General features: G+C 40.3%; 2 protein-coding genes across 4 annotated transcripts; both read right to left on the reverse strand.

Annotated features, from left to right (window-relative positions):
* Positions 1–3,264: 3,264 nt before the first annotated feature.
* On the reverse strand, positions 3,265–29,992 carry LOC139754236 (acetyl-coenzyme A synthetase 2-like, mitochondrial). Of its 2 annotated transcripts, none has more exons than XM_071671547.1 (12): positions 29,601–29,992; positions 16,408–16,537; positions 15,903–15,999; positions 15,331–15,530; positions 15,028–15,203; positions 13,414–13,566; positions 12,024–12,171; positions 9,467–9,697; positions 9,032–9,302; positions 7,893–7,989; positions 7,142–7,327; positions 3,265–6,632 (listed from the first exon to the last, which is right to left on the reverse strand). In XM_071671547.1, exons 1-12 carry the CDS (start codon positions 29,847–29,849, stop codon positions 6,468–6,470), a joined length of 2,103 nt encoding a protein of 700 aa, XP_071527648.1. In that variant the 5' UTR covers positions 29,850–29,992; the 3' UTR covers positions 3,265–6,467. The 2 variants fall into 2 exon arrangements, with proteins under 2 accessions (XP_071527648.1, XP_071527649.1); XM_071671548.1 differs by lacking the exon at positions 29,601–29,992 and adding an exon at positions 27,200–27,605.
* A 2,489-nt stretch (positions 29,993–32,481) lies between these two features.
* On the reverse strand, positions 32,482–60,115 carry cry (circadian regulator cryptochrome). Of its 2 annotated transcripts, XM_071671550.1 has the most exons (14): positions 59,993–60,115; positions 56,920–56,982; positions 48,296–48,425; positions 47,167–47,339; positions 45,687–45,848; positions 44,847–44,951; positions 43,896–44,032; positions 42,699–42,797; positions 41,069–41,195; positions 39,907–40,038; positions 38,430–38,519; positions 37,636–37,793; positions 36,687–36,843; positions 32,482–35,104 (listed from the first exon to the last, which is right to left on the reverse strand). In XM_071671550.1, the coding sequence occupies exons 3-14, from the start codon at positions 48,420–48,422 to the stop codon at positions 34,985–34,987; spliced, it is 1,587 nt and encodes a 528-aa protein (XP_071527651.1). In that variant the 5' UTR covers positions 48,423–48,425; positions 56,920–56,982; positions 59,993–60,115; the 3' UTR covers positions 32,482–34,984. The 2 variants fall into 2 exon arrangements, with proteins under 2 accessions (XP_071527651.1, XP_071527652.1); XM_071671551.1 differs by lacking the exons at positions 56,920–56,982; positions 59,993–60,115 and adding an exon at positions 52,127–52,258.
* Positions 60,116–72,089: the final 11,974 nt, after the last annotated feature.

Here is a 72,089-nt window from a genome sequence, read left to right on the forward strand (position 1 = left end):
TATCCGTATGGGAGATGGGTCCTTTCAGCAGTAATTTCCTGCTGTATTAACTTCGAAGCGCTGTGACTCGTTGCTGTGGGACCCTCCTGTTTCTGCCAAGCGCTTGAGTATTATCCAGTATCCGAAAGGTCTCATGCTCGATCAATATTCATTCAGCTAATGACTTGAATATTCTGCCACAGTGGCTTCCAGGGGAGGAATCATCTTGGGTTTGTGAGGCATCTTGGCCCTTGTGGACACGAGCGTAGGGTCTGTCTTGCCGGCGAATAAGATTCGAACCGTGTGCAACATTTCGACAGGCGAGTTTAAAAAAGAAAGAGTTCGTCTGTTGTCCGTCATGTGCTTACTCCAATGTTTTTTTTTTAAAACTAAAATCGTCATCTCTAAACCGCATATCTATATCAGTGTGGTTTTATTTCGTTAACTGGACTTCGCTGGTCAACGAAAGGGTGTAGTTGTTCAATGAGATGATTCCAGAGGACATCTGTACCTTGGCGTGCCATTTCTCTACCGAATGTTCTTCTCATTCTGCCTTGTGAATATGATAGAGGACACATCGGTGGCCTTTTAGTATGCCAAGGATATCTTGTTCATAGTAAAGGGGAAAGTTAGGTAACAGAAGACCTGATGGTCTACGACGAGGTTATCTGCTCGAAGACATGGATAATACCCTCCATAAAAATGACATGCAAGTAAAGCAGAACATTCCTGCTGTGCAGATAATGGAATCCACAAATGTATATTCAGTTTCGCTTGGACTGTCATGCGTCTTATTGGATTATTGAGCGCACGAGGATATCATAAAGGCTGATGTTGTATCCGATACCATCGACTGACGACCCATAAAAGCAGTCGTTCCTATCTTCCCCCCCCCCCCGTGGCGTATCACTTTCTTGTCTCCTCCTCCTTCACTGTTGCTGTCTAGCGTCTGAAATTTGAACACATTAGAATACCTTTCGATAACTATTACGTGTAATAGCATCACTCATCGCACGGAAGAATGTGTAAAATTTGTTCAACATTCTTTTAACACCTGATCCAAAAAGGGACGAATCAAAACCCAGCCAGTCGTGTTCCCAAGTCACACAACATGAAAAAACAAACAAATAAACAAATAAACTGGATAAAACCATAATAAAAACACAGAGAGAGAGAGAGAGAGAGAGAGAGAGAGAGAGAGAGAGAGAGAGAGAGAGAGAGAAATACTGATGAAGGCAGGAGAGCAGTCTGTGATAAGAAACCTGGGAGGGGCAGCGGCACCAGGGCGCTGCTGTAAGGGGTGGTGGTGGGTCGGCCATCATCTGTTGCACTAGGACAAGGGTTCGAGACCTCGCGTGACTTTGCCTTCCCGTCTGGGTGTATCAATCCATGTCAACCTGTCGTGATCTGTTGTCATTTATCTCCGCTAAAGAACCTGAACGCTATTTAGGAATATATATATATATATATATATATATATATATATATATATATATATATATATATATATATATATATATTGTTTATTATACTTTGTCGCTGTCTCCCGCGTTAGCGAGGTAGCGCAAGGAAACAGACGAAATAATGGCCCAACCCACCCACATACACATGTATATACATACACGTCCACACACGCACATATACATACCTATACCTCCAAACACAGACATATACATATATACACATGTAAATAATTCATACCGTCTGCTTTTATTCATTCTCGTTGCCACTCCGCCACACATGAAATGACAACCCCCTCCCCCGCATGTGTGCAAGGTAGCGCTAGGAAAAGACAACAAAGGCCACACACACACACACACACACACACATATATATATATATATATATATATATATATATATATATATATATATATATATATATATATATATATATATATATCCCTGGGGATAGGGGAGAAAGAATACTTCCCACGTATTCCCTGCGTGTCGTAGAAGGCGACTAAAAGGGAAGAGAGCGGGGGGCTGGAAATCCTCCCCTCTCAATTTTTTTTTAATTTTCCAAAAGAAGGAACAGAGAAGGGGGCCAGGTGAGGATATTCCCTCAATGGCCCAGTCCTCTGTTCTTAACGCTACCTCGCTAACGCGGGAAATGGCGAATAGTTTGAAAAAAAAAAAATATATATGGTTATGAAATAGCACTCAAACTATTTTGTAAATAACACAAAATTACCTCGAATTGAGTACATTTTTATCTAAGGACGTTATCGGAGGGATATATACAAAACTAACAATGTAATGATACCTAAAATATAAGTTTGTTACTTTTATCCACACGTACCGTTACTTATATGTAGCGAGACAGCCGGAGATTAAGTAACGTGCTTCCTCTGAAAATCTACTCGAGTATAACTGGTCAAATTTGGGGTACTTTAGCCAAATACCTAAACTATTTACTCAAGTGTTCATGTCCGCTGGAATATGTTACTTAGCGCCACTACTGAACCAGTTCTAACCAGGACGTTCGTTGCCTGATAATAACGTTTGGGTTGGTTATTTGGACCTCAGTCCATCTCGACTTTACTGTGAAGCATTGAAAGAAACCTTTCACAGTTTAGAATAGTGTACGATTGGTATTTCTCTGGTTTTCCTCTTACAACTAATGTAGGGATAACTATCTTAAACATCATTCGACAACATATTGTTGTTGTGTGTCTTATCTCTACAGTCTTCTTCTGTAATCGAAAACATTATATGGTGAATTAAAATGATATCTGTCCTGGCATGTGGTCTCAAAACGTTGCCATCTGGTAGGCAGTAGGGTATAATCACCAAACAACCCTACATGAAATAGGTGACTAAAAAGGAAGAGTGGCGCCTTAGAAATCCTCGACTCCTGTATTATCGGTTTCTTAAAGAAGATATAAAAGAACCAGGGGAGTGTTTTTCCCCTGTATAGAGCCAGTTACTCCATACGGAAGGTGTTCTCTCGCACATATAAACATCTGTCTCGCTACCACGAAGTTATTAGCCGACGACACTAACCCATTAAACTGGTCCGTTTGAAAACAAAGTCAAATGTATTACAGCCAACTTAAGCTAAAAAGGACGACAGTGGAATGTTCAACTCATGGCAAAGTGAGAACTTATCAAAGACTTGCTATGCTTACTGTATTCAGTAATGTTTTTGCACATATGCGCTGGTCTTTAGTGTGGTCAACCATACTAATGAAGAGCCACCTGCAGAAGGTGTTAGCGAGGAGTAATTACAGTATGTCACATCAGGAACACCTGGGAGAACTTGAAGGATAATCAGACCCACTGATGAATAGCTTGTGATATATTTCTGTACTGCATTTGTGTGATACATCAGCTGTTGATGGCGGCATATTGTAGGGAAGATGGTTTTGTGCTCACTGGAGTTATATGTGTTACTTGATGTTTCACATCATCTACACTCAAGACCAATAACTCACATGTTGTTAGTTGTAGTCTGTGTCAAAGTTAGTGATAAAACAAGTTTCAAAAACTTAGTAGCTCATCTTCTCTTAACTTTAGAATTTGTCGTCACATGTTTGTTTGTGGCAAGCTGTGAGTTTCTTTTTTTTTTCCATGAAATTATTAGAAATGGCATGTAGTATTCTCACATACAATCTTCTGTTGATATCTTGTGGCTATCCACTTCTTGGTAAAAGTTCAATATTGGATGCATAGTCTTCAACCTTACTACCTGGGTTGACATGACATTATCAAGTCATCTCAGCCAAAGGGCAAAGGTGTCATGCATTATGATGAAAGATGATATCAGCATTATGATGACATGATATCAGCATTCCTCATGAAACCCTGATTTAGCAAAACCATAATGATTAAGCATTCTTCACACACCTAAATTCATTTGACAAAGTATAAAAGAATTAACATTAAACCTCTATCAATAAAATCAACATCATTTAAGTCTCTCAACAAGACTGTAATATTGTCAGCAAAAGGCAAGAACAGCCTGGTCAAGGACCTTCTCGCCCTAAAGTAACCCACCTTACCCTGCATGAAGGGTAAGAGCTGTAGGAGCTCTATAATAGAGGTCCTGGGGGTTACAGAACGATATTGAATATTAGGTAGCATTTTCGAGCATCATGGGGGTATGTAAACACACACACATACACCATGGCTATAGCACCTATGCACAGTCTCATCAGTAGAGTACATACATACTAATCTTCCTGCATAACATGAACATCCATAGGGCAGACGAAAGATCACCATAAGACTTTGTTTTTTTCCTTGGGTCACCCCACCCAGAATGCAACTACATGTGTTCATAAACCATTGGGCCATGTCAACCGTAGCTGGATTTTCATCAAGATCAAAGAGCGATCATATTTTGCAAGAATTCGTTCTTGTATAAAAGTACATACTTGCGGAATACTCAGACGAGTTATCAGGATGGAGTAAAATGAAACTGTACCATCTTTGTCATTAATATATAAAAAAAATAAAATACCTCTTTATACCTAACTGGCTCTCTTACCTAAACAAGTCAGTGTCGGGAACTAACAAATATCACATTATGTGTTATGTATGACAAATTACACAATTGTATGTGACCTCACTGCATTTTCTTTTAATTATGGTATGACTTTGAAAAGATAATTCGTAGATATCTTGTGTATCTTTAATTGGTTAAGGAGGAGAAGAGAAAGGAGGTCTACCAGGAGACCATAGACAGTGTTTCAGACTGATCGTGTTACAAAAAGTTAAGTATGATGTGACACTTGAAATGAAACAGCTGGAAAGATGATGGGGGAGTCACAGTGGTCCAAGGGCGACTCACTCAATATGCATGAGTCTAGGGTGTCGGTGCTCCACCAGAGGACTTGACTGGGGAGAACTGTGCATGCATACAAGAGTAAAGGTGTGAAAGATTATTAAAATCAGGGAACACTTAGACCCTTGGATGGTACCCCTCAATAAAACATGGATGTGTTAAAATCATAGAATTAGTGAACTTTTAACAGGAGACTAAGAATATAGCAGGAATAACTATGAGGAGGAATATATGAAGAATAATGTTAGAATAATTTCTATAATGGTGGAGATCAGATACTGCAAGTATAGTTTTTTGCACAAATTTCTATGTCTTTTCCATATCAATAAATAAATATACACTTTGCTGTATATGTATGTTTAGTATTGTGTTTCAAACAACCTGACAACTTGTCTGAGTACATTAAGCACAATGGAATCATCATGACTATTATAAAATCTAATCTTACAATCTAGCTGCAGGAGGTAAGGCCCAGAGTGAAACTCAACATCAAAGCTGAATACAGACATTACAGCTCATACTAAGAAAGATCACAAATACTATGTATTCCAAAGGGAAAGAAAACAGAACATTAGACAATGGACAGAGAGGGATAGTCTCATCAACAGCCTAATTGCTCCAAAAGAGTCCTTTATCTTCCTCCTCCTGCATAAAAGATAGCCTTGAAGATGCAGGAACCCTATATTAAGTATCCTTGAGATGTCTAATAATTATACAGACATAAATGGATATAGAAAACAAATAATATAAATGGATGTATGTGTGTGTGTGTGTGTGTGTGTGTGTGTGTGCGTGTAATCTTTCACTCACTAGAATCAAGGCTGGATACAGCAGGTTTTATATATAAATACTTCATACAGTTTTTCAGGTCTGTTCATACTGTTAAATGGTGTTTACTTTGCTTTGTGGTTGTTGACTAACTATAAACAACATTAATTAATGTAAACAGTAAAAAATAACATTTACAAAAAATATATAATCTATAATTCATAGCTCTCAATTATATATACTTCCAGTAAAGGGAATCACACTTTCTCTCTCCTGCAGTGCAAGAAGACACTTAAATTAATGAATTCAATTCTGATGATGCACTGAAAACTTTGTACAGTGAGAGTGTGGTGCTGAGCAGTGTGAAGATGCATGAGCAAATGAGTACCTCTCCATCACTCTCTCAATCCCTCTCCTAAAGTTTAACAGTGACTCTCTAAGCCACTCTCACAAAGTACTGCTTCCTGATACATCTTGGGTTTCTCAGTCTAGAGGGTTAGTGTATGGGAGTGTGGAGGGCAAAGGAGTGGGTATGATGTATGTGTGTATAGATGTTACTTGGTACATAGTGGGTATGGGAAGCTTATACCTAGGTGTGGTGGGTGTATGAATGTATAGGAGTGTGGTATGAAATGGAGGCATTAAAATTTATATGGGTGTGGTGGTAGCAAGTAATGCTTTTGATGTATATGTAGTGTCTTCTTTACCGTGTGCATGGAGGTCATCAGAAAGTCATTGCAATTGGTGAAATGTTAATGAGTGAAGTGGATCATCAGTAGAAAATAATGGGGAAATCCTGGGGATATGACAACAGAATTACTGGGTGTCAGCTGAACCAGTGGGTGTAGATGACCATCCAAGAGTGGCAATGGGACGGAAAATCTGTTCACAAACGCTTACAAACTGTCCGGGAGGTTGCAAGTTGTGTGGTGTCAGTGGGCGTGGAGGGCATTGTGGCTGGTGATGATGGACTGGACGACTGATGGGTCAGCTAGGGTGGAGATGTCACCCATGTCATCAGTCTTGCGGGCTGCCACCTTCCTCAGGATTCGCCGCATCACCTTTCCTGAGCGGGTCTTAGGCAGCCCACGAACAACCTGAAACAAAGTACACCGTATCATCGCCATCACATAGCTACCAGAGATCCCTCGTCCCCAAGTTGCAATTCAGCACTACAATCACATGGAGCCCATCCACGCCCATGCACACCACTTACAAGATCAGCTCCATCCCAACATTTTCAGCCTTTGGCTGCAGATGAATCAAAAATTGATATTATTATTAATATTATTATCATTATTACACAGTTTCAATTCGCTAAAGCTTCATATCAAATAAAATATCATTAAAGAGTAGCGAAAGACAATCAGCTTTCCTTGCATTACATAGACTACTCAATCATTTGTAAACGTGATTACAGGTCAGGATTATTAAGTAATGCGTCAGTAGTATACCTAATCACAGATCAGGATTTCTTTATGGAGTTCATGATGATGCCTGCAAGTTCCTGTCCTCTCATGCACCTTCCTCATATACATGCAAGTCTGACATTTATTACTGAATACTTAAATGATAAAAGGTGTACAATGTTCTATGCTTCCCTCACCAGGAACACTTCAGGTATGGCGTATCCAGCAATCTTCGACCTGACCAGCTTCCTCAAGTCTGCCAAGATCTCCTCCTGGGTAGACTGAAGCTCCTCCTTGAGCACAATAAAGGCGAATACAGCCTCGCCCTTAACATCGTGTGGGTAGCCCACCACAGCTGCCTCTGATACCTCCGGGTGTTCCATCTGTGGGGGAGATGAAGGCAGAAGTAAGCCACAGGGAATAAAACTCAACCATGATGGTATATTTTTCATCTTTTTTCCTTCTATCACATGCGGTGTCCTTGCATTCACATGAAGGGACGACCTGGCAACTCATTACTGACAATCAACGTGAACATGTATCTATGTTTAAGCATTTTGATTATTATTTGTGTGTTACAGGGATAAGGTTTTACACTTGTACATATGCAATGTTTTACACCATGTTTATATATACATATACACACACAAGCCTAAGCCAGGTACCCATTTATCGACCAGCCCCAAGGGCAGGACGAATACATGGGATGGGTGTTCCTAATCTTCTCTCGAGTCATGTAAAATTTTAGAACCAATATCTATGTTTGCAAACTCAACACAAGTAGTATAGTACCATCATTTTCTTTTTATCTTTACTTCAAAGAGGATGATGCAAAACTTTTCACATTATCTGATGATACAAAATTTTGGTAAATTTCATATAAGAGGGAGAGCCGAGGTGATGTCTGACAATGATTCATGAACGAGAGAGAAGGTCTAAGGTGCATACCATAGCATCCTCCACTTCGGCCGTGCCCAGACGATGGCCTGTGACGTTGATGACATCGTCCATACGACCAGTGATGGTGTAGTGACCCTCCTCGTCCCTGTGTGATTGTACAACAGTATAAACTAACATCATCTTCCAAAAGAAAGTGAAAATTTGACACAAAACTGGAATACTGAGAGCGAATTAATGCTTATGGTAATGGGTAATGAACTTCCATCATGTGTCCTAAATGGCAAAATTCTCTACGGAATGAGCAAATAGCAGCCAAACTTAACATACCATATGTATCTATTGTTACATTTGAAGGTAATACCTCACACCTTATCCCAGCTGTGGTACAATAGAGTTCTGCCTTGTGGCAAGAATTTGATATCTTTTGTTCATCTGTTGAGAAGTCAAACACTACCATGTCATAAACAATGGCTTCGTTAATATAAGTGTTAACTATGAAGCATCTAAGGGCCTTACATGCAGTGAGAGCCTGTATGATGGAACTGAACGACTGAAGAAGGTGTTCAAGGTTCATCAATTCGTGATAATTTAATTTTGACAGCCTTAAAGACCCTGGCAGTTGATAGGCATTAAAGCCCAAATACCCAACCAGCCAGCACAGGTACAAGGATGTAACTTCACAAGTTTGGTTTCAAATAAAGTTATACATCTAGTTTCATCTAAGACAAACAGAAGTATCTTCAGGAAACAGATCTACTTATGTTTGCTTCAAACCCTAGTACACTGACCTATAAGGTCAGGAGTTAGGATTTCCAAGGGTTTACAGTGTGGCCATAAGAGGATCAAGGAGCCACCAACACATGTGTAAGGTTGCAGGCCTGTCTGAGTTGTGTCCTAGTTATGCATTATCTTCCCATTCATTACCCACTCTCTTGTCTGGAGAAAAAAGATAGAACATCACACTTGATATCCTTTCCATCCCATTTGTTAGCTTAATTGTTGTCTACTGAAGTCCTCGTTCATCTCATACAATTCTATACCTCTATTGGGCTTATTATTACCTGTAATCAACTTAGTTCCAACAGCCTGATTAACTAATATCAGGTAGCTTTCGGTGCCTGTTTTACCTATGATCAACTAGCTCTCACTGCTCGTTTGCCTACAGCCAGCTGACCTACGTATCTCACCTGAAGGCTCCGTCGCCGCTAAAGTAGTACCCAGGGAAGGGAGCGAAATAGGTGTCAACGAAGCGCTTGTGGTCACCATAGACAGTTCGAGCAATGCCGGGCCAAATGGACCCGACACATAGGGCTCCTTCAACGCCTCCGCCTTCCATTTCCTTCCCATTGGGGTCACAGAGAACCGGGCGGATCCCGAACATGGGCCGCATGGGCATCCCGGGGTTGACAGGGGCTCCGGGGGCTGAGGGCCGTGGACTGATCATGATGCCCCCAGATTCTGAAAAGCGAAGGAAATACAGAAGAAGGCACACACCCAGATGCATCCATCTAATTTAATGATGCAGAGAATTAAACTGGTTTAAGAGGTCAATAACTTTCATAGTTTGTATTGTGACGATTTACAACTCAGCCACCTAAATCTACTTGTATGCCACCACCTACCTGTCTGCCACCAGGTGTCAGCAAGGGTACAGCGCCCCTCGCCGACCACGTCGTTGAACCAATGCCAAGCCTCGTGGTTGATCGGCTCCCCCACCGAACCCAGCACCCGCAAGGAGGAACGGTCGTGGCGCAAGACCCAGTCGTCGCCGTAGCGCAGCAGGAGGCGCAGCGCAGTCGGAGCGCAGTAGAAATGCGTTAGGCCCAGTCGAGACACCGTCTCCCAATACCGACCTGGAAAAACAAAATCTTGCAGTATTCGTTGGAAAGTTATCGTCCAATTTAGTTTGTAACTTTTAATACAGGCAATACAGGAGCTTCATAAAATTCTATAAACGTATCTATATCTATGTAACCAGCTGTCTTAAAATTCATCCCCCATTTCCATGGAGTGGATCAGGTGCATAAATCGTATAAAACCACTCTCCCACAAACACAACTTCACTAAACCAGGGTGCGACTCCTGGCGACGAACGTATTAGAAAGTGGAATTTTTACTTTAGTTTTCCCACCGAATACTGTTGTGGAGCAGTTTTCTGTCGTGAAGATGATCTCAGTTTTCTTTGCTGAATTACGTCTCACCAACTGAGGAAGGGGTCGCACTAGATTAAGACGATCCTATTTTCCTTACACTCCCAACAACAGCCCTCCAACACTACCCCAACCCTCTCAAATTCTTCAACTCCCGAAACCTCTTCCCTCTAATCAACAACCAAAAGAGAATGTCATGCCTTTTATCTCCAGCCACAACCATAACTAACAGATTGAGTTTTGACTGGAACTACTGGAATTCAATATATATAATCATGTCCTTGTTCCATTCCACGCGAACAAATCTATGGCTGCCATCCTTTCCTCTCCGATCATTTCTACTATAATTTTCATGTGAATCCAGCGAATGTAAATAATAAATCTAAATATATGGTGCCCCTCGTCGATACGCCTTTGCACTGAGGCGGTTTTCCAAGTGCTGCATAAGTAACCTAAGTCCCCATCATTGCCGACAGGTGGTGCTCTCAATAGTGGCATTACAAGCAATCCCATTTGTCACTTTCTATGGTTAATCTAACCATTATTAGTTGGTAAGTAATGGGGGTGGAGCTGTTTGGTGAAACGATTGAATGAACCAAGAAGTTGAATGTCACAGTTTGGATATCATGAGCTCCCCATACCGGACACTAGGGTCCCTGACGTGGGAAGATTTATGAGGATCTTCGCCCTAACAATCACTATTTCCTACAACCCTCCACTATGGGTGTTTAAGCACGATCACGGAATCCCACAGCGACTCGGTAGGCTACTGTGGCCGCCCTAAGTACGCACGTACCCGCAATAAAGCGAGGTGCGTAGCACGAAAGGGAGGTTCTGGGGCGAATACAGACCCTACTCCCACTGCAGGATCCGCAGGCCCCTCCCACGACAGCGGAGGGAGAAGGGATACCGAGTGATAGCGAAAGTGCTCTGATAAATCCCACAAGAACAGACGAATGGCACAGACCCTCGGCAGCCAACGGGGTTCCAACGAAAGGTCCGTTGCCGTAAGAGAGTCTAGTTATCAACCCAACCTTCGTTTCGTTAAACACGCTAGTATGTAATCTCGGTGGACGGGTACGTGATACCCAGATGGGGTCTGCCTGCTTGGGTGCGGCGGCGTGCCTGCGGTCTGTGATGGCTCCAGGTTCAGTCCTGGTTGTGGGGAGCGAGATGCTTAATATTAGTAAGCTGGTAGAGTGATCCTTGACGAAAAGTCGGCGTGGTCTTCGTGGCCTCCACCAGCTTTACATTAGGTTAAAGTAGGATATGGTTACGTTCATGTGGACTAGGGTTACGTCGACGTAGGTTACGTTTACGATGAAGTGAGCTAAGGTTACTAGGTACGCTCACGTCATGTGGCCTTGGTTTACGTTGGAGGCTACGGTTACATTGTGCTGGGATCAGGTTAGGGTAAGTAGGTTTGAGTTACAATATGGTAGGCTACGGTTATGTGGGGTTGTGGGGTAGGATTTTTATTTATCTATTTCATTTTCTATTTTATTCAATTCTTTTTTTTGGGGGATACCTTTCGATAACCAGTGATAGATCAAACAGTAAAATGGGGTCAATATTTTACGATAAACTCTAAACCATTAAATATAGCAGTCTAGCCAAGGGCAACTAAATTTCACGGTACACCAGACAAAAATCCCAAAACCAACAGCTTCGAGAACCCGTTGTACATAATAATTCTCTTCTGTCTGTAGATGATAAGCTGGATTCGGAGTAAAGCAGTTTGTAAATAAAGAAGCGCAGAAGTTAATTCTAGACAACTGAACAAAATTGTCCACACGAAACTGAACACTGGACAAAGAAGAGATAAATCAGTTCATTCGGCAATAAAGTAGTGGGAGATATGTGATAATTCCCGGCAACATAATTCCCAGCTGACCTTTCGCTAGCTTGTTCCTTAACTAGTCTCTCGGCTTCTGTTCCTCTGTCTATCAACGAGCTCTCTTTGAAATTGGTCCCTCCGTTATATCACATCATTCCTGGGTCAGGGTAGATCGTCTCGTTCACAACATACCTGGGTCAGGGTAGGTTGGCGTACTCTCAAACAGGACTGTGGTGGCTCCGTTGGCTAGGGGACCGTACACCACATAGGAATGGCCGGTTATCCATCCGACATCTGCTACACAACCGAACACGTCCCCATCCCGGTAGTCAAACACGTGCTGCGTGTGAGGGAAGATAGCAACAGAGGCTTCAAAGGTCACATAATAAACAACTAAACTGCCGTTTCAAACATCACTTGTTTATATATCATGGCTTATGCCTACTATAACGTATAATCTTCTTAACAGACAATATTCATTTAATGTCTAAATATCTAGTTCATGCAATGTCTAAACTCCTTTGTACACTACCAGGACAAAGTTGGTGTCTTAATCAAAACGATGAGTAAAATGTCGAATGAAAACAATTCATCAGGATACAGTACAGTTTTAACTCTTAGGTCATTTCAGCTTCTTTCTAATGCATGGAAAGGCTGCAATATGAAATAATAAATGAACAAGACTACAATAATCTATAGGGGTCATACTTCCAGAGAGCACGGGTGGTTGTAGATTTATTTTGAACCTAAGTAGCAGGTGTTAAAATCTTTCGATTTGAAGATTGTAACTTCCGTTGACGGCTTTAATTAATGACCCCGGTAGGTGATAAGTTTTAAACTCGAATGACAACTGAAAACATTCCCTAACAGTTACGAAAAACCATTAATCTGGAGAGCAAAACTATTGTACTAAGTAACCAATAAGGAGGCACTGGTTGTTAAGCACTTGAATACTACTGTAACAACTGTGAAATAGTTAACTAATACACAGTCCTTCCTAGAAGCCCTATGTCCTCCAAGCTTTTCCCTCAGTACACTAGGCTTGGTCATGCAAATCCTCCACCTTCCACTACACGGCCACAAACACATTACATAAACTGCCGTACCTTAATCTCCATCCAGCTTCTCCGATGCAAGCCACATAATAAAAGAAGAAAAATGGGGGAAATCAGAGAGACAGAGTAGCTATCAGCTGCAAAACATTTTCTATTTCACAAGAGACACAAACAAGTAACTTACCCCCCAACGTCATCGTTTATATATTTCATTATATTCTTGCTTGCAGTTCACTGAGCTGGTCAGAGTCAATTAAGAACTTAGGTGACCTACTCAAATTTCAAAGGTATGCAAATTAAATTCACAGTTTCGTGTAGTTGTTTTGCTGTGTTCATATTGCTTGAGCTGTGCTGCTGTGTACTATACACGTCTGCTTGTCTTCGAAACATGCTGTGCAATTTTGCCCGTACGTGTCTACCATTTGTGGGCAACACTTGTGTCACTCTATGTGTTACTGGTGCTGTGCGTGCTGTACAGTCATGTGTAACATAATGCCGTGTAGATGGACTTAAAGTAATGGCTTTACCTTGTGTGTAGTGGCAGCATAGAGGAGGTAGCCTGCTGTCGTATGCGCCACGCCCTTAGGGGAGCCGGTGCTGCCAGAGGTGTACAGCAGGAACAGAAGGTCTTCAGCATTCTGTACAGCCGGAGGGCAATCTGTGCTGGCGTTGCTCAGGGCCTGTGCCGAGGGCGGAGGGAAGAGATTAGCACAAAGAGGCAATTTCATAAAAATGTGGGAAACTTCGCTAACAGCCTCTACGAAAAAAATTATATTTTGCAATGCTTATTCCTGCCCTAGGACCCCCATTTTTGGGACTCCTGCAGCGTCCAACGATATGAAAGGCAGAATGGGTACATATTTTAGTAGAAGTATTTCAAATGCGTTCCACCTCCGTCACGGAACTTCAGTGTATCAAGCACAACCTCTTCCCCAGCAGTAGCAATTATGATATCCGGAAAAATGAAACGAAGCGAATGAATATATATTTTTCTCCGGAAGTGTAAAAAGTCAAGGTCGAAGGATTTAAAATCATAAAATACTTTACATATATAAGAGGAATTTGATTGTCACCAATAGTTCATATATATATATATATATATATATATATATATATATATATATATTTTTTTTTTTTTTTTTTTTTTTTTTTTTTTTTTATACTTTGTCGCTGTCTCCCGCGTTTGCGAGGTAGCGCAAGGAAACAGACGAAAGAAATGGCCCAACCCCCCCCCCATACACATGTACATACACACGTCCAGACACGCAAATATACATACCTACACAGCTTTCCATGGTTTACCCCAGACGCTTCACATGCCTTGCTTCAATCCACTGACAGCACGTCAACCCCTGTATACCACATGACTCCAATTCACTCTATTTCTTGCCCTCCTTTCACCCTCCTGCATGTTCAGGCCCCGATCACACAAAATCTTTTTCACTCCATCTTTCCACCTCCAATTTGGTCTCCCTCTTCTCCTCGTTCCCTCCACCTCCGACACATATATCCTCTTGGTCAATCTCTCCTCACTCATTCTCTCCATGTGCCCAAACCATTTCAAAACACCCTCTTCTGCTCTCTCGACCACGCTCTTTTTATTTCCACACATCTCTCTTACCCTTACGTTACTTACTCGATCAAACCACCTCACACCACACATTGTCCTCAAACATCTCATTTCCAGCACATCCATCCTCCTGCGCACATCTCTATCCATAGCCCACGCCTCGCAACCATACAGCATTGTTGGAACCACTATTCCCTCAAACATACCCATTTTTGCATATATATATATATATATGCAACTGTGATGAATATTCCACACACAGTAACCAAGTGAAAGTAAAAAACTTTAAAGTGTGAGGGTGTTATAAGTAGCTGTAAAACTTTTTTGATATGGAACAATGCTGGTCATTTTCTTCCTTTCCTTTGCGTAAACATTCATCAGATATCAGGCTTGTTTCATAAATTCTAAATATGATTTTAAAGTAACTTAACCTGTGTAAATGCCAGCCTATGGTGGCCTAATGTAGCCTAGCCACCTAACAGTGCAATGGTTGCTTAACGTGGCCAAACCTAGCCTAGCTAAGTATTATAAGCGTTGTGTGGAAGGGAAAGCTGGTGTCATGGCCACTTACCTGGTCTAAGGACACGTCTATGGGCCCCATCTTTACTTGGGCCCCGGTGCGCGTGCCCACCAACACCCGCCTGACGTTGGAGCACTTGGCCACAGCCGCGTCCACTACTTCCTTCAGATGGATGACCTTGCCACCTCGCACGGCTTGATCCGCTGTGATAACCGTTTCGGCGCCCGCTGCCACCCACCCAAGAGAAATAACAATAAGAAACAAAGACGAAAACTATACAGTATGAATAGTCAGCAGGAATTAGCATTTTGATCCCAGTTCTTAGCATAACAACACTGCACTCTGCAAACCTACCGTCTTGTATCCTGGACGCGAGAGCTTCAGCCGAGAAGCCAGCGAAGATGACGGAGTGCACAGCACCTATTCTAGCGCAGGCAAGCATGGAGGCGACGGCGAGCGGCGACACTGATAAATATATGGCCACCCGGTCTCCTCGTCCTACCCCGCACTCCCGCAAGACGTTGCCCATCCGGCACACCAGATCCTGAAGCTGCCTGAACACAGGACAGGGTCGGTGTTACTTGTACAAGTTAATGGGAATGAGCTGTTAACTGGAACCCACACAGGCGTTTATATCATTTTCTTTTTTACTTTGTGGCTGATTTCCTCACCTGTGCCCAACTTCCCTAATCTGTACTTAACTGTAACTCCTGCCCCTAACAACCTGCACTTTACCCTGTCTTCCCTGTCTCTCCATTGGCTGATCTTCCCTGCCACGGTCCAAACCTACCGCTTTCTCCACCCCCCCCCCCCTTCAAGTTATCTGACATCCCACACTTTTACATGACATCACACATATACACCCGATAAGTATTACCTCCCTGTGAACCACCCTATCAGTGCACGAGCTACTGAACATAGCTTACCTGTAGGTAACCCTTTCCTCCTGACCAGGTTCATCCTTCTCCCACACAAGCGCCACACGATCTGGGTGAAGCAAGGCATGGCGATCCACACAGTTCACTGCGTTCAGTAAAAGAAACATTTAATCAAATTACACGGATCATATACTTTACTTCAGTTCCTGTACAGTATTGTAAATCAGTTTTTTTTCCGTTTAATCTGAAGATTAGATAATTTTCAAGTGCTATTCCACAGAAATCCGTCTCATTTATTGTTGTCTCCAACCGAGCCTTTTCAGGCCACTGCTTTAACAGTTGCACGCCCTTATATTGAAAAGAATCAAACATCATATAGGCCCTGAATCTGGCCATACAGGAAATGAACTGATCCGAAAATTGCAACAGAAACACTTGAGAAACACTGTTCACCTGAAAATATGCGCGCATGAAACGAATCTTAAAATCAGTTGAAGCACTGCTCACTTCTTGAAACACACTCCCACAACAAAATACGGATACCTGGACTCGCCTGAAACATTGAGCTGGCCGTCTGGAAACCACCGAAACACAGACTTCTGAAGGTCGTGGTCGGCCACCACTTGAAACTCTTTTTGCCACTCCAACCGTGAGCGAGCTATCTGACCCCAGAACACCTCTGGCTGCAACGTGAATATAAAGAAAAGGTCATGACAGGGAATATGTGTACTTAGAACAGGTCAGTAACAAGTTCAACGTTAGATGCAGGCAGGTAACGGAGAACATGGTTGTAATTCAACATCACAATCACAACGAGATTATCAAAAACTCGTTATTAAGTGTGACAGTTAATATAAGTGGGAATAGCTTAGGAAGTAGTGAAGTACTTACCCCTTACCATCCGCTCAGGACTCGGGGTTAGACTGCGACTGTTCAAGTGATGGATGGATTTGGTAGCCATAAACAAGAAATTTGGTAGGAAATTCATTGGATATGTAAAGAAGTACTTTTGTAGCAACAGGTTAGTGGATTAATGAGCAAGATTAAGAAGGAAGTTGTAAATGCTGACAGTACACATTCATTTAAAACGTTGCAGCAGAGAAAGCTAAACATATAGGGCTCTACGATTATAGAACTCCCTCACCGCAAAGTACAAGTAGGTAATTACTCACACATGTACGCCACTCCCACGAATAATAAAGTTAAGAAACTGGTTTCACAACTGATGTGGATTAGTGGATTAAGGTGTTACGTGTGACAGAGGAATGCGTTAGAAGGTAGAGTGTCGAAGGAAAAGACTTGTTGTATAACCGCGGTTACGGATATGATAGGTGGACTGTGAGAGTGAGAGCTGCCAGACTTACATAACCAACTGGTTTACTCGTAATTTCCAGCGCAGCGTTCGATCCCCACCGACGACAGAAGTAGGGGCGCACAGATTGGTTAGTTTTATTGGGTGGTTAAGCGCTAAGCTAATCATCGCTAAGCTTTTAATGTCTAGGCCTCAGTTCCTCGTATCCTTATCAGCGGAGCATGGAAAGAGTTTATTACATCGACAGACGTCAATATGAATAAGACTGACCGAGAGTATCATAGGCTTGCACTAGCCTAGCCATGGAATGTTTTATCATAGACCTCCCCTGTTCTGGCCACGGAATTTTTTTTCAGATGGTGTGCTGAGTTTTGAGTATATAATACATTGCGAGTAATCTTGCCTTGTTTCGGGTGAAGGGCGTCGGCTATTATATATATGTTCATAATAAGAGGACCTGTTGTTACCAGGTACGGTATATGGTTAACAAAGTTAAGTCAAATAGCAAGAAAGTAGAATAAACTGGTAGCTGATTAGTACTATTAACCCCATGTATTTTTGCCTCGCATAGATATAGGGGTGGACTGGAAACCGAGGCGCTTGGTAACGACTTCAGCTAAGCTTCCGTAACAGGCAGGGAAGTGATGTAATCACTGACCCACATTCGGGGGGGAAAAGGGACCCTTACGCTCACTAATTCACTTCGGACATGGAAGGTCAAGTTTGATCATTATTATATTGTAGACACGTGTGTCTTGTTAACTGGCTTCTTCACGGTTACATTTTGAGATAATGGTAAGAGTTATACTGCTTCGACATGAACACTTCTAAGGTACTACAAAGCAGGAAACTTTTTTATAAACTATCATTCCCTGAATATAAAGAAATGATTGTATACTTTCCCTCTTATGGAGGCAAAGGTCAGTAGTTTTTAGCCAGAAAGACCTTGGACACCACCAAATAGCAAGCCACCCACTGCACTACGTAGCTCCATAGCCGTTTTTGCTCTCAACCACATCTCTCCATCACAAGACCTCTCACTTTCCAGTATGTGGGCTTCTGCGTCTACTCTCTTTCACCAGTTATACTCTGTATCTCACCATATAATAACCTTTCGACACCTGCGACTTTATTAGCATTTAGTTTATTTGTCATTTCCATTAAATAGCGTTACGGAAGCGTTTCAAGCACGTAGCATATCAGTTCCTATTGCCAAACTCACCGAAACGACGAACAAATACATTTAGTAGTTATATAATTTTGATTGTTGTGATCGTTGGAACGGAAGACATCTGTGACGGACTGTAAATGTTGTAAAAATCAGTATTTGTTTCATATCAAAGCTTCTGTCTCCATTATCTGAACAGATTTTCCAGTTACCATTTCTCAAGCACTTAAGTGAGAGATACAGCTTAAATATGCATTCAAGTGAGGCTTAATACCACTTGTTCAGAAGAATGAATATGAAGATGTAAAACAAATTCCTAATTGTAAGCTTGCCTATTACGTACTTTTTATAGTCTTTGATTTTATTTATAATTGGCCTGCTTTTCTGAGCACACAGGGCCTAAGCGGAGATCCGGGGGCAGGAAGGTATATATATATATCTATTCCCATTTTCATATACAATTATAGAAAAAAAAAGCGTTTTATATATCAGGTGAGCAGATAAGAATTTACGCCGTTTTATTAATTCATCGCATCGTCAGGTGTCAGCCAGCACCTACGTATAATCAATTGCACTAAACCAGATCACAAAACAATAACAAACAGCTGAGGTTGTGCTATCGAGGTATGACGTGCAAGTTCTTTGTTGACAGGGTATGTTGGTTATATTATCACTTATATGTGGCTGTGCTATCAGAGAACACTGTGTGGATATGTTTGGTTGTTATGTAGCTATGTTGTCTAAGGCTATGTTGTTTGGGTATGTTTTTAGGCTTTGTTATTGGAGTAAGTTTAGGCTGTGATAATGTATCCTGTGTGATTATGCTGTCTATGTTTTAAGACCTTGGACCAGACACAAATCAGTTTCCTTGAACATGTAAAAATGATGCAAATGTCTGTCAGGTTAGCTAATGACATTTTATTGTTATTAATAACGAAGGGTAATTTGAAACATATTCCCATTCCAAACTCTGACAGACATGGTAAACTTGTGGTCTATTTTGCTCGTGAAAATTTTATCTTGTTTTCTAAAAAAAAAAATTATTATAGCATTTCAAGTCGAACCGAGTAAAGGTTTTTAAAGAAACATAAACTTAATGAGCACGACAGTACGACCCTTGGATATGATGGCCTGGTCGTCAGGTCGTAGGCCAGGCCATCTCACACTACCCTAGGGTCTTACCGACGTACTTAAGCGTTGCATCGTTGTGTTTAAGGGATGTACCGTCGTGCTCAAGGGTTGTAACGCTGTGTTTGGTCTTAGGTGGTGCTCAAGGGTCGTACCTTCGCGCTTCAGGATTGTAACTAGCAAATGAATCGTTTCGTCGAGATAAGAGGGTCGAACCTTCATGCTTAAAGGGTTTAGATATTACAGCCCCTTGAACCAACAAGTAAATGATAATCAAGGACAGTACTGCTCCAAAATCTTGAACGTACAAACTGCGCAAGAACCGGGTTACATTCTCCCGTCCGAATGTTGATAGGGTGGCAAGCGCTGCATCAGGGGAGAAAGTTGTCTGGCAGGAGTGAGAAGAATACCAAATGATTTTGTGCCACCCTGCCCCGCTGTCACCTTTTCTCCTTTACCTTCCTAGTAGCGACTTGGGTGTACTTGGAAAAGCCAGACCATATTAGATCTAATGGTTTGCGATGAGGTAAACTACTGAGCAGTTAATCATCCATTCAATTGCTACGGAGACGGGATCGTAAAGTGAAGGTTCTTTCCTCCTCCCACCTATCCTTCTTGGTCAAGTCACTGGCCAGGTCATCGTACTCTAGGGTTGTACCGTTGCACTCAAGGAACTCCTCGTGCCAACGGTTGGCTGTCGAGTCCACCTCTTGAACTTGTTTATTGCTGGCAACGGGTGGTTGGCTCGCTGCGATATTAGCGGCTGTGGGTGGCGTTTGTTGGCCGGCCGGCAGACTCTCCCTTCTCCACATCTCTGCATCATGTTCCTGGTCGCCTGAAGTCATGGTGTCACACATGTGTGGTCGTGATGGTGCAGTTCTACACTGGTGATAGTCATACTGGACTGAAGCTGGTTGCACAAATCGAATGGTATAAAAGTGTAAAATGCGATCTTGCTAACGGAAAAACACATCCAACACGGAGTACAGTTATAATAAGTAAGCTTAAGCTACAAAGTAACTCCGTCTTGCATTAATTTACTAAAGTTATATACAGACGAAGCAAACACAAGTCATATTACAGTGATATCATAACGGGGTAATCATGAATTGGGATAACATTCCTTGCTTACAAATTATATTTAGTAGGGCAGGGGCGTGAGTACTGTTTGTACCGAATGTACCCCTGGCAGCAGCTTCAGCCTCTCGTGCTAGAGTACACCAAGCTGGCAACACTCCTCGAGACGTAAACTCTCATCATCAATCTAAATGATTCAGTTACACGTGCTGCTGAAGCAGCTACTGTCAAGTCAGTGATTCGTGGAGTACATGAAGTTTCATATTACAAGTGAATATTTGTCTTCGTAATTAGAGTACAGTGAGGTAGTTTTGGCCTTGAACGTGACTAATGCTTTTTGTGCAGATTTTCGTTTTGGAACAGTATATTTTCTAAATGAATCGTGACATTTCTTTTTTTTTTTTTGCCTGATAATCTAAGCTGTGCGTCATTTTCTACACAAGATTCATTCGGAGAATACAGGAGGGTAGTTGTGCTTCAGGATCGATGCCCGGCAGCGCCACACCCAGCGGTCAATGACGACCCACCAGCTGGTGCTATCCTCGATGTCTTCGCTCAGCGAGACTACGAGGTAACATACACTATATACATATAATCGTTCAGGGAAGTTCGATTAACTGCCATGAGTAATATTGACGGGTGCTGGTGTAAAACGGTGTGAGATGTTTGACAAACTAGCCACTGCTAGAACCATCGTTTGATATTTCCGATACAAGAATAATATCCACTCAAATCATAAGTAGTTTTCGTTAGTGCATGCTTAATGACTGCTTGACGAGTACAAGCCAATCAGCTATTTGCTTAATTATTGGTTATAGGCGAACTATCAGCCTCAATTACATGCTTAGCCTTAGATAATTGACCACTCTTACATCAACTCTCAACCCTTGTACTTGTTCGTCATGCTTAATGATCTGCTATAAGGCAGCCACTGTTTCAAGCATGATAATCAGCATGTAACATGCCATGCATGTGGCAGACGTCAACATGCTCAAGCTTACATTAGTTGTCAGGCCTGCTGTTACACGACAGCATCATCTGTCAATTCTAACGTCACTTTGCTGAGTGTAAACCTCATTATCACAAGTCCCTGTCCTGAGGCCATATTCTTTATCACCTGTCAAGCGCTCAATTTAACATATTTATCGGCTGTCATCTAACCTAATTTTGACAAGCTGCCTCCCATGGCTCCCCACTTCTGTCATGATTACGATTTTCACTGAATTGTTCAAACCCAGCTGTACAACTCATTGAAATAAGAACAATGTGGGGTCCACGCACCATGGAAGAGCCAGACTATATCCCCGCCATGTTGACGCCAGCACACATGCTGCACGAGAAAAAAAATCGTTGTTTGGTGGTGCATGCCAACTGCTGCAGCTACTGCTCGATAATTACTACCAAAATCATATATATCTGGCGATTATGATTTTCATTATATCCGTAATACGGACCTGTACCCATTTTCGCTTTATTGGAGAAGTATGAAGTAGCGCAAGGGGCCATAAAGATGATTGCTTGTGTTGTCTGAGAGGAGGAGGAGGAGGAGGAGCGATCGCCTTGTGTGGCGGTGCACTCACCCAGCCTGGGTTGTTGTGTACATCCACACTCCCCGACGCAAGTTTAACCTGGTTGGTTTAATGGCAAAGGGCTTTCAGTATGCTAGATTTATCTATTCATGCGTTAACTTGGTATAACGGTATCATGAACGACGAACAGTGGCCGAAGTGGCCACTACGATTCTGGTCGACATGATTCACCGAACGTTGGTCGTGGTTGTGCTGCGATCGTAGAGCATTCCTGGCAGTTATAAGTGCATCAAAGTATTTTAAGCTCAGCAGCGTTTATTTTCATTCATAGGTCGGCGTATGGCGTTCGTCTATCGCACCTACAGCTTTGACAGTTAGTAGTTCGCATGATAACCCTATATGAACGGAATCTGGTGTGACTTCAGTGGTCTAATAGATGATTCTAAAGGGGAACAAAATTTTCTCTAATACCAACAAATGCCAATTTTCAATTGCAGAAATATAAAGCTACAACATGCTTCAGTTTACTGATAAGAAATTATGCTGCAATTAAAGATCTCATTTATAAAGTGTTGAAAAAATGTAAATAGAATTCAGGCATATGATAGCTCGAGTTCCACAGCATAACTAAAGGGGGGAATCTTGAATTTTGGCCATAACAAATGTAGGTGACCTTAGTTGAGCAATGAGAGCCTAAATCCGGTCACTTTTTAAGTGGGCGACTGCCAATAGTGTCATAGCCAATATGAGAGGTACACTCTACCTTAGCTGTACTTGTTTGTGACCTAACACGAGACGTACAACACTGTTCATAATGTTGGCCGATGCAGTGATTGTGTGCGCGTAAGGGGAGTGCACTTCACATGATCAAGGTGAACGTGGAAAGATTAAAAACGAACATTTGAGGCGAGTACACTTCAGTAATAGCCCTACATGTTCTTAAACAAATTGCAGGTATTAAAACTACGAACATATTTCATTTCGCTATAATGACGCAGCCTTAATGCTGTACCTTTCACAGGCAGTATAAGAGGAGTATACAATATGTGTTAATGTAGTGGGAAAACTTGGCCAGGGTACAGGTCGGGTTAAAGTTTACTGTTCCAGTGAACTTAGTTTCACTCTCCCAATTGGGTCGCGACACGTGATTTTATTTATGTTAACTGTTTGCCGAACTTGGCGTAAATACTAAGGGTAAAACAGCGGTGATTAAACATGAACCTAGTTAATAAAAATACATGTGAAAATTCCACACGAATCATGAGTTTCGTAATATTAAGATGCCGTTAAGGTTTAAAATACTGCGGTCTTCAATATTTGTCAGGCATGTTTTTCTTCCTGCGTTAGCCTACTTTGCTGAGTTGGCAAATAATGTTTTCCTGGGGAATCTAGCACCTTTGTTTCATGTAGTACCGTGTCAGTTACGAGTACTTGTAACCATGAAACAATGTCTGCAATAAGGTGCAGGGAAGTGTGGCCTTAATGTCTAGAATAAGGTGCGGGGGTGGGTGAGGGAGTGTAGCCTCGCCTCACTATTTTGGCCACATGATATATCTCGAGACACGCACCCATCCTCCCAGACAACCCAGGTCATTTTGTTGTTTCTCTAAGCTGTTAATGGTCGCTGCACGCTTGCGACGCTTCTCTAGCTCTTCGTCTTTTCTTCTTTCATTTAACTCTCTCCTCCTCTCGTTTTAGATCACTGCTGTAGCGGCCTTGATTCTTTCCCCCACGTTGCTATTGCCTAGTGCTAACAGGTGGTGGTGACTGGTTCTCCTCATTTAAACACGCACGATAGTACGACGTGGGATGGGAAAGCCAGGACCACTCTCAGAAGTAGTACCCTTGCGTTTGATATGACCATTGCGTGGAAGTCTACGCTTGTCGGGACACCGGAATTATTTTCTTTTTATTATCAAAGTAACTAAAACCAGGTAGGTCCGGAAATGAGATTTCACACCATAAGACAGGGGACATAAAAGGGAGTCTGTATGCGGCAGAACGGACCCGAGGAGATAAGGAGCTGGTGTAGGGATACATTCTTATCTAGGTATAGCGGAGAGGGTTACAGGCGTACCTTGGTCGACTTGGTGGTTGCTCGTCCAGCACTTGTTGACTGTTTACTGAAGGAGAGTGGAAGGATGTTAAGGAATGTGAACGTATGAGACAGGGAAAGGGCATTAGATTGGGAGAGGGAAATGATTGGGCATGCGGGTTTTGTGAAGATATAAGGGAGTGAGAAAGGGAGAGGGTATACAAGACTGTATAAAGGGGGTAAGCGAGTATGAGTAAACAAAATATTTATGAACAAGGTATAAAAGAGGAATAAAACAGTAGACAGGCTACAGGGAAGAGAGAGAATGTCTGTGCAATAAGGAAGGTGACGATGAAAGTGGATAAGATAAAAGAAGCCACTGATAGTGGTGGTGGCTAGAGATAAAGCCACGAGTTGAAAAATTTAGGAGGTTTTCTAAACGAGCTCTTGGGAGTGAGGTGCGGAAAAGAAAACTAGGAAAACAGAGGGGAAGAATGGTATAGAAGAGTAATAAAGTGGCGATGGTGCAAAAAATGGTATGGAGGTATAGAGATAAATGAACAGCAGACGAGGTGTACTAGGGTGATGAGAAAGGGCAGCAGAAAAAGTAAGGTGTGGTAACAACAGGACAACAGACATGCTGAAATTCCGCAATAATATGGACCTGACGAGATAAACAAGGGGGGAGTAATCTGCAGGCGGTTCACCTAAAATTGTAATAACCACCTAGAAGTGGGCGAGACACAAGGATCCGTTGTTATGTTGTGCTCCCTGCGCGGCGACTCATGCTGCATTGCCAACGCAGTCTTCATTTTCTTGTATCTTTCAACGGCTATCTTCACACAGATTCGTTTGCTTACTGGCAGCTCATTTATAGATATATGTTCAAATACAAATTAAACTTTGTAATATTATGTACTAAACTTCAAACAGCCTCGTGTCCATTCGCTTCCAAGATTAACTACGTAAAATTCATGAGATACGTATCTTTATGGACTCATTATCAGTTCTTCGACAGTGTGCCCAGACTCAGCAACTAAAGTTCTGGCACAATCACAAATGGTTCATTCATATCTAGAGTAAAACTATTTCATCTAGGTAACTATAAGATGCCTTTTGGCCTTGAGATGCCAGACAAGGCTATCTACAGCCATACCAAGGAGATGAAGAGGACTGTATTAAATTACCATTCGTACCCTGTTAGTGTGAGTACAGTCAGGCCACATGTGCACTCAACTTACTCTTTTGACTACTTCAATTTCTGTAGTAATTTTCGTTCGTCCGCTCCAGTTAACATAAGTTTCTCAAGTCTTATTTCAGGAGTCAGAGAAAATGTGTTTATAAGATGATCTCTCATCTGTTGCAGGTGTAAGCTTAAACATTCATTACTAATAAAAGTTGGAGCTCATGCTTATCAGACGAGAGGTACTTCTTTGGTTCTTTTTTTCCCTGTCAGCTCTTCACCCGCCACAAATAATGGAATAAGTTCAACGAACTTAGTAAAAAGTTTGTCTCTTATCTTACAATTACTTCAGAGAATGGACCCTCGTATGAGAAGGGCGTGTACCATACGAAGGCACCTCCCGGTAAGCTCTTTCTACTCCAAGTACTTTTATGACGTAGTGGTAAGTTCACTTTATATGTGCCATTACTATGGCTGGAACCGAGTAAAGATTTCAACAAGACCGCTGAACAGATACGAGTATACTGAACGATTTTGAGCGTGTCAAATAAACGCACTGCTTATCTATTCTCGCTGTTAATTGCTAATTGTGAACAACGTTGACGGATAAATCTCTTTCGGTAAGCGGCATACTAATTGCGTGTTGGCAGTAGTACGATATGTACTCCAAATCAAGCCTAAGACCATGCTGTTACAGTCTTCGTCCAAGGTCACCACCTACAGCAGGAGGTTTCCCTGCTCCCGGTGTCACCATATTCGCCCAAGGTCAATACCGTGCTCAATTTCAGCCTAATGGCTTCGTCATCAGGTTAGAGTAAGAGCATTTCGTGTCTCACCATCACAGCCTACTTGAATTATAATCACCGCATCCCAATGGCCTTGCGGTTTCACCCTATAGCCTAAGGGTCCTACCGAGCCACTAGTTTTTGTCCCTAGCTCAGTTATGTTACAAGCCTCACCTAAGGGCCCAAGGGCCTGGAGGTATCTATAAACAACGGTCGGTATTTCCTTCGTGGATAAATTGTTTGGGGAAAAATAATGGTAATCGTAAAAATTAGACCCAACGTTAATTGCGGATCAGAAGTTTAATCAGTTCACCTAAGGAGACGTAGTTATGCGAGGGCAGGCCCAAAGTTATCTTGAATTATAAGGAAGCTGAGCTATAGGGACAGGACAACATCCATAGACACTTTATTACAATTTTCGAGTTATTCAGTCAATACAGCAATGTCAATATGGAAGAGTTCTTTGTAATATGGAAGAGCTAATGAGTTACACAACAAAAACAGACATTGTTTAACAAGAAGGGAGCAGAACATGTGGAGAAATACATATGTAGTAATAAAACAGTAAAGGAAAGAAACATTCAAGTGACACAAAATGCAGTGAACATAAAAAAAATGAGTTAAGATAGATTAACAGTAAGTGCATGACGATCATAAACAAATAACACACACACACACACTAGTAAAATATTTTCGTAGGCTCTTCAGCGCACAGCACTACTCGGTTTGTACCGGATATCTATAACTTCTGGAGACACAAAGCATTGTCAAACATAAGGTCAGGCACGCAGCAGTTCTTTGATACTACAAGACAGTTCAGAACAAAAGAGGAATAAGTACGTTTGACGAACATATGGAAAGATGTGATGAAGCATTTCTTCAGCAACAAAGCAATAGACTCTTGGAACAAGCTAAGCCTGAGGGAAATGCAAGCATCGTTTCATTTTGCGTGCCCTCTTTCCTTCGATGATAAACTCGCTCACCTTATTGGCTATTAAGGCATTATATCAAATGCTAGCAGTTAACGTCGTTACAATCACCAATCGTTATCTTGAAACTACTTCAGGTAATCAAGATCATTCCTAAACCATATACACAATATCTGAGTATATTGACCTCGGCGCTCACCTGGTCAATGGAGAACTTATGTATGCTGTCATGAGTCTGTAGGTGTGGGAAGAAATCTGTGATCTCGGGTATTGGTGTAGTGGTGGCTGCTTCGCTGGCAGGTGCAGGGGCAGGTTTGGCTACCGTAGAGGAAGGCCTGTGTTGGTGGAGCGCCCAGCAGACCCGCTGGGAAGACCGCAGCGTCTGCTTAACAGCTAGGGACAGAAGCCGTGTCGGTACAGCAGGTGGCATTTTGCACTTTGACCTTTCCCAAAACTAAGCTTGGGTATTTGACACTCAAGTCTTATGCCACAACTGCTCAAGTCTGCACTATATGTCGTCTAAAAGAAACACCCGAATCAGTAGTGCCTCATCACTCGGCGCAAAGCCTTTCGCATTTAACTCCTATCGTGGTTGGGAAGAAACTGAACGGTGAGCACGGCTCGATAGTTTAGACTCGAAAGCAACGTTGTCTCATGTGGACATTTGTGATAAAGGGAATAGGGCTTACAAGAGGAGATGAATACAGCTGAAAGTACTGCGCTCTGACTGAAACGCCCAGCCACATGGGGGGTTAGCCAATCGGAAGCCTTAAAATGTTGCCACCTCCACTTTACGCCTTTGCGATTGGTGGCATTCCGCATTAATTATGAGCAGATTTATCATATGTATTTGCTTCTTCTTTAACGACAAAACTTTTCCTTCTTGAATATAATTATTGTAATACTAAATGCAAAGTAATATTTCTATTTATGCCAAGTTGTCAAGGGGTGATGTGTGATTCCAGATTTTCCTCACATACCACTTTCTACGTTAGCTATCCTAGTAACTTAATTCGTTATTTCTTTACAAACTTTCATCTTGGAGGAGCCACAGGAAATGGATTTGTTGTTTTCGATGTCTTGGGTTGATTTTAGGGTGCAATGAAACGCTAAAACTTTCGTCAACAACTCCACTTTGGTTCCCCACATCGTTGTCAATCACCAAACTCACCTTAACCTCACCCTCGATAAACCCACATTTACTCAAAAGGGCATTTGACCTGACTTGGAAGGCTCTGCACTTACCAGTCAAGCCTAAGACCATCTTCACTATCCTCTACACCACTGGCCTTCCATGATTAACCTTGTCAAGTGGCCATTCGACTATACTGTCATCATCTTCCGTACACCCTCGATAATAAAGTTTGGTAACTTCGTCTTTCTCCCATATTTTGTTAAATTTACTGAAAAACAAAGGCTGAAAATATGATACACACGTGTTGTGTGTGTGTGTGTGTGTCTTTCAGTCCTTGCGTGCTGAGCAATCTTCGCCCGGTGTCACGTGCATCTGACAGTGATTCTCGCGTCTGTAATAATTTATGATCCTGTGACCGTTCATGTGGCCTGCTCTGTCGGACGTTCGATGTTGCCAACTCCCGTTAGTGGCTCCGATACCCGACTTGCGATGTCGTACACCGCCGGTAGTGTCTTCGGAGCAGGTCGTATGACGGTATCACGCCGCAGTTAGTGTGGTCCGCCACACTATTGAAAGGTGGACAAATATTGCATTAGATTCTCGACCATACGTAACGCTATTTCTATATTGTCATTGGTCTTACCGTCGTACTTAAGGTTAATCCTGCTTAATCAAAAAGTTCTCTTCTTACCACCCTCACTTCTTTCTCGTCCATCTGTTCTTCGTCTTCATCATTCTTGGCATTCTCCCCATACTCATCGTTTACGCCATACGCCTTTCCATTTCCCTTCGCGCCTATTTCCGCCCTCTTTCCCGAACAACTTTACCCATTTCCGCCCGGCTGCTCCCTTCCAAGGTCCGCACACGCTGCTCTTCCACCCAACCATCCATATGCTTTCGTAAGAACTTTTGTTCATGAGAATGTTAAGAAAATTTAAACTACAAATTACTGAAGCATTATTAACTCCATACATTCACTTCATATGAAATTAGTGGGGATATAAAAAGAGAGAAATAAGACGTTGGATATGCGATGATTTATTGCATGGAGAGGCGCCAGAATGCAAGTTAATAAACTTATATCGCCAGACACATCATGTACACTAAGTATACACAGCATAAATAAACAATAAAATATTTTTCAGGACAAACATGCGCACACACAAACAACACACGCACATAGGCACACACTAGGAAAATTTTTGAGGTGTATGTAATCATGAATCTAAACACGAACATGTCGAGACGTTTGCTTTGTTCTCACAATGCCTTGAAACGATAATCAGTTCATCAACCTATCATCATTATCCTCAATCTCATATTAATAGATCAGGTAAACCTATAGCCTCAGAATTCGGACTAAAATCATTTTATTTGGGCTTCCTACGCAGTCACACACATTCGATTATCAATAATAAAAGATGAATTCTAATAATTCCCACAGCTTTTCGTGTATCGACCTCACCTGATCTAGAGAAAACTTGTATATGCTCTCGTGGGTCTGCAGGTTTGGGTACACATCTGTGATTTCAGGTATGGCCGTAGTGCTGGCTTGCCCGTTGGGTGTGGAGGCAGGCTTGGCTTCCGAGGAGGAAGAGGAGGACCTGAGGAGAGTGTGTTGAAGTGTCCTCCTGCTGGAGGGAAAGCGTAATGGGGCCCCTAGCGTCTGATGCACAACCCGAGTCAGCAATTGTAATGGTACTGTGGGAGGCATTGTGCTTCTCTCAGAGTTGTAAACACAGATGTCATGTAATTACCTCCAGCAACACTCGGTATTTCGTGTAATTCATATACTTTCAGGTTTTACCCATAAATGTCGGCGTCACTAATTCTCTCAAGTCGAGCACTGGTAGGAGGACAGACACCACGTAGGAGGGTAGAACGAAAACTGAGTAGTATGGATATTACATGTTCCTAGGTAACATACAGACAGACCAATGGAGGCGTTCCCTGTAAGCGTTATGGAAGATCCTACCTTCGGCCCGGGGCAAGATGGTCGAACATTTTGTGCTCCACTGGGTGTTTATGCTTGACGTCACGCGAGGTTATCCAATCGGAAACTTAGCTCAGTCGCCTCCTCCTAAATCAGCTATTGTGATTGGCTTAAAATGTCAGGTAAGCCCAAACGGATAATTCATTTATCAATGTTTGTCTTGCATATCAGCATTCAGGGGAGTATGTAGTTGGAATATCTCGGAGGTTCCTGAGTGATGATTACGGAGGTACGTTCCACTCGTGATCAACATTACTGCGTAGATTTTTTAGTCGTTGCGCGAAGGTCATCATTTGCGGCAGGGGATGGAGGAGGATGCCGGGTGCGCGCGTGGTTCTTACTGACTCGGTTATGTCAGTAACTTGTTATTGAAGTGTACTTCAATATCTTTCTAATGTAAATAAAATCCTTGAGCCAAAATACAGTAGATCGGCATCTCTATACTAGAAATCTCAATAATAACCCCATATGTACAAGTGTGAGTGACATCATTTGAAGAAAAAGTTTATCCTCTACGCACATCATGAACCATAGATACTGAACTTTGCAGGTTCACCTGAACCTTGTAATTAGTGAAAGTTCCTCGACATTCTGAGATAAGTGAAGCATTTTCCTGTTTGGATGAATTAGAGCGAAGTCGTAGTGCTACCAGTGTATTTTTTTTTTTTTTTTTGACATCGTTGAAGAAGCTCATAGCTCGTTGGATATAAGAAAAAGATATAATATCATAACGAGTTACGTCTTACATCTAAGGTTCACGACTCGGAATTTTTCATTTTACGAATGACGGGGAAAAAAACCGTAAAGCAAAAATATATATTAACCACCAGATTACGCGATGCGCTCAGAAAAAGGTGCTTACTGCATACATCTTCAATATTATTTAAAGATGATGTTGAAGGAACCTATGCTCGAAGCTATTCTTCTCATGACTTGATTAGTTTGAACATGGGCAAAAGTGGCTTTGCATTTGGCCATGCGTGACAGATTAATTTACATAACAGTATCGTACATTAAGCCCTTAAGGACAACAGTTTGAGTCCTTGACAAGGATCATTTCGTGCTTAAACAGTCAGTATTGATAAAACAGTGACATCGGATAAGATTCATCTATTTAAGATCTAGGTAGTTTTCGAACCAACATGTTAAGCTAAAGATTTTCCAGTCTTGCAGGACTAGATTATAAATCGTAGACTAATCCATTATCTCATTTTTTCGTCCATATCACTGTCGAGATCCTAAGAAGCAGTGATAATTAGCAAGGATATGGGGTTGACACGTCAAACCGGTCCACCCTCGAGTTGCCAACGTCTACACAGTAATCATTTGAGGAGTGGTTTGACGTGTACACTTGCAATATGCAGTGTTTATAACAAGTTTACTTACACTAGCTGCTTTAGTACCCTTGCTAACCTTAGTGGTTCCTTGGCAGAGGTGATGACAGATGGAAAAATCAAGAGGCATTATATATATGTTATTCAAAGTATCGTGTTACAAGCTGTTGTTGCACTACTTGAGATGAAATTTCCATTCATGTTAGCTTACCTGTTGGGGTATCGTTCAACGTCATCTGCAACTATTCACATTTTCTTTGCTTTAAATGATAATGTACTTAATTTTCACTCATACTTGATCACCATTTCCCGCTTTAGCGAGGTAGCGCCAGGAACAGACGAAGAAAGGCCACGTTCGCACTCATCCATTCTCTACCTCTAAAGCGTAATGCACCGAAACCACATCTCCATATCCACAACCGGGCCCAAAAGACTTGTGCATGGTTTACCCCAGCCGCTTTACATGTCCAGGTTCAGTCCATTGACAGCATGTCGACCCCCGTTTCACAACATACTTCAAATTCACTAAACCTGTGGGCACACCTTTCATCCTCCAGGCCCATGTCACAAAATCTTTTTCACTTCGTCCTTCCCTCTCCAGTTTGGTCGACCTTGTCTTTTTCCTTCCACTTATGACATATATACACTTTTTCACCTTTCCTTACTCATTCTCCCCATATGTCCACACCATTTCAGCACATCCTCTTCAGCCCCCTCAACTACTCATTTTATTACTGCAACTTTCATGTACCCTGCTATTACTTATTCGATCAAATTGCTTCACACCACATTTTGTTCTCAAACATTTAATTTCCAGCACATCCAGCCTCCTCTGCACATCCTTATTGACAGCCCATACCTGGCATCCGTATCATATCATAGGGATTACTATTCCTTCAAACATACCCATTTTTGACCTCCTAGGTAAAAATTTCTCTTTCCACACAGTCTTTCTTGCTCCCAGAACCTTCGCCCCTTTACCCACCCTATGGCACACCTAAATGCTTAATGAAAGAATATTCACTTGTACTTTGTTTATTCTGGTCATTAAAATTCAATTTTGTATGTATGCAACGATGACTTACCATCCATCATTCTTTATAGGTCATAAATTAACATAACATTTTGTAGAAGTACTAATGTTTAACTGTAAACATAACTCCAGCCTTTATAATAATCAAATCAGTGTAGGAATGAAATAATTAATAATAAAATCCTTCCAAAAAGAAGGCTGGTTCCATCTTTGAAGTAAGCTGATTGTTGACACAACTGAAAATAACACTAAAGCTGATGATGGGGCAATATGACATTACAAATTCATGACAAACATATAAATGAACAATTTACTACATCTCTAACTAGAAATGGTCAGTAAACCCAGCAATACCACCAAATCTGAGAAAAATTCAACGAGTTTATCATGCCATGGACAGAAATTGAAGCCGAGTAAATCTACAATTATACATGTATTCATACCTATACAAGCGGTGATGAGGATGATGTAATGGGTTATATCTGACAAAGAAATGCTCTAATATTGTTAAATAGTACTAAAAATACTGATAGAAGTTTAATAATTAGTTCCTTATACTCTCTATTAAAGTATAAGATTTTTATAATCACTTCCTTATATTCTTTATTAAAGTATAAAAGTCTTTGGAAAATAAATCACCTCTTCAATATCTTTGCTGTGTATACAACCATAACTGCAACATTAAATTTTGCTAATCTAGTTACTTCAGTCATGCATACGTTTGCGCATCTTTGCAGACAATTCTGTTACTTGCCTGAAACCTCCAAAACCAATTCAAGAGCTTTGTATGTATCCTGTTCCCATGAACTTCAGTGAATTATTCTTCAGTATAAAGGGAAATTTCTGTAGAAGTAGGTTCAAGCAGTAATCTTGCTGTGCTCATAAGATGAACAATACATATGATCCTTTCATCATTTACCTAGTCATTACTACAAAAATTCCTTTCCTAATTTCTTTGCTATTGGCTTCAGAGAATTTCTGCATTGCAAACGACTACTGCACATTTCTACAATGCCTAGAAAGCAAATCCTGTAATGCTCATTTACAATGATTTGTTACTAATTTGCTATAATTATATTGTTTTCTTATAAGAATATCACACAAAAAATGTTTTATCACATTAAATCATTCTTTTATCATGCTTGTTTCCTGTTTCCCCTGTTTGAGAGGCAGTATCAGGAACTGGTGAAAAAAGGCTGCATTCGCAGACAGCCTTTCTCTAGCTGTCATGCCATGCACTGGAACCACAGATCCTATCCACAACCAGGACTCATAGGCCTCTCCACAGTTTTTCCCAGCTGCCTCATATGCCCTGGTTCAGTCCACTGACAGCATGTCAAGCCCTGCGTACCAAATCATTCCTATTTACTGTATCCCATGCATGCCTTTCATCCTCCTGTTTGATCTGGCCTTTGGGCATGTACTAGCTAGGCTGTGGAGGAGCTCAAGTGATACAGAAGCCCAGACCTCTCTAGTGGCCACTTCTAACTTAGGGACGGATGAAGTGTCATGGTCTGGTAAGTAGCGTATGAGAGTAGACCAGAGATTCTCAGTAGGATTGAGATCTGAGCTACTGCCTTGCCAGTCACTAAAGTTGGGCACTTCACAATCCTTTAACCACTGGGTAACTCTTTTGGCAGTGTGACACAGGATACTGTCCTGCATAAAAACCTTCGCATGGGCCTTACCAAATGAGTAAGGTAAAACATCACTCATTAGTTCCAAATCATTGTACTGATTCATCATGGCATCTTAAGGAAGAATTATTTGCTCCCCAACACCATGATAACTGAAAACACCCACCTGTTAGTGATGCAAGGACTTTACAGTCTTACTGTATACTGGGGAAGGTGTGGGTCTTAGTGTGACACTGCTTGGATTTTTGGAACCAAATAAATGTTACATTGTTTATCCCATTTTCTTTCTTCAAAATATTATATTACCAGCAAAACTTGAGCATTAAAAATACGTAGCTTGCAGGTTAGAAAATTTCGTGAAAAATTGGAACATTATGGTAAGAAAAATTTTACATGGACAGTTATTTTGTACTTTACTTCATTTATGATTCATAAATATTTATGAATTTATAGGTTTAGGAATATCTTAGGATTTTTTTGAAGGGCCACATACATAAGGATCCTGTTAATGGTCTTGTAGTTACCTTTGTCACCTGAAGAAAATGTTGAAAATTTTTTAGGTGGTAGTTATAACTTGATACTGATTTTCTTACTAACACTGGCAGTTGATCTACCTTACTTTATACATCTAAGTGGAGGTGTTGCTGGGTTCCATCTGCAAGAGGTTATACCACGAGTGAAAAGTTACCTTTGGCAAGGCTGTATCACTGGGAGTAGAGACTCGTCAAAGATCTTATCAATGCAAAGAAGTCTACATTTTCCCTTTCAGTCTTCTGTAGAAAAAAAATTAAAAAGAGTTGTTGAAATTCTTAATGTCTTCCTTATAAGAATATGTTTAAAAGAATATAATTCTTATAACACATTATGGAAGCAAGACTTGGGGAGACGGAGAAAGGTTTTAGTCTCTTCTGAACTGGAAGGACAACAATGTGGGGGCACTGCCTTCAACCTCTGGCTGACATCTTTCATCATCTGTAAAAAGAAACATTTTAGGTAGATGCTTCTTGAGTTTTGAGTTAAATAAAACTTGTGTATTCAACTTGAAGCATCAGTTTTAACCTTGCCTTAAAAAACTGGTATCTCCATAAACTTATTATTTTAACTTATCCAGTGCTTCACTCATTCACTAGGCCCATCACTTACAAGAAACACTGCTTAAGAAGAAAAAATAAAAAAAGAAAATAAAAAAAATTTGCTCTCTATGTAATCTCTCCATTCTAACCTGGCCTTTCAGGTCACCAATGTGTGGTTAGTATTTGTACGTTACAGGGAGAGAGTTTTATACTCATTTTGCTCCATCTCTTCACCAAACATACATACATCATTTCTTTAATCCTATGTATGTATGCACACATCTAAACACCCCAGCCTATGCTAAGAACACATTTATGAGCCAGCCCCAAAGGGAGGATGAACACCTGAGTTGAGTGTAGGCTGAACACCATGCCCAGGATTCAAACCCGCTGGCCTGTCGTGGACTCATGGTCAGCAACACTAGCCACTCTGCCAAGAAGGCCTGTGTGTGTGTGTGATTACTATTAATGAATTTCTTAATCTATATTAATGTACCATGTCTTCACTCCTATACATGTAGACACAAACCCAAGCCTAAGTCAAAACCCATTTGTCAGCCCACTGCCACACCCAGCATTCTAACCCATGTGGTTCCATGGACTTACAGTCAGTAATGCTAGTACCCACATGTACTCTACGAGTAAAGAGTTTTAAACTTGTGCAGCCTTCTTTCTCTATGATTCTGTACAGTCATACGACTCAATATCTGTATGCTGTCTGCATTTACCATGTCTTCATCTATATTATTCATTAGCCACCAATTTTACTATAAGAATACTTTTTGACATCTAAACAAGTGTCTTGCTTAGTTTCATGTAAAGTCCTCTGGTTGATCTATCCCTTTCTCTGAGAAGTGTTTGCTGTTCCAAGGTGGCAAATTTAAGGAGGGTTGCCTTACTCTGTAACTCAGTTTACTTATTTCTGGTGTATAATCATACATTTGTACTGCATGGGAAGGGCTCCGTCTCTTGAACATTCTCTACTACTATCATACATCTATGCTGTCTGCATAAATCACAACTCCAGCTATTTCATTCGATTCATCTTCCCCTCTTACACTATAAAAGTAACTTTACATATTCTCATCAAAATTCTTGCTTGGTTACTCTAACACTACATCGTTCAAAAGAAGGGTTCACTGTCTATGTCATGATGATGATGACTGCAAAGTCTTTCTCAATTACCATCCTGACACTTATTTTCTGCTCAATACTAATCATATGGAGGCCTTCTTTCACTCTGTCCATTCTTTATTTACTTTACATTTGCTTGAGATGAATTTCATAAATCATGTATCAGACCAACTTTGGAGTCTGTTTAGTGTGTGTGTGTGTGTGTGTTTGTGTGTGTGTGTGTGTGTGTGTGTGTGTGTGTGTGTGTGTGTGTGTGTGTGTGAACAGGGCAACTAAATACTCTCCTTTTCATTTGCTGAAGAGTGTATTTTTGACAAATGATGAAAAATGTATTTCTGGACTTTTACCTTACGATTTACTCTTGAAACCTCTTCATGAATAACTATGCGTTGAGGGTAGTCTTGTCCAATAATACATTTGGCCCTCTCCTGCACTTTCAAGGGGGCCTTCCAAGGTTCAAAAATATATTCCTGAGGTAGCCTGGCAACTTCAGGTACATAACGTCTGAAAAAAGAAAGTTTGATGCAGCTTGTCTGAGAAGAAAAGGTAAAATAATTTAATCATATTCAAGTAATTGAATTTACTGGTAATTACAGCCAACTGCCATAAATTTGTTTATGATGGTTGAATACAATAAATTGGAAGAGAAATAATGCATATTTGATGTACAAAAGAGGGATTCAACTTGCAACACAGAATAAAAATGACAGGAACACAATGGTGCTGGTGAAAAATTATGATTGATCTAATGGTGACAAGGGAGGGTAAGAGAAACTAAAAGGTCGAATGGAAGAAGAAAAAAGAGGACTGAAAATTGCAGTAAAGTTGGTCTGAAAGTAATGGGAGGCTTTAAAGTGCATTACTAATATGACTATGCTACCCAAAAAATACCTATTTTCAGGTGTACCAATGGAATCTTAAAAATATACCATGTATAGTCTGTATGCCTCAGATTGAAAACATGCTAGTATAAATTTTATTTTATTTTATTACACTTTGTCACTGTCTCCCGCATCAGTGAGGTAGCACAAGGAAACAGAAGAAAGAATAGCCCAATCCACCCACATACACATGTATATACATACACGTCCACACACGCACATATACATACCTATACATCTCAACGTATACATATATATACACAGACATTTTTATCACAATTTTCTCCCAATACCAGACATTTCATGGTGAACCAAGCTGAGCAGTAGGAAACATTATACTAAATATAGATAGTCAGCCATTTGGTAGTTTTTTGTTTATTTTTATAATAATAAGCTAAAACTGAATGAAATTTACCTAATGTAATCACCAGTTGGCTCAATGGCTCTTCCATAATTGACAGGGCAAATGCATGTAGAACAATCCAATTGCCGCTCAAAAGCAGAAGAGCTCACCCACATCCAGTTTCCTGCTGATACTGACCAATCTGCATCAATCAGGTATTTGTAGAAGACCTATGAAAAAATAGTAAATATATTAAGCACCAAAAGATTACATTAATTTTCATCTTGACTCATTACACAAAACAAGGAACACCATATTAGCAAAATTTTATCAGAGAAAGGCTGTCTTTTATAGCCTTGTTGAATTATGGAAGTGCCTTTTGGCAAAATGGTAGGAGCAATGGATAGAAGTAGGAATGTTAGACAGAAGCTCTAGGTAGAAACATTGTAATATTGTAACATTGAGCAGAAATATTAAGCAGACAATAGGTAGAAGTAGTTGGTAAGAACAATATGTGCAAGCCTCTGAAACAATGTGCTAGAGTAGTTTTCAGCCAATGCCTTGTTAATGGAGAGGCAATAAAGGCTAAGAAGTGGCACTGGAGTTCTATAGTTATGGAGACTCTTTTGCCATGGCCACCATCTTGAGGGAGTTACCAAAGGGAAGAGCTGTCAGTGAGAGAGAGATAGATAGAACAAAGAACTATCTGACTTGTCAAATCAGTGGGTTTTATTATTAGTTTATCTTTGGTGCCTCATTCCCCCAAGGAACTCCACTCCTGAGGGTTGACCATGGCAGAAGTCTCAGGATTGCCCTATCTAAACAAATTGGCACAGCATACAAACAAAGAGGAATGGAATGCTCACTTTCAGTCCAGATTCCCAAGAAATCCATAGGTCTCCTCTTGTCAAGAAACATGCTACTGCAGTTCGGCAAACATGATGGATCCAACCTTCCTAAAATAAGATTTTATGAGCATTTTATGAGTGACAGGACATGTTTGAAAATCTTTATTGCCAACATTATTAGTAACAAATTATGTTATATCCGGAAACCGAAAAAACTGATAATCAAACTTTCCCTAAAAAGATTTCAGTCTGCAAAACAAGTAAAATATGCGTAAAGACTAAAGCTGCCATTTGAAATATTGTTCATTAAAATCTGAATTGCAAAATATGAATCAATGGTATGAATCTGAAAAATAGCTATATCTATTAAACTGCCTAATTCGGTGCACTAATACCAGTGAAACAATGAATAAATGGCTATACTAGTTGGTTAGCCATTTTCAAATTATTTTCATACTGAAGAGGTAAAACAAAATGAAAAATAAACAAGTGGGTAACACAAATAGTACCAGTGATGACTAAAACAATACAGCTGATTTTTTCTGCTGGATATATTTGTCACCAAAAAGATATTTTGTTGAAGATTGCAAGTCCTATCCAAAGGAAAAGGGCTGACTAAAATGCCTCTGTTCTTAAAGTCACTTGAAAAAAATTAGGGCTCATTTTCAGTAATCATGATGAGGGAAGGCATCTGTCTTTCTCTTGTCCTATTACTGCTACAACTTCTTGATGTCCTGAGTGTCTAAACAGGTTTGTTGGTAAGGTATGAATGTAACTGTCTATGCAATTACTGAAGGCATTAGCAAATGTTCCTGTCAGGTTCCTGATGTTTTATGGCAAGGAGCTACAGAGATATGGCCCTATCAAGCCAAAACTGGCCTCTTATAATGTCTACAAACAAACCTATATGGTGCTGGACTGAAACTCACAGATCATGGCTCTAACAAGCCAAAGCTGCCCTCTTATAATGTCTACACTTAACCCTACATAGTGCTGGACTGAAACTCTGAGATACATACTGCCTGTATTTGGATTTCTTGGGTTCTTGAATACTCCCCTCCCTCACTGGGCTATGTCTGGTCGTAAGTTCTCCAGTATCTTGTGTCTGTATATGACTGCGTCCCTACCCCTCCCTTCATTCTGGGAAGCAAAGTCCAAGAAGTCTGAACTATTCTCAGTGTTCTCCAAGATCTACTAAGTGAACTGGCACCAAGCCTTCTTTAAAGCATGCCTTGCTTCATGTATACCTCTGTTTGTATGAGGGGTATTTTACATAAGGGATCTTCCTGTGTTGATGTCATGGGTATAGATGGGGTTCCCCATTAGCAGTTTTACATTACACAATATTGTCAATCAATATAATATATAATGTATGTAAAAAAACGGATTTTACAACTTAAAAATTTTAGTTCATCACTTCTAGGTAAGCCACTGAAGGTGATTCAATCATAAAAATAATCTAATCCTAAAATTTCCATCACACTGGATTACTTACCTTACGAAGCTGTCTCATGCAAGCATCAATAAATGGATATCCAGTCTGTCCTTCTTCCCATGCAGTAAGATGATCTTCATTAGTATACCATGGAATGTCGATGCAGATTGGATTCCCCTTCATCTGGTCATACTGCACACAAAAGAAAAGGATGAGACTGTCATATAGTAAAGGATCCACTGAATAAAATAAGACATTATTCAATACGTAGTAAGTGGTAAGCTGCCATCAACCAGGGATGTTATCAGTACTATATGCCTGGGTATCAGGTAACTGACTTTTCCTTCTGCCTCACCCACAAGTGAACTGCTGGCATAATGTACACAAACACACAAATCTCTCTTTGTTACACATAATACTTGACTCACACAATTCATTTTTCATAACTCTACCAGTTATGAAGAGTTTTGCCATGGCCATCCACTTGAGAGAGTTCACAGAGGGAATAGTTTAAAAGAAAACAAATCTACAGAATGAATACATGTGATTTTGCCAGCAAGCAGTTAAATGTGAGGAAGAAATCTCCTTCAGCAAGACTGTATCCATCCTCGTTTGATGGAAAGGAGAACACTTTCATTCTACAGGGTCATTATTTTCCTGCTCTTGCATGAAGTGTAGCCTCATAGCTGTAATAGCCCTATAATATAGGTCCTCAGGTTGTATAAAAATAATGAGAAATCTATTCAGAGTAGAATCTTCATAGATACATAATCTATCAAGTTTGCTCTTTAATTTTATACTCCAATCAAATAAGTTGGCATTTAACAACCACTTTAAAATATACTTTTTGAGAAGTCTTGCATGCTCATTCACATGTTACTGCTCATGCAAGGGTAATAAACCAGAGATATTGGCCATCATTATATAGCTTGTAAAGAACAGTGAGATTTTCCTGTTCATGTTTAAATCAACTTATAAAAGACTATTTGGCATTGGGAGTGTGCTCCCATCCCCCATGTTAATTAGTTGTTTTGCTATCTTCTGTAATAAGGACAACATGCATTCTACCACAGAACTTGAAGCTTCATAACCAAAAAATGTATCAATTTTCTTTGAAGAATAATCTAAAGTGGTCATGACTGCAGGAGGCCCTGTACTTTTTCATTTGGCTGTACCATGAATGCAACAATACCTAAATTAAACTAGACTTGTCCAAACTTACATTGGGATTATTAGCAGACATGCAGTAAAAGAACTCTCGCCAGATGAGCTGTGCAGTAAGAGAGTGGGATGGGGGTGGTTCTCCTTTGTATAACTTGAAGTATACATTGTGTATATCCCAATAAAATCTGGAAAAATAATAGTGAATTAAAGAGTCCCCTCCATTGAATTCAATTTTGAAGCTACTTTCCTAAACATAAAATCTTTTGTGATGTTAAGACCAGACTTGTAAATAATTCTCTCCATTATGCACACATAGTCGTTCAACTTTACATTACCCTCCAATCAACATTTCAAAAAACTGAAAGAATAATTTCTAATAAAAAAGCAGATTTTGCACTGGCAAAAAATTTCAATAAAGTATGCTAGTTTATCTCCTAATACCAAAGAAATCTTGTTCTAGTAAGTCTAAAGTACTTAAACATATCAAACAACCTTCTAAAGGACAATCCTCAGCTGGTCAATCAAACATAGTTCAGGAAAGTAAACACAATCCCTTTCCGTTACCGCTTACCCCAACTGGACAAAATAAGCATTCACATATCAAAGTTAATCACTTACTGGAAGGATAGATGGGAGGTACAAACATTCTTCAAACCTGCTTTCAAAGCGCAGAAACTATTATTTTTTATCCAATGAATTTTCTGGACTCGGTAACACATGAAGGACAAAGGTTGATGAACAAAAGGTCTCTTCATTAAGATGCTTCCTCACATTAGGGAAAGTCCTTAATATGTCTAAAATTGAGGAACATGATATCTAAGGCCTCATCAATACCAACAAGGTTAGTTCTTTAAAATCTAATGGAAACCCAGAACCTGGGACAGAGGAATTAGTTAGTAAATGCAGAAATATTTCTTTGGCATGGAGTAGTAAGCATGTTGAACAAGCTAAGGAAAGATATGAATGAGGACTATGCAGAGAAGCTTAGAAGTATGAATTACAAATATCGATTGAGATGGGACCCTAAAAGCATGAAGCTCCCTCCTTACATGCACAAATAAATATTTACAAATGTATAATCACACTGACATAAAGTGATCCATATTCTCAAGTTTTTGTTTTACATTACAAACAAGATAATACTCATATACCATTTCATGCAACAGAGTGCTTTCAAAACCCTGCACCAGAGGAAAAATTCTCAAGGTATATCAATGGATTCTCTAAAGCAATTTTGGTGAAAGCCTACATTAATGTGAATGACATAACTGTCAGATGTTTGTTGGTTCATGATCTTTTTCATTTTATGGTATCATTTCTATTCAAAAGCTTCCACTGCTATTTCAGAGGCTTCTTTGGGGATCTTGTACTCGGGTTTACAAGCTTGGCTTTAACTTTGCTCTCTTCCATGTAGATTTAAGAAAAAAAATGAAAATGGCAAAAACAATAAATCCAAAAAACAAAATTCATACGTACAGCTCATAAATGGAGTTAAATAAGGAGGCTGTCCAAAGTAGACCCAGCCACAAACATACGAAGGATGTATACTACTACATGTCTTAGATCTAGTGACCCCTTATTAACAATCAATATCTTCCACAGAATTCCCCATACTAATGAGGCAACCATAAAACTGAGAGACGGCCTTCACGAATGCATTACATATAAAACTAATGGAAAAAACTTACTTTCTTACAGAAAGACAGCCAAACCTCAAGGCTCCAGACATGCTCATTGGTGGGCCTAGAAGATCTGGATTAACTTGATTGGGTAAAATATAGCCATCTCTGCAAAGATACAAAAAAAATTCAATCTTTCATTACACAAACCTTTGATTCAGTCAATAACAAAGAAAACCATGTTCTTATGATTTAGTGCTTTTCAATATGGCTTAATCTTTGTATATGTACATAAGGAATTACTTTTCTGGTGATTACACTGGTTTCTATTATTATACCTAAACTCATTAAAAATTTTGATACTTCTCCACTCGCACTGATTTCACGTGCTGACTGACCATCTCATTCAAATAAAAGAATTACTCTCATTTCAGCATGTATTGGGGGGAAATACGGATATATGGTGTGGGATGTAAGCTGCCAGAAGCAGTGAAGTTTTGATCTAAGGTGTAAAGAAAGTGTAAGAGTAGGAAGAGAGAAGAGTTATTGGTTTCTAGTGAAGGTCTGTCTGTGGCAGGGGTGTGTGATGTCCCCATGGTAATTTAATCTGTTTATGGATGGGGTGGTTAGGGAGGTAAATGCAAGTTTTGGAAAGAGGGGAGACTATGCAGTCTGTTGGGGATGAGAGGGCCTGGGAAGAGAGGCGATTGTTGTTCGTCAATGATACAGTACTGGTGGCTGATTCAAAAAGATTTTGAGTAATTAGGGCCTGAACATGCAGGAGGGGCTGAGGCATGCAAGGAACAGACTGAATTAGAATGATGTATAATGGAGTCGATGTGCTGTCAATGGATTGAACCAGGGCATGTGAACTGTCTGAGGTAAACCATGGAAAGGTCTGTGGGGCCTGGATGTAGATAGGGAGTTGGAAAGATGGACTGGAAAATGCTTTGAAGGCTTGGTGCCTGAACATGCAGGTGGGTAAATGATATGTAAGGGTCACAGTAAATTATAGCAATGTGGTTTACAGGGGATGATGTGCTGTCAATGGGCTGGTCTAGGGCATTTGAAGTGCTTAGGGGAAACTAAGGCAAGGTCTGTCAGGCTTGACTGCAAACAAGAGGCTCATGGCAGCTCGAGAGTGGATGTGAGCAAATAAGGCCATTTCTTCATCCCTCCCTGGTGCTACCTCACTAATACTGATGATGGTGAACATGTTTGGAAAATATGTATCATTAATATTGGTATTATCATGAAAACACTTACTCAAATGCATCCTCCTCTACTCTAAGACGATCTTCAAGATGTGCCAATGCAGCATGCTCACCCCCAACATATACAGGAGACTCCCCACAGTCTTGAGTGTAACCAAGCTCCTCTGGGGTAGGGACATGCGGATACAGCTGAAGAATACCGAAAGAAGTTATTGGAAAGAAGTGAACAATTATCAAATAATCTGTTTCATTCACAATTTCTGAGAAGTATTAATCTTATAATAATCATAAAATGATATACTTTATACTAAACAGAGTATGGACTTAGAGAATGGACAAGAATATTGAAAGAGGTGGCATTTTTGATGTGGAATGAAGTATGGGACCATGTTAAAGGATACAAGAAACTGAATTTTAGGTCAATGTGGGTTAAACTGAAGGCAGACGATAAGAAGTGGATTACTGAGAGTGGTTGGTATCCAAGAAGTGTAAGAAGTGAAGAAGAATGGAAAGGTGAGTGATGACAACAGAAGGTATAATTAGGGTGCATTGGGTCCTAGGTTTATGTGGTAACTGAAAAAACCTTAGATAGTGTGCTGAAAGAGGAATGATGATTTGATTAAAGAAAAATTGCATGCAAGCTATACATGGGTGAAAGAAGCTGAAGGTCAACATGCATTAATGGATACTGTGCTAAATGAAAGACAAGCAGAGGAAAAGCTGTACAAAATGAAACATATGATGACAGGGGTGGCAGGTGGAATGTCTTAATATTTCTTGGTGGAAGAGAGACTGAAATGGGAAAGGGATGGTGTCCTGCAGAGCAACTACTTCTATGAGAGGAGGAAAGTTCATGAAAAATTTTATCGTCTACATATATCAGACAGTCTCCTTAATCAAACAGTCTACATAATCATCAATTTCAAAAAGTTTGGAAAATAAAAGTTTCATTATCATACAACAACCACAATATGGGCATTATCATAAAGTAATTAATCCTTACCTTCAATTTTTTTGCAAGTTCATCTGATATTTCTCCAAACATAATATTGTCCCACTCAGGATTGGGACATGGTCGAGGTGGTGGTCCCAAAGCTTGTGCTACTTGCTGGAGTATCAGGGAACTAATTAATAATATTACATTCTGAAGTATTTGACAGTGTCTGTTCAAAAAACATGTGCATACTCCCGACATATTATGCACACAAATACTGGTGCATGAATGGAATGAGCTATGAAATGTAGACAATGGGTAGAAATGTTGAAGTTATTACAATTAAGAATTCAAGAGATGGGACTCGCACAAGTGTAGAACTCTCTCCTATAAAGTACAATTTGGTAATTACATATGCACAAATAAATCAAAATGTTTATACGTCTTCCTCGTGCTGCAAAAATAGGTAATCATAAACATTCACACTTACAAGTTGAGTGTAATTACCAATCTGAACAGTACATGGAGGTTAATATTAGGTCATCATTTACTGCACTCTTCCATAATGGGCAAATTTATGGACCCCTGCCTGTCACAGCAGTTCAACAATCTTAACCCCTGAACTCCTCAAGACATAAATTTACACAAGGCAACTGACTCTTCTAAATGTACGTAAACACAATGAGTTTTGGGCTGCAAGCTGGTCCTGGGTGGTTGCCAAGTTGGCAATACACAATACTATCTCCCCAAGGCCAGTCACCCTCCAGCCATACCAAAGATAAATTCCAGTGAGGATGTTGAGTGACTTTGCTAGATGTATAGGATTAGCATTCTTTCTCCCATCCCTAGGAAAAAATATCTAAAGAAAATTCTGGAAAAATATACTTAATGAAATACAAAGTGCCTTACCAGGAACATTTCATATGTCAGAGGCGGCTGGCCACCATTACTCTCTATAATCTCAAATGGATTCCACAGTGTATGTGAGATCCTTTCCACCAACTCAATTCCAAGTTCCTTGCACAGATGATGTACTGCATTATCACGTTTGTTCCAGATTGCTTCACAGTCCTAAAATATACCTTTCATATTATTTATCTGTAAAAAACCAATTTAATAAAAGACAGCAAAATATAACAAATTAAACCCTTAATTGTTTTGAATGTTGAGGTAACCTATCAGGTTCACAGTTAAGTCTGGTAAACTGAAAGGCCCCAGAAATGAAAACTGAGATCGAACAGAAACAGTCAAGTAAAGATAAAAACTTCTCTGAGAATCAGCGTGGTCCTATCTCTAACAAGGATACCACCACAATAAAATTTCCAAAACCTGGAGTTTTCATATGCTACTGTTGCTCTCACTAAAGCCTGGCAAATATTTTGAAAAACAGTTATAAAAGACAACTATGAATCTTTTATCTTTTCCAGATCTATTGCTACTTGCTTCCTCTATTCTTTCTATACCTCCTATCTTCCACTTTTTCTTGCATGATCACTTCAATTTTGCTCCCCCTCGTAACAAATATGAACATATCTATCTTAACTTGCCTAAAGAATTTTAATGAATCTTCAAAATATTGCTAACATCTTCCACTGGTGATGCCTTTCTAAAGATATTGACATCAGTCTTCATTTCCCAATCTCCTTCACTCTAAATCTGGACAGTGTTACTTTGCCATACCAGGGTATGTTATAATTCCTCAATATGTTCCAGCTATCTTTCATTGGTAGTTCATTGTAAAATCACCACAATATTTCTTGCTTGTTCCTCTGAAACCTTATAGTCCATAGCATTGTTCATGTCACTGTAACATCCTATTATTCTTAATAAAGTAATGCGGCTTAGCTTTGATCTTAGTGATTCTTTGCTGCATTTCTTACTATATATATATATATATATATATATATATATTCCACCTTTTACCAGTCTCTTCAGATAATTCTTTTTTTTTTCTTGAACTTAGTTTCATAAAAAATTATTTGACAGAAGCCTGATGCTAAATATTCCAAAGTGATCATCCAAACAAAACTGTATCTGTACAATCAACTTGATACCGTCAATCCTATTAGCTTCAATACTTATAAAAACGTACTCAGTTCTGTTCTTACTAACTACAAAGCTGATGGAAAAGGTAGGTATTATGCTAGCTTTCTCAAATCATTATCACTGTAATAAAATATGATGCTAGTCCACAAAGGGATCTCCTTACACTGCTGAGCTCATAAATTTTTATCACAATTGAAATATAACCAGTGACTTAAAACACACTTGGGGATATTCCTTAACACCTACATTTAATAAAAATCATACATACATGGTATACATAGATAAATGAGCATCTGGACAAAAAAAAAAAGCTAATACAGAAACAAATTCTGACTTTAATTACCTGTTCAAAAGTAATGCAATTAATTCCTGCTTCCTTGTGCAGAATCTTAATGATTTCTGTTGGCTCTCCCTTCAAAACAAATAGCTGAGAACCAAGTTCACGGAAGTGGGAGTCCAAGTCATTCAAAGCTTCAGTTAAATAGTAGAGTCGATTGTATCCAGTTATTTTTGTACCTGTTTACAACAAAGACATACCACAGAGTGACTAATTTTAATCTACTTTTGTAAAACATAACCTTTTATCAAAATACACACCGTTAACCATACAAAATAATATAATGCATCATATTTAAATCTTTGCCTTTTGTGTAAGCTGACTGCTTTATGACTCTTATGGTACTCTTTTCAAATCACTAAATTCACAATTATCATGCATGCTCCTCATACATAACCCTAATGGCAAAATCTCATCAGAGGTACTTATGCATAAGTATTCAGGTGATCCCCAAGTTCTCGCTCTCTTCTGCCCATCAGGAGGAGGAGGAACAGTAATCATGTAGTGCTTGACACAAAATAAATGTTTAACAAGATTTTAGGGATAAAGAGCAACATATGTAGGGGATGAGGGATATTAACAAGGAAGAAGTGAGCACAATAATAATGCTCTAAATTGGAGTGGTTTGTGAGATGGTGAAGAGTGAAGCTGAAATTGCTGCAGAGTGGATCTGGTCAGTACCATAAGTGGGCAAAGTGGCAGTGTGCAAAATGACTGGACATGGGCAGTAATTATTTTACTGTATGAAAGTAAAGGAGGAGTAAGTAATTATAAGAACTACAGATGGAAAAGCTTAGTATATGCCATGACAGGGAATGATTCTGTTAAAAAAATAATGGTGAAAGAGGTAAAGCAAATAAGGCCCCTTACCAGTAATCCACATCCCCTACACACATATAGGTTATCTTCATGAGGTTTCGGTGTCAGTCACAACAGTAGGCAACATAATTAAACTTATTATACATAGTGAAAGCCTGAGTGGTTCTCATCCAATACAAAATAAAAAGTTCATGTAAACTTAAATTTACAAAGTATCCCTTCCTCTGTTTTCTCATAAATTTTGCTACATGCAAGGATTTACCAATTTACTGCAATTTCATCAATAAGAATAATAAAACTTCATCAACTTTCAGACCTGCTGTTTCTCCGTCATGGATGAATACAGCATAAAACTTCTCAGCATCCTTAATAGATTCCAACAAGGCAGGGTTATCATGTATACGCAACCCATGTCGGAACCAGTGGACGGATACCTTAGGCATTTTCTGAAATACAGTGAGCGAAATGTTAAATCTTTTTGTAATGCAATACAAAGTTTGCTATATCTCTGCATATAGGTTACCAAATATCTAAAACATCAAATACAAAAATCAGAAATACCAAACAATCTCTCTTTGTTATTGGAATGTTGAAAAAAATTGCCTGCAATAATCCTTTACTGTATATGCAATATATGAAATTATGCATAATCTCCATCTTTGTCACTGATAGCTATTTTTCTCCATTAAACTGTAAACTGCATTTATCTATTCAGTAAACCTATAATCTGGTAATGTTGGTAAAACGCACTTCTGGCAATATGACATCCCAAAGGTGTTGCTGCCCCAATCTTCGGAAGACTGTTGTGGAGCTGAACACTCATATCCCTCATTGGGCAAATGGTGATGGAAATAATTTACTGCTGAACTCTCATATCTCTCATTGGGCAAATGGTGATGGAAATAATTTACTGTATTGCTTCCATTTCCAAGCTGGGAAAATGACATGATAGCATAGCCCATTTGGAGGATGAAATGCTATCATCTTGATGGTCTTTGAGAACAAAAGTAGCTCCAGGAAATACTCTTGGCAGATGGTGGCTTTTAGTGGAAAGTAGGTGAGATGTTTAATGGGTCTAGTTGATTTTTTCTTTTTGGACATGATTCACCAACTATTATCAAACATTTTCCATATTCTTCAAAGCCTTCCTCACTATCATCACCACAAAAAAATAACCAAATAAAATTCTGCCAGTTTGTTTGTAATCATGACTACAGAACATTAACTTAGTATAACAAAGTCAGTGATGGTTCTACGTCACCCATAAACTACAATTTTTCCATTGCTAATCACATGAAAAAACTGGTAATCGTATAGGAAATTAAATTCAAAGGTAAATATCCTACATGCACAAAAAATTCATGCCACTCATAATTCTTGATCTTGAAAAAATCATATGTCAATTACCAATACTGGAATATCATTCACAGAATATAAGACAGTATAATACTGTTTGGATAAAAATACTGTGTAAAAATTACTCGCCCAAAAGTGCTTATCCCATGCATTCAGCACAATGAACGTGCACCAATTCCTAAAGATCACCTAATAAGAAAAGCAAATATTAAGCATAAATATAAACCATTATCATCCTCTTACAGTTGTAGCAGTGTTGCTGAACTGGTGACATAGTGTACTTGCTTTTCTTGTTCAACTTGAGAAAAGTATACTACAGCATGATGTAGTACATTTGACAATCCAGACACTGGATTACATGACAAACATAACAAAACTAGACAATGAATACCCTGAACTATTACCTGCATTTTCGTCATTTTTCTCAAAATAGATTTTTGAAAAATCTCAGCAGAGATTGTACTTCTAATGCTAATACTCTGGGGTTGATCTGTGATTCTGAGACCTTTTAACTCTGAAATTACGATCTAAATTGATTACATTTAATATACTTCAAATACTGTTGGCCGCTTCTTGAACAACAGTCGTTCACTATAATCAATTACGTGGCCAATTAACTTTTATAACAGGTAACGATATAAATAGCAAGTGGGCAACAGTGAATATACACAACGTTAGTTAATCATCGGGTGTATAAAGGTTATCATATCAAGACTCAATTACTAGACATCATCACCTCGTTAACAAGCTACAACGTCCAAAAAGGTCCTGCCAACCCTTGAACAGGAAGGCATGACCCTCGTGAAAGATGATTTGGCATTAAATGATCAGGTAACACAGGTGGTGGCGACAGCTGAGCCTGCCTGGCTCTCACTTTGTCCCTGATCAAAAGCCTCCTCGAAAATCAAAATATGAATAAAAGAAAAATTTGGATGCAAAACTCTTACTTTATCAGCAACGGGAGTTGGATCGTTCCCATACATAAAATTCAAGTTTACAAATGACTGGTTCAACATCTAATTCTAAGTACTTTTATTTCCAGACTCATTATTGGAATTTTACATTTTGATTTCAAATTAAAAAAAAAGACTCCATTATGGTATGGTACAAGTGTCTCAATCCTCCAAAAAAAGCATGAGGAAAAATAAAAAAGATGGGTATCAAAAGTGTACAATAACTATTCCTGTATTAAACAGATACAAATGAATAATTAGACCTTATTTGCATTTTACCCACCTACACACAAAGTTTGGAAGGACATATTCCGTATGGAATCGTTAACTATAACTCTCAGCCTTGTTCACAATATTTGAACTCAATTACCAGATATATGAATAAAGACATACAACTAGTCTAGTTTGTATGCAATGGGTGGAAAAATGATGTAAGACCTCCATACATTATCCCGAGGCACGAAACTGCTGCCCTCTAAATTAAACCATTTATATTTTCACATTTCCAAAGGCCGAGCGAGATTGACAAGGCTGGAAAGCAAGGAAGACGGACAGTCTTGCCTGACTCCTCCCTCAGAAGTGGCTAAGCTCAGTGGCCAATGACAACCAACCTCTGCTAAACTTCGGTCTTAAACCTGATTAAGCTCAAGCGATCATTAAAAGATTTCTCCTTTCGGGTGACTTTTACTGCAAGCTTTGTGCCACGAAACTTTCAGTGTAACGAGCCAGTTCAACGGTGAGAAAAGGGAACCCTTATTTCGTCTTTTTTAATACAGGTAGTAGAAGAAAACCACTATATTTCAAATATAATCAAAACAGTCGTTAAGCTTGTTAACCTAATCGTCAGTGATACACAATACCATCTGATCTAAGAGAATATTTGGCTGTCTCAAATAGTCCCACGATGGAACTTGGTTTAATAGTTCATCATTATCTGTGAGGAAGCTGCTGAACTGATATACTTGACCGCTCTAATTCTATACAAATAACGTGTAGGTGTTCATCACAAATTATTCCACCGATTTTCCAAGTTTTCGTATCTATTTGCATGGACACCCCTGAGGAAACTCGAGCAGTTATTAAGTGTGGTGCTTCACCCTTAACTTGTACTGGTTCCCCGCGATCTATCACAAGAAGGATGAACATCTGCCATGGGTTGCGCTCTGCCCCTGCCAGAGATCGAGCCAATACTACTGCATCATCAGCAAGAAGGAAACATACGAAGGAAAGAAACTATGGCCCATAGGTATGTAGGGCAACGTCTAAACAATGATATGAATAAATCAAATATGGGTAGGCCTATGCGACACAAGAATGGCAGAAAGAATATATTATGATAATACTGAGGTAATCTTATCTAGGCCTTGATGTGCGATGAGAAGAGGCAAGGGTGAATGACACAAAGAGTGGGTACAGAGTTAATATTTGACGTTGCATGTGGCTACAATATACTTAACCTTGACAATGGCTGTCAAAACTCACCGTGAACGTCAAAGACACTTCACGTCACACAGTTATTACGTACAAGTACTTTTAAAATACCGAGACGCCTTCTGCTGACACTTTGAAGTCCAACTAAACTGCCACAAACTAACGGTAAATAATGGTAATAATAATCATAATCATAATAATAACAATTACGCCACAGACAGCTACGAGAAGTTATTTGGTTGAATGTTTTGGTAAAGCTCTATGCCTCTCTTCTTACACTGGCACTGAGGCAATATCCGACAGCTAAAAAATCATAGTATAACATCTTCAGGGGTTAAGGATAACCCTAAGACGAAATCCTCTCCCACTACGCATGCCACCCTTGTTTGCACGGGAATAATACCTACATGTATGAATTTTCCGGAGGAAGAGCAGAGAGATGGCGAACCTGTCTTCTATAGTGCGTCAATGGCAACTGGCCAGAGTCTGATCAAGGCTCAAAGCCCTCCTCCTCCTCCTCCTCGCTCGAATATTTCACCTGCGCTCCTTGCCAGCGTGCGCACATTTATTGATCTCATATCCCTCTGTCAAATACGAATTATACACAGACAACTTTCCCAGGAGGAACATAATCTACACGTTATCAAACATATTTCTTCCCGTTTATTTTCTTAAAACTAGCCGTAAGGCAGATGTAAAATATTTCTTTGACACGTTGCGATGCTTGTAGGTAAACCGTGGATTTGCAAATATCAGTTCCTTGAGCACAGAGATATGATCCTTGGATACGATAACTTTGGACTTTAGTAAATTTTTGGGGCAAGCTGAATCCGTTATATATATATATATATATATATATATATATATATATATATATATATATATATATATATATATATTTCATTAGAAAATCATCTAAAAAAAAATTCCGGCTGAAACAAAAGCAAACAAGGACAATGTGCACAAAATTGAATTAAACCTGTACGAGCTAGTGTGAATTAAGGGCGATGCCCTTTCATTCAATGAAACCCAGTATCTTTCCGCTGATAAAGGTATACCATCATGGCTTCTTGAGTCTTCCTGGTCAGCTTGGATGATCATAGTAAAATTATTTCAAGGGATCCGTTTCTGTTGAGTACAGCATTATCAGAGGTTGTTTATATATGTGGAAGGTTGCAAAGCTGTATACGTATACGTTGTATACATATCAAACATGTTTAAGATGAAATATGTAGGGCTCTGATTGTTACATCATGATTTTTCAAAATTTTCTCAAAAACATGTCCTTATAATATTCAACATCGGGAAAGATGTCATAAATGGCCACATCAGTGCTTGTTCCCCGCTGGCGGGTGCATTTGATTCTTTTAATTCTTTGCCTCTCCTTCTTTCCCTTTTAAAAGGTATTGGATTGCCTGCTAATAAATGCTGGTGACTTTCGAATCGTTGCTTTAAGGTCACAGCACGGAAATCCTCCTTTTGAATACATGGTTCAGAATTTAAACTATAATCGTGCCCGACATTCGCCTAAGCCATTTAGACTACGTAAGACATGGGAATGCATATCCAAGAAGGATAAACACGCTAAGAACCAGTAGCTGCTGTCATTTAGCAGTATTCCTTACAGTGGCTGGTTGCTTGCCCTTCACCATGGTCAAGACGATTACAGAACATTAAACACAGTATACAAGTCATAAAAAGACTTCCATCATACATAATAGATAAGAAAGTCTCCTTTACTAAATCGGCAACGACAAATGTGGTTTGTAATCATATGACTGCAGACAACCCATGAGTTTGCTTGAATACGACTTAACTCCTGTTTACGGTGAATTAAATCGTCGTACTCGCAGGGTTAAGTCGTCGTACCTCACACACACTGCAACCAGAAGACAGACCTCAGTATTAACCAGAAATAAACTACGTTCTACAACACAAGAATCTTACGCCTAACAAGCCTTTGTTAGCTTTTGTGTTTAGCTGTAAGGAAACAACGGGAGAGCCACATTACCAGAAGACCTGATGGTATATGACGAGGTTATCTGCTGGAGGACAGTGACAATATCCTATATTCTTAAAGTATACAGATGGAGCCAGGATAGTAAAGTAGAGGGCTCCTTGCCAATCATCACTAAAGACAAAGACTTAGTCAAGCAGATGTCTTGCATAAAAATAATCAGGACATTAAAATGTGAACGGGTGGCAACTATGGTGACTAGACAGTGGTAATATTTCAGAACATTTGGCCACTAAGAACAATCCAATATTCTATTGCCTTAAGCACGACGTTACGACGCTTGGGTATGGTGGCCTTGCACTGAACCTGCCCTAGCTTCCTGAACTCCTTATATTAAAAAAAAAGTCTAAAATTGTTACAAGTCAAATGACAAAGTATATCTTTCCTAGCTCCTTACAAATTGCCAAGATACGGTCTCAACTCGCTGCTGCTAGCAAAATGGCTGAAAGATGCCCATGAAGGAATGATTATCACCGCTGGTGGCTTCGTCGAAGTAATCATATAACCAAACGTCATATCTAAGTGCAACAGGTGACAGATTCATGAGCGCAACATGACCGAACTTGGAATGTAATATCTTAAGACGCAAATGTCACTTCCTGAACCACATTACCAGGATTTTGCATGAACTGTTTCTGGATTCACGACGCAAACTGAATCACGATTTTTCCTTTCCAATTATGGTAATACGGGTTGAAAAGTCTAGGTCATGGCTCTACGTCTCTTAGAACTGCACACGTGGATGTTGACGACTTCCCCAGAGGGGCTCCAGAGAATATATATGTACAAAGCACGTTCATGTACAAAGCACACAATTTAATCCCTTGAGGAAGATGGTTCGATCCTTAAGCATGACGGCACGATCCATGAGCACGACGATACAACCCTTGGGGTGTATAAGTCATTTATACACTTCAGCACCTTACCACCATGCTCAGACGTCACACAGTCGTGCTTGCGGGATCATACAGTCATGCTCAAAAGGTTAAATTCATTCTACGAAAGAGCACAACTGCACTGCTGCCTATCACATAAAACATCTTTCACTGTAAAATTTCGTTCGCAAAGGGTAACAACGTAAGAACGATGGAGAAGTACTGGCACAGAGCGTAGTGAATCAAAACATGTTATCGAAAAGAATCAAAAATTAATATTGGACCCACGAACTGCAAGGTTGGGATGATGATGCGTTTAAGTCTTCGAGGAAAAAAATATCCTCGCTTGGCTTCTTTTAGATTACTTATTACATAAAACCTCGAGCACAGACATGTTGCGCTGTAATCACGTCAGAGTCGTTCAAAAATCTACGGAGAACCTTTTGGCTAAATAGTAAGGTTGGTGAGCGAGTGGGTGAGTGGGCAGCCGTTGCCATGGCTTCGAAGCCTCGTTGTTATCCCCCTTCCACCACCTTTTAACACATTTACGATCGCTGGTGCAAAAAACGAAAGTCCACTGGTATATTAACCAATGTAAATGTGATAACAGTAAATAATATGCTTAGTAAATAGCGTTTCTTATTTTTCTCTTCACGTCTGGAATCCTCGTATCATGGCAATGTCCCCCATTGAGCAATGAGCTCACAGATAATCTTCTAGGTATAAAATTCTAATTAGGCCAATTATATATACCTGATCAAGTGAGGGGGTGGCCGAACACCCAACAACGTTTGTCATACACTATTTTTAAGGCAACACCCTACGTGTTAAGTACACTGTACAGTGATCTTTAATTTTTTCTCATTTGTTTAACGACTAATTATAAACTTTACTTGTGCTTACGTGTTTATAATAATAATAGCAATAAACGGTTTACTTAATCTATGCAGCTATTAAGCTGAAAATACAGTCGAGCACGCCCATGAACATTCCCCTTCTCTGGCTCCAATGTTGAGCTAACTCTCAATTTCCTTTTCCTACAGCCACGACTTGAGAAGAGCGATATAGAGAGCCTTGATCTCGGGATCCTATATTCAACAGCGCATTCTTATTCGAATTCACGAATGTATCACTCACAGGCTTAAACGAAATCCAAGACTTTCTCTCTCACTTTCTTCTGAAACATGAACACTTAAGCTACGACCCTCAAGCACTACGATACGACCTTTGAGCACGACGATACGACCCTTGAACACGACGATATGACCCTTGATCATGACGGCACGACCTTCGGGCATAAAGGTTTGGCCTTAGGACTGGGTTAATGGCCATGCCATTATACCAGTGGGGACGTGGTTATGTTCAAGAATTGCAATGCCATACTGCTGAGCTCAAGGGTCGTACTGTCGAGCTCAAGGATTGCGATGAAAGGGTCAAACTTACGACAATGACATTTAGACTGACACTAGTTGCTACGCTTAATTATGCAAACACTGTTTGCATGTTACCAAGCAGCTTTCATTACAATGGCATACCACACCATCAGACAACTAAATATCAAATACATTTTTTCCTCTTATCAAGCAGGGAAAATTTTAGATGCGATGAGATGAAAAACAGACGTGACATTCGCATCATGCGGGTTCTCAAATGATCATGAGAGAGAGAAAGAGAGAGAGAGAGAGAGAGAGAGAGAGAGAGAGAGAGAGAGAGAGAGAGAGAGAGAGAGAGAGAGAGAGAGAGAGAGAGTTTCCACAGCCAACGCCGACATACGATAATTAATCTCACTGGTCCATCATCAAAGGAATCGTCACTTCATCGAAATTAAGCACATTCGCTCCTCTGTACCTTTCCACATCATATAGAAAAGGAAATATACCTACAGATATAACATCTAGATGCATCAGATATCCATACCTTTCTTAAACATCAATCGATCGTATTCCAACATGGCTATATGCTGAACGCTTTTTCGTCCAATGAGTTGAATGTGAGATACGGAACTTTTCTATCTATAAGCAAAATACTTCAATCAATATACAAAGTATAGCAATTTAGTGACTCCCTTCCATAGCTTTATCTACAATACAGATACAAGAAATTAATCTTAGACTAAGTATGCTGGCAAATACAAACCACCTCATTTGTGGTGTGAAAATCATTTGTCAATGGCTCAATGTTTAGATGTATAGAGGCATCTATATTGAACATAGGTGTATATGAAGACAGGTTGTGACTACACATGCACAACCACAATTAAGATCTCCAACTACCCATGATAGTGGTAGACATTTAATGTTCTACTTACCCTTAAAGGAGAGAAAAAACTGCTTTGTACTCCAGGCCAGATCTTCCCACTAATGAACGTGACCTGCAAAAAGGATGAGGTCAATTAGTTACCTGACGGATGATTCTATGGGGAAACTAGTCGAGAGGTATTAAAAATTCAAGGGAAAGAGGTCACGCATTAAAGTGTTTTGTTTGTCTATAGAGAAGCGAGCAGCATCCTAGCGAAGAAAAATGTTTACATCTTTATTTTTTTTTTTTTTTTGGGGGAGGTTACAAAGTAGAAATTAGAGAAAAATTCGTAAACATCAACATCCCCCCGGAGTTTTCACCAGCTTCAAATGCAGCTACATAAACTCGTATGGTGGACATCAATGATAACCCTGAAGTAAAAGTTAACAACACCAAGAAGACATCATTAACACCTGAGGCATCATAAACTCCTAGAAGGGGACATCACTAACCAACTGTAGCACAGATCAATAACCCCAAGAAATGAGCATCAGTAACCTCCTGAAGCATCAATAATCCCCAAGAACTGGACATCAATAACCTCAATAAGTGGACATGATCAACACACTAAAGCAAGCATCAATAACCCTAAGAAGACCTCAGTAATCCCCTGAAATACGCAAGCATCAGGATCCCTTTACAGAACTCGTTAATACCCAGGTCCTCGTCTCTCCTGGGTGCAGGCGCATGAGCGCCTGGGGGAAAGCATCATGCACAGGCAACTCTGGCAGTGAAGGTCAAGCAGGCAGGCAGGCAAGCACCCACGTGAGGGGACTGGCACGTGTTGGTCCAGCGAGCTAACTCATGCTCCCGCTGAACCCGACCTTGACAACCCTCCTCTCTGCTTGGTTCATTCACTTACTGGCAGATGGATAAACTTCAGTAGAATTGGGGAATGATCACGTTTACGACGGTGAGGACTCATTTCTGGCGTAATGACCCCCTTGAACACGACGGTACGATCGTTGAGCAAGACGATACGACCCGTGAGCACGACCCCTGAGTATGATGACCTGACCTTAGACCCAACCAATGTAGTAATCTCAAGAGTTTATGGATCATCTTTAAAAAGCTTGATTTCAAAAATGAAAAGACTTGCATGAGATGTTCCATATATGAAAACCTTGAGTGACACACACACACACACACACACACACACACAGAGGAAACAGCAAAACATATATGGAGTTAGAAATAACTTTCGAAAGAATGGCAAGCGAGGGCCACATCCGCAACTACAACTACATTTTGCTAAAATGAACAGGATATCATATACGTGTTTCTGGAACTAGGTATTTCACATACACTTACCATCTTTACTTCAAATTATCCTCCTCCCAACGAATTCTTTAAACTTACTTAACAGTTAAGGAAGAACACATTTCTTTAACAACTAAATTCAATATCAGTTCCTTTTAAGGCTCAATCTCTGCCCCAGTTAACTTTACAGCTCCTTTTCTTAAAATCAGTTGGTGTACCTCCATCAATTTTTCGTTTTGTACTTGTTCACTGTTTCCTGTGTTAGTGAGGCAACAGCTAGAATAGGCATAGAAAAGAACTCATTCGTTTATTTCCATTCTGTAGGTGTTGTATGAAAAACAATGAAACCACAGCATTATTAGCTTGTTTCATTTCTCACAAAAAAGTTTATTTCACACATCAGAAACTGCTGTATCTATCAAAAGTGAGTCATTCTAGCTGTTAATGAAAACAGGCTATTACTCTAGCTTTTGTTGTAAATGAGAAGTAGCATCTAAATCAATTATCTTTTTTCATTTTTCCCCTAAACTGGAATCATACAGGGACCACATCTATTGCTGATCAGTATTAAGTTTACCTAAAAAATTCAAAGTAAATCCAAGCATATCTGTGGTCACAATCAAAACATGAAGTGCATAAGGTTCACCTAACAAACTGTATATTGAGATAGAAATCTCTTAACTTTGGCACAGACCTCAGCTAACACCTGCAAACTTTCATAAAGTTAAGAAAAGCATTCACATCCACCAGCTGCCTTGCCAAACTTTTATTAAGATAAAAAAAAGCATTTGCATTCACTAGTTGCCAGACTTTTCTTTTCATGTCCACTGTTTTGTTAACCAAATCACCAGAAAGTCCTTCAAAATCAAGGATTGAATCATCAAGTCTTTTTCATTTCAAAATATGGCCTCTGTAGATAAACTTTAGCTGCCAGAAATTTACCAGTTTGAAAAATGCCAAAAAGGTGTAGGAAGAACCCAAGCTCATACACTCCTAGGATTCTTATACCACCATTAACTACTCCAAGGATTCTAATACCATCATTACCTACAAAGTCCCATTACCTACAAAGTCTTGAAACACCAGTAAATAAGAAAGTTTTGTCTCTCAACAGGAAAGAGCAGTGCAGCAAGCTAAAGAAAAGTATAATGTCCTACTTTAGTAGCTTTGCTATCAACAAATTTTGCTTTACAATTCATGTGTAGTGTTTGAATTACTTCAACCAACAGATAGCACACAGCAAATGTTCCATGCAATCCCAGCAGTAAAGGAATTTTATATTGACGTGTTTCAACTACCATTTCGGCAATTGGGTGAGGCATTTTATAGGTTCTATTAATATCTTACAAGTGTATCATTAACTCACATATATTCATTAAGTCAACATCTCCCCTAATATCCATAACCCATATTATCTTCTTTCCTGTTGTTCAATAAGATATAATACTCCAAATCATGCCCACAACTTTTATATCATTATCTATACACTATATAAACACTAGAGCACCAAATTACGCAGTATTAAAAGCTAATCCTGATGCGGAATTCAACTTGTCTTTAACCTTAGTTACTTTAAATGGCTCGTAATGAAATATTTTTGTCAAGAAACATCCCCAGCGTCATGCATTCATGTTCACATTCATGACAATAGGCCCCATGAGTATGTATATAACTTCTTCCTTGTACCGTACACACAGGTAGTTACGTAAATGGTCGTTTAACCCGTCGTGAAGACTCGTAGATACACTCCTCTAACCAGAATCCTATAAATAAGTAAGATATAATTGCCGGTAATTATCAAAAAGGGATTAACACTATCTTACCTTACTTTAGAAGTCTTGCTTGAGGTCTACTCTCTGCTTGTGAGGGAAATTTTGCCATAATCATCAGGTATGATCAGCTGACCCTGAGTCCCTTGTTTACGTTCCGTCTGTCGCTTTGCACGTAGATAAATATCAAATCCGTTTTCTATAATTCATTTATCAAAGAAAACATGAAGTAATCTTATTTTAGGGGTATCTAAGATAGAAATTACTTTCCCTGGTGTTTTGCTTAACGAAAGGTCCAGTTTCGTGGATCTAACTCTCTCCAAATTTCCTTATGGTTAGGTTTCCTCTTCATGTTGCAATAACTTTTCACAACGTTCAATTCGGCAGACAGAGATGTACTTTTTTTTTCTCAGCTCTAAAAAACGACCAACCAAACAGCTTTTGCCCTCACATCTTCGCTGTATAATTTCTTTCAGCAGAGTTCCTCCTCGCAATCTATATCCTGTTCAGTTAAAAATGGCTGGGTAGTATCAGTCAACGCTGAATTTACTGTTACGGAAATAAATCATGTCAATCACACTCAGTTTGCTACCTAGAAGACAATATCTTACAAGCGTTCAATCTTAAGATATGACATCCATATATCCTAAATACTCACGAAACATTCGAATGGCGTACTGTAAATGTCACAAGTTTGATCCATCATTTATGGGGATATTGCTGACCTATATCTTTGACATGGAGAACTAATACAAAATGTACACACAACTTGTGTTATGAACTCCCCAGCAAAATCATCTAGACCTCATCACCCTCAAAGTATCAGGAAATGGGATCTTTGCAAACTACTTAAGTGGTTATGTGTTTGCACTATTTACTCTTGTTTTATTCCCAAACTTCTCAAGTCTTGGGTACGTTCTTTATGCCCCAGTACAAAAACAACTGCCAGCAATCATAAATATGCTACAAGCTGATCCAAAGCCGTTACGGCTTCTTGGATCTGATTTTAAGTAATTTTTTTTTTTTTTACGTGTCAAGCCCCTAACACGACTAATTTTCTCTATAATAACTACCATAACTTTGCTATCAAATGATCAAAAAGCTATTCTGGCCGTTGGATTCTGACCTTGATAGAAAAGTATATTCAAATCTGCCTCTCCACAGCGTTAGAAATCACAGGAGTTTTTGTACTCCCGAGTCTGGTGGAGGCCTTGTGGGTCTACTTCGTCTTGCTTGTGTTGACTGTTGGTAGGATGGTTGGTTACGTGGGCTTGAGGTCAAAGGACTTCTAGGATCATTCATTAAGGCCGTCAACGTCAAGTTGTAACCACCAATTGGAAATCTTGAACTACTTCCTAGAGTATCTGATATAATTCTAAGAACATACGCGCATATACGACACTGTCGTTTTCTTCATCGCTCTTACGAAATCTGCAAGTTCCTTCGTATATTTCTATGGATTGTTGTACATTTTCTACTCTATGGCGCAACAAGGCCTCCTGCTGATTTAACATATGAAGGAAATTCTTCAAGAACGTCGTATTCAAGGGTCGCACCTTCGTACTCAAGGGTCGCACCGTCGTACTCAAGGGTCGCACCTTCGTACTCGAGGGTCGCACACCGTTGTATCCAAGAATCGTGCCATCGCACGCCATAAGTCAACTTTCTAGTGTACCAGCTATTACGTCACGCTGTTCCCTCCCTATTCGGGAGCTGCAGGGGGTGTACGTCATTCAGTCGGCTGCGGTGACATGCAGCAGGTGAGGGAGACGATCTTCACCGTCAGGAGAGACAGATGTTCCTGCTGGTGGGGTCGACATCACAAAGGCTACTGGCCAAGCTGCTGACTGCAGCTATGATTGACCACAGATAAAAATGTCGCCTTCAGCCAAGTCGGAGAATAACTCCTTCAAATCCCATATCATATATATATATATATATATATATATATATAGAGGTACAGCTTCTGAAGGATGCCCTTCCTACAGTGTTGTACCACTCCGGTCAGCAAGCTATCACTGGATTTATAAGGTGAGTGAGTTGCATCATACCACTTGAGATATAAAACACTTCAAAGTTCTGATTCTGGAAAGGGATGTTAAAAAGATTATTAAACCAATGGAAATTTTTTTGAGAATTTGAGGGGATATCACTTTGTAAATGTGGATTCAAGTAGGCATACTTCTTGCATTGCAAACCAGTATGAAACTGGTGTCCTTTATATGGCTAATACTGCTTTATACTGGCTACTAAACATGTGTTATATACATAGGATGTCTATATTTGGTTTCCTGTTTATCGAATGGTTCAGGTGCACAGTTGACTAACTCGTATATTCCTGCACTTTAAGTCGATGTATGTGAGCAAACCAAGGCTGTATGCTGATGATTTAATACATATAACTGGGAACGAAAAACTGTCATGTTGGCCTTCATAATTTTAGACAAAGTAGCAGGCATATCTGTAGATTAGTGGTGGTCAGTGGTAATAATTGTAATAGTAGAGGAAATGGAGTTTAGTGGTTCTGACATATTGGGGTAAAGGAATATAATCAATAGTACGTGGTTGCTTTTGGTTAAGCATTTCACTTTGCAGGTGAATGGCCACTCACTAGACAGCATAACCCGGGAGTTCCTACTAGATGCTGTAGATCAGAATGTACAGGAAAGTTGGCGTGCAAACTACATGGAAGTGGATGTCTTCACCACGCGTGGCAGTCCCATAGCAGGAACGATCTCTGGAGTGCTAACTAGTGGTAGGTTTTCTGCTACATAATGGTCTTGTTTTGATCTAGTTGGGCATAGGAATGGGAAAAGGAACCTAAACTGACCTGACCTGACCTAACCTGACCTAACCTGACCTAACCTAACCTAGCCTAGCCTAGCCTAGCCTAACCTAACCTAACCTAACCTAACCTAACCTAACCCAACCTAACCTAACCTAACCCAACCTAACCTAACCTAACCTAACCTAACCTAACCTAACCCAACCTAACCTAACCCAACCTAACCTAACCCAACCCAACCCAACCTAACCTAACCTAACCTAACCTAACCTAACCCAACCCAACCCAACCCAACCCAACCCAACCTAACCTAACCTAACCTAACCTAACCTAACCTAACCCAACCTAACCTAACCTAACCTAACCTAACCTAACCTAACCTATCCCTGGGGATAGGGGATTAAGAATACTTCCCACGTATTCCCTGCGTGTCGTAGAAGGCGACTAAAAGGGGAGGGAGCGGGGGGGCTGGAAATCCTCCCCTCTCTTTTTTTTTTTTTTTTTTTTTTTTTTTTTTCCAAAAGAAGGAACAGAGAATTGGGCCAGGTGAGGGTATTCCCTCAAAGGCCCAGTCCTCTGTTCTTAATGCTACCTCGCTAACGCGGGAAATGGCGAATAGTTTAAAAGAAAGAAAAAGAAAAGATATATATATATATATATATATATATATATATATATATATATATATATATATATATATATCAAAGACACCTTCAATCATGGACAAAAATTCTCATTGAGGCCAAGGCTTAGAAAATGGACTAGAGACAGAGAAGTAAGGATAGAAAAGGAGAAAAGAAATGTAATAAGAATTATGGAGGAGGGAAAGCCAAGTGGCGAGTCTTGGAGGAAGTGGAAGAGACTGCAAGAACCCAACCCTTCAAAAAACGAGTCTTACGGTTCAGACTCCGCGAACCACAATTTTCCCCCATTCTTTTCCATAACATGGGCGAGGATCTTGACCTCTCTCTCTCTCTCTCTCTCTCTCTCTCTCTCTCTCTCTCTCTGCACACTTGGGGGTTCTGTACCAGCGGCGGGGTAACCCAAGACGCGTCCAGGACCCTCGTGAGAGAGCAAATCTCCCAGCGTTTACGACCCTTCTCCAACAGACCATGAGGATCGAGAGCAGATCACTGAGTGAGTCAGCGTCTCTCTCTCTCTCTCTCTCTCTCTCTCTCTCTCTCTCTCTCCACAGAAATATACTTTGAAGGTTTTCAGAGAGAGAGAGAGAGAGAGAGAGAGAGAGAGAGAGAGAGAGAGAGAGAACAACATATGTCCAAGGGTCGGAACGTCGTGTTCTCGGGACAGACAAACACCACCACTCAGCGACGATCCGTCCTGGCGACCGTAAACATACGACGCGATCCATTCCCTTTTGAAATCATTCGAGACAAACTGTGGGAGACCTTCATAATACGTATCGTTCTCATGCATCGTAACTTTCAAATGCCTTCGTTCATCGGGTACAACGCCAGGTCCGTAGCCAAGCATGACGAAATTGCAGATAACGCTGTTAAAAAGAAAAGATTATATATATATGCATATACTAATATAACGAAGTCGACCAGTAACATATCTTCACTTCCAACTTGGAATACAATTAAAACCTGTGTAAAGCTATCTAGAATGCGTTCTTACACTTATGCGAGACGCAAATCATCGCATTTTATAATGGCAACAGGAGGAATGGGATACTTAAAACACCAATTCATGAAAATAATGAATTGAAATACTAAGAGAATTTTACCCATGTATCTCCTGCGTGTGGTATATGGCGACTAAGAAGAACGGGAAGAATTGTATACGAAATCCTCCCCTCCTGTATTACCACTTTTTAATTATTTTGAACATCTGAAGGTGTTTAAGATTTTTTTTTAATTTCTTTTTCTTCTTTAACGACTGGTGATTATAAAGTGACACTGACGGCTTCGATGAATGATACACACTAGACTACGTGTCTCTAACTTGGACCACACGTTTGTATGATAATATTGCGAGTGTGAGGTAAAGCGAGAGAGGATTAAACCATCTGTATAGTGTCAGAAATTGATGGTCTTCTCCACCGTTATTTCATCAAAGTTTAGGGTCAAAAAGAAAGAAAATGAAAAGAGGAAAGATGGATTCATCGAAGCATAAAGATGAGGGAAATAAAAAAAAAGATGGACTCACTGTGTCTCTCTTGTGACACTTTATCTTGTGCGAAGAGATGGGGAGTAGGGGATCGCCCCACCCTCCCCCCACCAAGCGTTATTTCGCCTCAGTTCGAGGAGGAAGAGGGGGAAAAAAAACGACGTACTCACCGGCGTTTTTTTTTTTTTCTTTCTTTTAAGACGTTCAGTTTACGGTACGATGGCGTGACTCTGGACGGGCAAGGGATATAAGAAATAGCCTGACTTGCATTTCTCTTGCCTTGGGTAAAACGTTGAAGACCAGCTGGGTACGCTTCTGGCTTAGGTTAGGCGGCTGATTCTCTCTCTCTCTCTCTCTCTCTCTCTCTCTCTCTCTCTCTCTCTCTCTCTCTCTCTCTCTCTCTCTCTTGGTTATCGGAAAGAGAACGTTCGATATGAACGTTGATTAACTAACGTTTGTTGCTCCTCCTCCTCCACCACCGCTAAATCTGAACCGCTAAAACTTCGTCGTATCTACTTTCAAAGGATCATCATCCTGTTACCTTCTTCACGACGAAGAGAGAGAGAGAGAGAGAGAGAGAGAGAGAGAGAGAGAGAGAGAGAGAGAGAGAGAGAGAGAGCTAATCTTCCGGGATAATGAGTCACACTGAAGTGTAGGGTTAAGAACCTTTACGCAAACCAAAACAAACCTACACCGATCGCCGGGAGTCAGTCTCCTCCCTTCTCTCTCTCTCTCTCTCTCTCTCTCTCTCTCTCTCTCTCTCTCTATATATATATATATATATATATATATATATATATATATATATATGACCGCCTCCTTGGTTTTGTTAAACAAGCCAACCGTTTGAATCGCCACTGAAGTAACAATTGATCGCCAAGACCGTTACCAAAACTGCTTTCATTCAGTTGCCACTTTCACTAAACCTAACCGCTGTTGCCAACTGATTTACCTAAATGCATTTATATATATACATTTCTTAGCTCGAAAATCACTATTTGTCTAAATATATTCATGAAAGAGAGCTGTCACAATGGGCTGACCTGTGAAATCTCATCGTTCAAGTTAAGGGGTTTAAGCTAGGCAAGGGGAGAGGCCTCACCTAGCCTAGCGGTATGAGCTACGGTTTATGGACACGCCCTTAGGTAAAGGCAGACCTCTACCAGGAACAGTTCTAAGTGTGGGTGAGGATGTGGTCGGCAGGTTAGGTCAGCGCCTGCTTGCATACTTTGATCAAACTAGACGGCACGTAGTGAGGATCATTTCGTCGTGTTGATGAGGGTCGTACTATCATCAACTCAAGAGTCGTACCCACGTATACCAAGATGATACTATTGTGTTTAATGGGCGTACCATCGTACGCAAGGGTCGTACCACCGTTTTCAAGAGGGTCTTTACGACCCTCCCTCGTCTTCAAGGACCGTAAAGTTGTGTTCGAGTCGTTATATCGTACTCAAGGGTCGTACCGTCGCGCTCAAGGGTCGTACCGCCGAGCTCAAGAGTCGTCGTACCATCGTGTCCGAGAGGCTAATTAGGTTCGGAGATCCGCCCAGTTTATGGCCACCGGTTGCCTCCAGTTTTACTACACTGCAGTTCACTAAAAATGTCGCCCTCCAGCCCACACACACACACACACACACACACACCAGTCTCCAGACAACACTTAAATAAAGACATTCCGTAAGCATCTGACAATATGTCTTAACCAGAATATAATTCCGGGAGAAGAAGAAGAAGAAGAAGGAGGGGAAAAAAGAGTAAAGTAAAATAGACGAATGTCATGAGAGAGACATTAAGGATCGGGCGTGTCTACAAAGTTATATTTGAGAGAGTAATGAAGCCGCGAGAGGCGGGCATAAACACAGTCATATACCTCACTATATGACCCCACACTTGCAGGATACAAGCACAAAACACACACACACACACACACACACACACACACACACACACACACACACACAGCCAGTTTACAACTGACGATGCGTTCAAACTTCGTCTAAAGTTTCCGGGTTTTCTCGTGCGTTCAGCTTCAAAATCCTGGGTTGTTTTAATCAAGTTTTCCAACCGTTGTTGTTGGTGTCGCTTCTTGCCTTCTGTATACGGAAAATCTCAACATCTCTTTGCCAGTTTAAGCTTGAGGTGTCTTTGATCTTCTTGCACGACCCGTACGAAAATCTCGTAACACATAAGATATTATTCCCACGCGTCTGATGAATCAGGGAGGTTCAAACTGCTTTCAGTGGACAGTTCGTTTAGATGTTTCTTATATTTTATTATAACGGCCGCATTGGCTGCTGCACTATCACCCTCGCCTCTTAACCAGTTAGAGACAAACACAAGAACATGGTGTCATTACCTGTTGATCTATTTCCTTTGTGATATGAGATACGTCTTAACTTCTTTCAATACAAAACTCTGGCTAGGACTATAATCATATCTTATCTACATAACCTCACACAAAGCAACGACCTTATCTATCAGTATTGAACGACAGTGTAATGCATCGTAAACAATATCATAACGGGACTAACAACATACTCTGTCTATGTCTGATATTCAAAGCCATTTTCTTTTTCAATGGCTGATATGCCATGGGCAAAAAACACTCCCCGTTCACAGCCATCTTGGATGAGCGATAAGGCGATAAGTTTGAATGGGGAAAAAAAAAATGCAGAGGATTAATTTGAATTCGTCAAATGTTTGCAGACTCGACTCTTAAAAGTGGAAGGGGTTATAGGTCAATGGAAAGACGAAACACTGAAAAGAATTCCTCAGCTTTAAAATGAGCGAGGAAAGAAAAACGTAACCTAACGGTCAATCCTCGTCTGCCTGGTCTCCACAGACAGTAGGGGAAGCAGCAGCCAGACTCGTGCCGTGGGCCCAGGTCGTCGAGTGTCGAACACAAACCAACAGACAGCTCTCATAAGAACAGCGACCAAAATGCATTGGTAGAAAGATAGATAGAGAGAGAGAGAGAGAGAGAGAGAGAGAGAGAGAGAGAGAGAGAGAGAGAGAGAGAGAGAGAGAGAGAGAGAGAGAGAGCAATACTACAGTGGATGGAAAGGGATGGCTGAGGGGTGATAGCATCAAAATTAATGAGGCGGAAGGTTTTTTCTTTTTTTATTCCTCCTCTGGATAAAAGGAAAGTGGAGGATGAAGCACGCCAGATGTGTGAGCAGTACTGTATGCCAGTCAAGAAGAAGAAAATTCGGCACATATATAACACCTGCAGCTTTAGGAAGCAGATATTTTTTTTACAATTCATTATGCAGGATTCTCAGGATAGAGTGAATAATATGGTTATGGTCATGTTTGTGTTACTGCAGTAGCAAAACAGGTGTGATCTATAGAAGAAATATAGAATTCCACAATCTGCTATGCTTCACAGATCCGAAGAGAAGGAATATATTCGCGCGCGAGAGTAAGTACCGCAGGGTTGGTTGGCTGGCCGTAACCAGCCATCGAACAAACTTGAACACCCACTTCAGGTATTCAGGTTAAATTCTAAGACCATACATACTCTCACTGCACATACGCCCCTTGGGATGAAGGAAGGGAAAGTCTGATGAAGGACTCAGGACGGAACAGAGTTAGAGGTTAAAGGAAGATCATTTATGGAGACAAGAGAAAATGTAAACAACATGAATGGACTACGAATCTTCTGCTTTAGTGAAAGACTCAATTTCCTCTTTTGCTGATAATTCCTCCAACACAGATTAGGAATGACTTTCCTCAAGCAGTTGCCTTGTCAAAGACCATCAGGTCTTCCGATATCACAGTCTGGCTTTCCCATATACCATGGTCGTAGTTAAGTCAAAGACTTCGCCAAAGCATAACTACAGCTGTTGCAGCTTCGCTAAGCTGTTCGAAGCCGCCCAGTTAAAAAAGAAGTCTTATACGCCTTTTATTTATCCGACCGGAAACTCTTTAAAGCCGCACAGAAGACTTCTTTCTAATACATACTCCGACTCTACGTGTTCAATTAAATTTCCAGTTTACATCTGCTGTCTCGACTTCTTTTTGCTCAACTGCGAACCAAGTGAAGCCTCGAGACAGCGCTATAAATTAATCACTCTCCGCTGTAAAAACAACGCTACATGAAATCTTATCGTGTACTGCAAGATAGCAGGAAACGGGAGGGTAAAAAATCCTCCCCAAATAATGACTTAATGAATATGTTTTCAACTGATCCATAAAGGCGCGGAAGTGGAGGAGGAGAGGTACCTACCTACCTTAGGGGGGGTCGAGAGCGCATGCGCGGGGCGGGGCGGGGCAAAACTGTAGGTTGCCAAATGTGGATATGACGTATCAAGGATAAATAATACGTTATATTACATATAGATACAGTAAAACACTATGATTTATGAATTCTAGACTGAAATATTAAAACATATGACATTCACAACATATATCAGAATGATCGACTCTTACTGAGATAACATTTTAAACCATATGACGTATATAAGGCTGGCCAAAAAATTACTGGACCGTTCAAAATTGTTATGTTATTCAGCCAATGAGATTGTATACATCCACAGCAACTTAAATAAATACAGTTAATGAGTTTAGCTTTTATATTAAGAAGTTTCTCTCACACATATAAGGCACAACATTAATTACCTATTTTTAGCCCTATTTTAGATTCAACTAAGAAAAGAGAAAATTTCTCTTAAATAGTTATTGGAACATAAGAAATACCTCATAGTCATCGAAGAATGGGAAGGACTTTACCACATTGAAGATTCTAATCGAAATATGTAAAGATTTGGGATTCAAATTTAAAGACAGGATGCATAGAAAATGCTCCAAGTTTTGGAAGTCCAAAATAAAGTTGAATGTATGAAAACACTGAAATTTTAACTATTGTATTTGGATAAAGCCCAAATTTCAGAGCGCTCGCGTATTCCAGGAATTTACTGAAAAGTATTTTACACACACACACACACACACACACATATATATATATATATATATATATATATATATATATATATATATATATATATATATATATATATATATATATAAAGAATTTTAACCAAATGTAATTTTGGAGGTGTAGGCATCATGGTTATAAATGATGGGACTACAATTGGTTGAGGTGAGTTACTTAAAAAGAATGAGTCAGGGGTATTCGAATCACCCCAAAGGTTTCAAAACCCCACCGGTCTCGAAGCTTCATTCACGTCAATGATCAAGTAAAGACCGAAGCGTCGACAGACTATCCTTTATGGTGTTACCCATATACCTTACTGAAGTGCTAGATTTCACCTTAAACCTTGGCTTCACTGTTGTGCCGGAGGGAGTGGTGGGCGGGAAGGAACCTTCTGCTTTACTCTCCTGTCTCCTTCCTATTTTGTTGAGTGATGGGGAGTCTTCTTCTCCTATACCAACCTGTCTATATGGATACAGATTAGGAGAGTAGAATACTATTACTGTCCTCCTGTTGATAGCCTCGTGACAGACCACAAGGTTCTGTGTTATCAGCATAGCATCAAGTGGGTTTAAAAGGTGACTAAAGAATATACAATGACACGCGTGTGTGTGTGTGTGTGTGTGTGTGTGTGTGTGTGTGCTGATACCGAGCACCACGTCCGTAAGTGGTGTGCTGTGCCAACTTCACCGTCTTCACGTGAGCCTATTCCCAGCCGCTCACTAGAGAGAAAGAGAGAGAGAGAGAGAGAGAGAGAGAGAGAGAGAGAGAGAGAGAGAGAGAGAGAGAGAGAGAGAGAGAGAGAGAGAGCACAACACACACACACACACACACACACACACACACACACACACATACATCTCAGCCCAGCTTAAACGCCCTACTCCGCCGAGCCTGCTCGCCCTACTCCGTCGAGCCTGCTCGCCCTACTCCGCCCCCAAAGCCCTCTCGTTAACATTCCTCAAACTCTTACCTCTAATAATGAGATTTACAAGAATAAGACCATTACTCTCCTAAGACCCGGGCCGCGATGTGGTCTTTGTGGAGGGCGGGAGGCAGTCGGCTCCGTCTTTCTTGGCCTTTCTTAACGCCTCCTTGCAGGTAGATAGGCCTACATTCCTTATGAGGTGCGCACATGCCGACGAACAATAGAAGATCCTGGTGGTCCAGCCGAAGGGACCAGAGGGGGCGGGAAGGCACGAGGGGAGGGGAGGCAAAGCGAAGGAGACGAACTGTAGCAGGAAGAATGTCGTGGTGCCAGTGGCGGCGGCCACGGTAAAACGAGACGAGCAAGCAACGGAACACCGTCCGTGGAAATGGCAATGGACGACATTAAAGGAAAGAGAATGCATCTGGGTCATCTATCAGCCGCAGACGTGAATACATCTGGGCCATCTATCATGTCCACAGACGTGACTCATTTTCTCATAACATACAACAGAATACTATAGAATCTAATCATCTATCTGAGCCTTCTCTCAGTATCACAAACGTTACTGACATACAACAGAACACTGAGAATCTAATTGACTCTATCGACCCAACAGACGCAATTCATTTTCTCTCATCGTCCAACTGAATACGACAATTATCAGCTACGGTTGTAAGTTATGTGATCCCTCGTCTAGCTGACGGAGTTATTAGTATCAACTTCTCTTAGCAATACTGAGATGTTTATTATCTTCAAACTGGTGTAAAATAGCATCGTGCATTAGCTCCCTTTGATCTCTACGTCTGACACATTATCATCTATATTTTACAAGTCGCACTGAGAGGTACAAAAAATAAATCAATGCTACTTTATGTCTGGGATAGTGCGGCATACGAATACAAAGCCGACTTAGAGAGAAAGAAAACAGAACAGCAAAAACCAGTCAAATGAACCCAATTATAAATGATGTGAGTATGTCTCCCCAGGATGGTGGTGGGGAGGAGAGCGAGGCTGCGTGAGAGCGAGAGACCCGTGACTGGCAGGTGGTAGGGAAGCCAAAAACACGGCCCAGGTACTTCAGGTAGCCCAGTTAATCCCCGGTAAAGGGACTACTGACGTGCAGTAGCTGGGGGGACCCGGCTCCCGGTAAGATGTGGTGTGTGGAGGCTCCCTTGCTACTGGGAATGACCAGCTCCAACCACTGCTGCTGATGGTGTTGGTGTGGTGGATAGTGGGTGCTAATTAAACTGGCTTCCTCTGTTTATTGGCATGCGGGCATTTGGCCACCAGGAGACGCACTCCGCTTGTAAATGTCATGTTAGCCCCACGGGTTGCTGAGGGTCGGGTGTGTGTGAAGGGTAAAAGGAAG

Source organism: Panulirus ornatus, chromosome 16 (genome assembly GCF_036320965.1).
Source record: "Panulirus ornatus isolate Po-2019 chromosome 16, ASM3632096v1, whole genome shotgun sequence".
Lineage (NCBI taxonomy): Eukaryota > Metazoa > Arthropoda > Malacostraca > Decapoda > Palinuridae > Panulirus > Panulirus ornatus.

Bases quoted from the DNA above. Each gene is read 5' to 3' on its own strand.
- LOC139754236 (XM_071671547.1), bottom strand. From the start codon at position 29,849: ATGCCTCCCACAGTACCATTACAATTGCTGACTCGGGTTGTGCATCAG. The intron at 15,531-15,902 runs GTAAGCTATGTT...TCCTGTGTTCAG, and splicing joins GAGGAAAGGGTTACCTACAG to GCAGCTTCAGGATCTGGTGT. The intron at 12,172-13,413 runs GTAAAGCCATTA...CCTCACACGCAG, and splicing joins ATGCTGCCACTACACACAAG to CACGTGTTTGACTACCGGGA.
- cry (XM_071671550.1), bottom strand. From the start codon at position 48,422: ATGCCTAAGGTATCCGTCCACTGGTTCCGACATGGGTTGCGTATACAT. The intron at 40,039-41,068 runs GTAAGTTTGGAC...TTTTGTGTGCAG, and splicing joins TGTCTGCTAATAATCCCAAT to TATGACCAGATGAAGGGGAA. The intron at 37,794-38,429 runs GTGAGCATTCCA...ATTTTTTCATAG, and splicing joins CTTGGGAATCTGGACTGAAA to GTCTTCTACAAATACCTGAT.